General features: G+C 41.8%; 1 protein-coding gene across 2 annotated transcripts; it reads right to left on the minus strand.

Moving 5' to 3' along the window:
• Positions 1–19,623: 19,623 nt before the first annotated feature.
• Positions 19,624–54,960, minus strand: LOC140459656 (dihydropyrimidinase-related protein 2). 2 transcript variants are annotated; one of them, XM_072553994.1, is made up of 14 exons: positions 54,722–54,960; positions 53,735–53,823; positions 53,445–53,629; positions 43,724–43,888; positions 39,584–39,645; positions 39,406–39,486; positions 37,729–37,797; positions 33,765–33,885; positions 28,506–28,662; positions 26,087–26,228; positions 25,521–25,691; positions 24,171–24,350; positions 22,181–22,346; positions 19,624–21,333 (listed from the first exon to the last, which is right to left on the minus strand). In XM_072553994.1, exons 1-14 carry the CDS (start codon positions 54,758–54,760, stop codon positions 21,242–21,244), a joined length of 1,719 nt encoding a protein of 572 aa, XP_072410095.1. In that variant the 5' UTR covers positions 54,761–54,960; the 3' UTR covers positions 19,624–21,241. The 2 variants fall into 2 exon arrangements, with proteins under 2 accessions (XP_072410095.1, XP_072410094.1); XM_072553993.1 differs by having other exon boundaries at positions 22,175–22,346; positions 54,722–54,959.
• Between the last annotated feature and the right edge of the window lie 8,729 nt (positions 54,961–63,689).

Consider the following 63,689-nt stretch of genomic DNA (forward strand, 5'->3'; position numbering starts at 1 on the left):
TTATGATCTGCATTTGGGGTGATACGCAGCTGATCCTGAACTAGACTCACACCACTTCCTATTCTCAACTATCCTCACCCTAGCTTCTAATCTTCAGATAATTCTTTACCTAAGGATTTAAACAATACCTGTTACATGGGTTATCACTGTGCTGCTTAGAGCATTATTAAGTGTTTTTTTTAAGGTTTTTTAAATTTTTTTTTATAAGTAGACATATCAAGTGAACAGTATGTTTCCTGATTTCAGCATCTTGATGATAGTTCATGTAAGCATGTACAGACAACACATCTTGGGTTGAAACTGAGATTTGATTTTGTGTGTTAAATTTAGGTTTTTCCCTGCTGATTAAATCTCTATTGCAAGCTAAGGCTAAGAAACAATGTTTTGGAATTATCCTTCTCCACACGCTTCAAGTTGTTTAGAATTAGTTCAGTGAAACTAATGGAAGCATGCTTAAGTTCGGCTTCTCCATTATTTTAGAGACCAAGTTTAAACACCCACTTGTTTCAGCCCTCTGTATGCAAGTTGATCAAGATTGAACATGTCCTCTGATATATTGATTGCACTCTCATGCGTTGTGGATAAGCCCAAGCACGACCAAGCAGGAGGTCTGTCAACTATGGATAGCTAGCCAGTTCAACTCCACCTTCTCCGTACTCCATTCACCCAAGTTGAGACCTGCCTCTTTGGGTTATAGCTATAGGGGATTCTGAAATGAATCAAGTCTTCACAGTTTGGAGGTGAGATCATTCCAGTGTATGTCGGCCAACTGGATTGAAGTGTACACTCGTGTTAAAAGACTGCAACATACTGCACTTTCATGAATGAATACATGCAGTCACAAGCAGTTTCTGAAACTGCACAAGGGAACCCACCTTGGTCACCTCCTCTCTTTCTGTTGGCTATGTTCTTTATACTTGAATTGTTGGAACCACTGCTGTTCGTGGTCAGACAACAGCAGCGCTGAAAACACTGAAGCTACAATCAAGTCTAATCTCTATTAATACATGTTGAGTATTATTAACATCATACCTGCTGATGGCCAACCATCCTCTTAAACAGCTGCAATTCTTACCTAGCTGTTTCTCTTAGTACTATTCTCATTATTTCCAGGCACTCTGACCAAATTATCAAGTACCAGCACAGTGAACTAGGTCTAAGTCAGCAGGATGTGAAGATGATGGGGTCCCCTTGCACCTACTGCCCTTTTGAGTGCAGCTGCACTGTGGATCAGGGGTGGTAGACAAACTGTGACCATCATACAACTTTCATGCAATAAATCAATGTTTTCAAAACTGATGATTGGGATGTTGAAGAAGCAAACTGCCTTGTCTGAGATGATGCTGAGTTCCTTGAGTGCTGTTGCAGTTACAACCACCAAGGTGATGATCTCATCACACTGCTGAACTAGGCCTTGAAAAGGCATTACAGACTTGAGCCTCTCCCTTCAACACCAAACTAAAACTATTCTGGAGACTGCAAATAATAATTTTGGCTACAATTGTCATTTATACACAATAGTTAACCTAATAACACATGGTGAAACACACATTCAACTCACATTTGGGCTGAGGGATGCACTAACATGTCAAAATCAATGTTCCCATTTGAAGTCCAACTTAACAGTGAGAACCAGGTTGCAGTATTGAGAACTTCCTCTTGGCAGCAGAGCATCTTGTTGCCCGATGGTCAGCTGAAGTGACATCTGTATCTAATGTTCTGCATGTTTGTGACACCTCACATACGCTCTGAACTTGGCACAACCTCTCATTCTACTTTAGAACATGGTTTGATTGTAGCTAATACCTCTGTGCAATGCAGAGTCAAGTGGTTTTCACCAGTTCAAGTGCAGATGTCAAAAACCTATTAACGAGTACAGTGGGAACTTGCTTAGAGCTTACCAAAGTCTTCAACATCTGTCGAGTCCCAAATTATCCAGGACACAAAATCAGTTTTCTTTAAATTGGCAATCTGAATCCTCACCTTCCAAAATTCAGATTGCAAGTTGGTCTGAATCTGTGAAGATTAAAAAATTGTTTCCAGAAAGCAGTTCCTAAAAATCATACAAGACTGAAAGCAGAATTCATGTGCATCATGTCAAAGCAAAGGTCTGACAAGGTAAAAGGCAACTTCAGGCTTTCAATAAGTTAAGTGATTGTAGTTTGAGATTCACCTCAAGAATTGAACTGGTTTAACATTAAGAATTTTCTTCAGACTTAAAAGCAACCTTCACTCTCATTGAAACAAAGACAGAAAACAAGATCAGACAACAAAGAACACCTGTCAATTTGATCCCACTAGGACACTTGCAGATCTGCATGGAGGTTCAGTAGCAGCACAAATAACGTTGGAGTTATTTCACCAGGTTATTCACCCAGTGATGAAAAAGCCATTCCATCACCAGCAACTCAGGGTGGTGGCAGGGGGTGTGGGTGTTCTCTCTCTTTATGTCTCTACAACATGTTATTGCCAAGTCAGACAAGAGGTACCCAGGATCTTGGGAACAGTAACGGAAGGATCACGAAATGAGAATTGAAGAAACATTAATGACAATTTATGACACCAAGTGTGCAAAGCATTCAGGAGAAGGGAGCAAGTGGAGAAGCAAATTTACAAGATGTGACCCCTGGTCAGGCTTCAGGTCTGACAGCAGTCTCAATCAAAGAATAGTCAGTTGGATCTGTGCTTCAGACAATATGCACTGCCATTTCTGACCAATTCTAGAATAGTTTTAAAAAAATCATGTATATGTTCTTTAATAGCAAAGAAAATGCTGCAGCATTGAATTCTGGACAAATGGTTGAAGTTACATCAGGGTGATGGGGAACAACCACCTTTCTCCTAATTCAGGAGCGTGTGGGAAAAGCACTTACCTGTCAGAAAAACTGTTGTCAGCTTGAAATGAGCTCTGCACTACATTTCTCCCTATTCAGGTACATCTTAAAAAAGCTTGTGGCTTTACTGGGAGGGCAAAAGTTAGTGCTTCCCCTGTCCAGTCAAATCTCAATTCCTTCAGCACACCAAACCCGTTTTCTCCTCAAACACTTCAGTTCAGCGGCAAAATGACCAGTTATTTTGAGGAAGACTAATTTTACAAACATTTCAGGGCAGAGACTCAACCACTGTAAATGGCTCCTGGCATTCTCCCTGCTCATCAGTAAACAGCCATGTAAGAACCAAAATTGAAGGAAAGACAAGGGTCAAATGGTTTCCTCACCACAACGAGTCGTGCGTAGCGCCCAAATCCTCAGCGTTTTTTGAACTCTGTCGGTATTATAAGAAACCGAAAAAAGCTGCTCTCCTGTACCTGGTGGAAAGCGGTCACAATGACTCCCCCGAATTTGCCTGCCTTTCACTGTAGGCGACACAGCTGACGGTCATTTCTGCAGACCAAAACACCCGAGGGTCGTCAAATCTCAACTCAAATTTCCCCGCTCACATCCTCCTGTAATCCAAACAAAATCAGCGTCCCCAAGTCCCTGAGAAATCCACTGTTTTTCCACCAACAAGAAAAAAAAATTGAAAGTATGGTGACAAAATGTTTTCATTTTGAAATGGACTTAAAGCTGAAACAATTCAACAAAAGGACTGAATTTCAACTGAAAATTGGGATTTCGCCCCGGCCTGAACAAACAGCCCATCAACAACTATAAAGCAAAAACAAAGTGACATGTTGTTAACTCACCTCAGCACAACTTGAATCGGAAAGATTCAAGTGCTGAGTAAAGGAAGCACCCAAAACGAAGGCATACGAAGATTGTCTGACGTTTCGTGCATAAAAGTTTCCCAACAGGACCCAAAAAAAAGTAAACGAAAATGCTCCAAACTGGTGGCAACTTCAAAGAAACATATTTTCCACACCACTTTGTCCCCGCTGCAGTGGACGGGCGGGAGGACACATCTGTCGCTGATGACCTGGGCACGAGGATGATTGCACTCCCGCCTTCAAACTGCACTGTCTTCCGATTGGCTTGGAGCACAGCATTGAGGATCTTGGAGACTGATATCAAATCCAAAGCAGCTGGTGAACATTTTCAAGGAGGTAAAAACAATGACTGCAGATGCTGGAAACCAGTGTCTTGGATTAGTGGTACTGGAAGAGCACAGCAGTTCAGGCAGCATCCGAGGAGCAGCAAAATCGACGTTTCGGGCAAAAGCCCTTCATCAGGAATAAAGTGAGCCTGAAGCGTGGAAGCTGAACGCCGCTGTTCAGGGGAGCTTTTTTAAAAAAGCACGTTTTCACACCGAGTTCACACTCCCATGTTTCGCGATTGTCTGGGAAATGGAAGAACAATGAAGAAAAGCGAAAAGACCTCAAAACTCTTTCAATTGTCTGAGCCTGGTCGAATGTCAGGAATCTATATGGCCATCCTATCACCGTGCTTCTCATCCACTTGTTATCCAAAAGAATCTGAACGAACGCTTGTCTGTCAGTTAGTGAAAGGCAGAATCGACAACGATTGGAAACGCAAGACAATGGAACTTGGACATCAACCAGCTCATTGTCTTCACAAGCACTGAAGTTGTAGAAAGTTTTCGCCTCACAGTACAATGTAACTGAGAAGGAGACGAAGCAGCGCCAGATGACCAGACAAGCTGTATTGCTGTTTTCAGGGAATTACTAAATATAGAGCCAACTGCCACAGGCCAAGGTCACCCCCACTGCAAATTATTTTTTGTTTTGATCATTGTAAACCAGCAAGGTACTGGATTTTTCCTCTTTCATGCTTTTTCAAAGAGAACCAACCAGTCTTCCAACTGTTCATAAGATCCCAATGCCTCTGGCAAGACTAGGATCTACCATGGAGCTTGGGGAAGAATATGGAGCTTCAAGGTGACCTGTCAATCTCACCCAATAATTGTGAAGATGAGAAACTGGAGGTGATGAACTGCAAATGGAAAGTTTGAATACACTGTTGTACCCCTCCCCCCACACCCTCAGCACAAACAACAAAAACCCAGTAAACAAATTGTACTTTCTCAGTATTGGTTTCTGTTTCTTGTCACATTCTTTTGTGAAAAAAAATGAAGTGTGCTTGAGGCAGCACTGCATGTTGTGAATGATTTCTGTTGGAAGGTACAAATGTTTGTTGTGCTCTTTCTTTAATCCTCAGCATTTTCTGAGCAAGATTCTCCAGCGAATGCCTGCTTTTCTCAGTAACATGGAAAAAAGATTATGCGAAAGTCTTTTGAGAAATATGTCTAAGTGAAGACAAATTATTCCACAGGATTATGGGTCAGTCGTTACCTTCAAGTTACAGAGAAAATGTTTTTAAGCCAAATGCTTTAAGATATGTCATATTCACTCAACAGCCATAACACTTCCGCATGATGGTGGAAAAAAACCTGGATGGGTGTAATGGCCTACTTCTTTTCCCAGCATCTCGCATCAGTCCAAGAGATCTGGCATTTGTTGCCACTCAGTGAATCTTTGAGAACACACCATTCTTTAGTCATGGGTCACTGATCTAGAGTTGGAACAGGCCTGAGTGTTGCAGAATTCCAAGGGGGGAGGGGTGGTGGAAAAGAGAGGAGAGAATGCAAAATTGGTTATATTATACTTGGGATACTTCTGTTCAGTTCTGACCATGAAATTTTCCCAGCACAGGGAGACAATACTCAGCTGTGATTAACCCGAACTGGCAAGGTGTATTGCCTCAGGATTAGAAAAACTTGAGCTTTTATTGCAATCAAAGTAGAAAAGAAACGTAGAAATTAATGATTGAAAGTGTTAAGATGATGTGGGTGGACTGTAGCTTTAAGAGAGTGAAAAGCTAGCAATGAGATACAATGTAACATGTGCTCCAGTTACTGGGGTAGCTGGTTGCCCGGGAACAACAAACCACATGCAAATTCGGCCAATCATTTGAAATTATAGCCTGAAAATTACCAAACTCCAAAAGAAATCCCAACATTCAGTTGTGTTGTACACAAGATGAAATTTAGTATACTGAGAATCTTAAAAGCTAATGACACAATTCAATGCTTTGGGGGTATAAGACTGGGGAAAAATTGAACAGGTGAGAGGAGAACTGCCAAGCCAGTGACATCTGCAGACTGCCCAGAAAAATAGTTCTCTCACAAGTACCTTTATCAATCAGTAATCTGTGAAGCCGAATCCCCCAAAAAAATGACACGAATACAGAGAAAACTGAAAGCTGTCTGGTTTTGAGGTAAGGAGTTTTGTTTCGTAAATCTTAAGCGGGGACTTTATCGGACGAGTATTATAGAGAGGAAGGTAAAAGATAGGTTAGTAAGAAATTGTAAATTGTTGTACTTTAACAAATAAAGTTAAATAAACAAATAAATAATAACAATTAAGTTGTTAATTTTTACTTTAAATAGTTCTTGGCCTCTCGAATTTTCAGATTACTGCACATGATAAATCTTTTCTGTGTTGCTACTGTAAATTAAGCAGGAGGGTTTGCCAGTGTCGTAACAAAGGTCACATTTACAAAGGAAGGAGAAAATGTATTCATATTGAAGAATGTTGTATAGAATACATGTTCCTGATATCTCAAAAAAGGCATTTACTTCAATGTATTCATTCCTACTAGGAATCAAAGGCATTTTTTCAAATCTTGCTTGTGTTTTAGTGTTAAAGGCAAAATTGGTATCAATTTCTCAACTGTTTCTAACCCTGATGATCTTCCTTCTAACTAAACAGCTGCAAACAAGTGATTTAGTTTTTCAACAAACTGCTTCTTCTCGTACATGTGTTTAAATGTGGAGACTTACATGCAATTTTGGCAGGTACTTTTTGAAAGCAACTAGGATGAAGCAACACATGGTGCAAATGAATAGTACACGAAAAACAAAGGTTTCATAAAAAAACAGACAAAAAAGGACACAATAAAGCTTACTGATTTTTCATTTTTAAATAACCCGAGAAAACATTTTGGTCCTTGCACATGACAGGAGTTCAGAAACCAGACTGTGTGGGGAAAATTTACAAGGGTTTCTTTATTTCATTGTAATTCCAGGAGATGGTGTTTGTCAGTTTTGGAAGGAGCATTGCGAAGATAATGGCCAGCAACATGACTGATGCCACTCAACATAAAGATATCTGCATGCCTCCTCCTCTTTGTCATATTCAACTTCCCCCTCAATTTGTTCTAATTTCCTAAGTTAGCAAGAAGAACCCTCAGCTCTTCTTTGGATATGTCCTTGGACCTTGACTATCTTGCTCAATCACAAGTAAAACTGTATTTTAAAATCAACATAATGGCAACACAAGATCACTGAAGGAAAAAGCTCTTGGCTGTGGCACCTATCTAGAATATATATACATACTCGCAACTGGACAAAATTGACAGGACTAGAATAAGAAAGCTAAATGAGAGAGAGATTGTGATCGAGCCAAAAAAAAACACATTTAAAGAGGCAAGGCTGGAACTGGCCTTTTTTCCCACATCAGTAAGCAATTTACTATGAAAATGTATATCACAAGGTTTCATATTTGATCAATTGATCCAGCTGTTTTTAATTAAACCCAGAATACTGGAATAGGATATTCCAAACCTCCAGATTAATGGTTTGTTGAAAGCAAACTCATTGCATAAGCATACTCTCCCAAAATCCTACTGGAGCCTAACTTTTCCAGCAATTGCTTAATTATTTCAAAGTCTGCAAAAACAATGCTAAAGCAAGGAAACTGTAATAATGGTTTTCAATTATTGGTGGTGTAAATTAACTTAGATAGACCAGTAAATTCAATTAACTGTGATTTTTTTTTAAACTAAATTATGCCACACATGGGAAACCACTAATGCAAATTTCTATGAAAACACATCTTAAAATAGTTGAAGTTCCCATGCTCGTACATCTCAATTTCATAACACAACAGGAGGTCTCATTTCTGAATCGATTAAACCATTGTTACACAACAAAGCAATTATACATTACTTGTTACACTGCAGGCGAAGATAACATGCTGTGTCATGATGTTTTTACATGACAGCAGGAGGGGTGTTAGACCTTATTACTTATGACAGTGAGATTGTTCTTTCACGAGCAAGACATCATTTCTCAAGCCCCAACACGTGCTGGTTACCACTCAGTGCCATGACAAATCATGTATTCAGACACTGGCCAAGTGCTAGTTTGAATGGCATAGTGATTGGTATCTGACCGGTAACACAAGAGAAATCACGTCCCACTGCATCCTTCTGATAGACCTTGCATCAATATTGAATGTTGGCGTTCACCAAATTATGTCAGCAAGTGCTTGACAACCAAGACACCCCCAATTATCACCAGTGTTACCAGATTCTCTCACAGCAGGGAGACCTGGACATTGTGCCAGTGACAAGTATAAGTGAGAGAGATTATTTGACAAGGAAGCATGTCACATTCAAATGGTTCATGTTGTTCGATTTTCTACCCAGTTAAATATAGGCTCTCGGGAAGAGTTTTCCTGAGTCATTTAGACTGGATTCCCTCTCCAAACTTCCAGTAACTACCAACTGTTCATTTGACTGGCCCACAAATGTCCTGCAGGATTCCGTACAAACTTATTGCCATTGAGCAATACAAAATGACAAGCTTTGATTATGCACTTGAACTTGAGTGAACATGGCAGAAAAATCAGCATTACCTCAGCAAAACAGATTTCTGAACCATTCAATATCTGAAGTGTAAATCAGCCATTAGCAGATTCAGTATGTAATTCAACAAATTCAAATTCTAAGCAAGATGATACTAAATCTTTGCAGGTTCATTTCAGATCCAGGTGTGTTCATCAACAGTAATTTGCAGTTACCAAATATTAAATATTCACTTCTGCTTGATTGCACAAGCCTTAGATTTTCTTGAGAGGCTGAGTGGGTATTCATCATTTCTGAGCACTCACACTTCCTACTGTTCCAGATACTCAATTTCTTGAAGGACATCTCACTCACTCCTTTTTATTTGCAGTGTTGAGAAGGTTGTTGATTAGAGATGTTTTGTAAAAATTTGCAAAACAAAGGGCAACTTTCAGCAACCTCCTGATTTGCAGTGTACATGTGCAGTCATCAGGAGCTGCTGATCAAATTGGCATCTGTAGGGAGAAAGCAGATTTAACATTTCAAGTCCAGTGATGCTTCTTCAGAACTATTAGCAGCTTGGAACATATTTTCTGTAGATAGGGGGGTGGGGTTTGGGGGCAAGATGAAGCGACTATAGTGACACAGCCAAAAGAGAGAGAACAGTTCAGCAGACAAAGGGATGAATATTGCTAAGACAGAGAAAAAGACCTAAATTGATAAAGACCACAAGTTGGTGAAAAAGGGATGGGTGTGCTGAAAGCAGGCAATGTCAATGATAGTGCCAGCAGTGTGTGGATGGCTGAAGGACATAAGTGAAAATGTTCATGTTCTAAAATTATTGAACTCCAGATTTAGTCCAGAAGACTGCAGAGTCCCGAAGCAGAAAATGAGATGCTGTTTTTCCAGCTTGCAGTAAGCTTCACTGATGCATTATCTAAGGCTGAAGACAAAAAATGATGGCCAGAGAACACGGTGGCATGTTAACATGGCTACCAACAGCAAGTTCTGGCATCTTTTTTGTGAACAGAACATAGCTGTTCGGCAAAACAATCACATAGTCTGCGCTTCATTTCTCTCATGTAAAGCAGGCCATATTTCGAGCAGCAGATACTCTAGAGCCCTGCAGCCCTGGAGTTTGAAAAGAATGTCACTTCTCTTGCTCCTTGGATGCTGCCTGACCCGCTGTGCTTTTCCAGCACCACACTCACAACTCTAATCTCCAACATATGCATTCCTCACTTTCACCTAGATATTACAAGTTCTCCAAATACATAGTAAAGTGCTGTGGGGAGTTAGTTCAGGTGGAGGAGGAGTGAACAAAGGTTTCCCGGAGGGAACTGGGAACCCAGCAGACAAAATCAACAGCAAAAGGATAAATACATTAACAGAACTGGCCAGATGTTTCATCAGTTTTCACAATGCATTGTTCTACAAGCATCGCTGACAATTTCTTGGTTGATTTTCTCAAGACATCGATCAGGACCACCTTTTCAGTTCTCTCTGTGACAAAGATTGAAGGGTAAATGACACAGAATGAGAGCAAAAACAGAGAAATGAAAGTAAAGCAAGAAGAAACTCGAGCAAGAAACAAAGAAAGCAGAAGGAACCAGAGACACAAATAAAAAGGACCAATAATCAAGAGAGACAGCACTGGCCCAACATAATTAAATATCGCTGTGCACATTCTATCATATGAGGGGAGAAAATCCAATAAAATGACAAAACGTTGGTCTGAAGCTTTGCAAGGTAGCTGTATGACTGATAGATCAGCAAAACACAATTATTCATCCTGTGGTGTAGGGCTTGAAATGGTCAGATTTTGTTTAAATTACATTGAAATTGTATTTCAAAACTACTCAGCAACAGATTGACTTAGAAGAAGCCAACTGAGTTACACATGTCAGAATCTAATGAACACTGACATTAGAATGATCAAAATTGGGGGCTTGTTAACCGTCAGCCAATTTTGACCACAGTGTGTTGCAATTTTTAAATGTTTGCTGGGAAGAACAGACAATACATCAAAAGAGAAATACTTTTACAGAGTCTCATGTTCAAGATACATACTAAACGTACAAACAAGTGCCTTGACTTGCATTACACATAGCTGCCTCAGATCAAGATGCTGCCTGTCAAGCATGTTCCACCATTCAGTGACATATTTCAGATGCGCAACCTGAATAACTTGTTCCTGGAACAGAAATTATGCTTACGTCCTCAAGTCAGGGTTGAACAGTTGCTCTGCTGTCTTGGGATTAGTCCCAAATTTGCAACCTTTTCAAAATTTGCTGACAGATGCTTTAATTTTTTTAATGCAATAAGATTTATTTTAAACCTGGGAATAAAGATAGCTTGTTTTCTTAAAAAAAAGGGAAAAGATAAACAGGCAATTCAGGGTGATATGCACTAAGTTCCAGCATGGCCAGCCTAAAACTTGGCAAAATAACAATTCAAGTAGTAACCTGGGCCAAATGCAGAGAACTTCTCTGCATACAATAGACCATCATACACCTGGTTGTACTGACATTTTGAACAATCCCCTGTTAACTGTTTAAAAGGCCAACTTTCTGTCATAAGTTTTCTCCAATGGGCAGATCCTCCTGAAGGGCCATCAACAATATAGCATCTGGGATGCAGCCATTCTGCATTCTCAATTGACAACGAGCTCAGAATGGACACCAAAACAAATAAAGTCAGCCCCTCAAGCCTGCTCCATCATTCACTAAGATCATGGTTGATTTGATTGTAACCTCAACTCAACACTATTACAGATCTGATTATCTTGGATCCCCTTGGTAATCAAGAGCCCATCTCCCACTGCCTTAAAAATATTTCAAGATTCTGCATCCACTGCCTTTTGATGAAGAGAATTCCCAAAGACACTCAACCCTCAGACAAAAAAAAAGTTGCCTCATTTCTGTTTTAAATGGGTACCTCTTATTTTTAAACCAGGACTAGATTCTCCCACAAGTAGAAACATCCATCCAACATTAACCTGAATAAGTTAGAGAGCCACAAAAAGAATAAGTTCCATTTTTACTTGCTTATCATGATATATGGGAACTCAAGGATTAAAGATCCACAATTGAAAGGACTCACTGCAGTATCAATTGCATGCCTGTCCTGTTACAGAATGAGACGGTACGTCACAGTAGGAGGGGCTGGCTGACCCCAAATGGACAGAATCCCCTGGAGCCATACATGTGGATTTCACTTCCAACCTCAGGCAAACGTGTTTGTCCTCCCTGGACAAGAGTTGGCCATAACCTTATTTACTGCCTCCCGTTCCCATTATCATCTTTCCGCTGTCTCGTAACATGGGCATGTGAAACCAATAATAAGAACAAAGCAAAATCCTTCATTCTAAACCCTTATCCATTAACATACAATTGTGAAGAAAACAATAACCAGTTCCTATCAGCCTTTCGCTATTTGTCACACAAAGTCAGCAATCACCAGACACTGTAAAATTGTAATTACCTGTCTTGGACATTGTAACAGCAATAAGCCATGTGACTTGTAGACCTCTATTATTCAGATAAAATATACAGCTTTCGTGTGTAGTGCAGAGATTCATCGAGGGGTGCCACCACAAGGAGGCAATGAGACTCCTTTGTTGTCACCCAGAATCTCTCCTTGGCTATCCAGAAATAAAGCATCTACTTTTGAACTGAAATTTGTGTTGTCCCAAGTTAAAAGTCAAAACTTGCACAAACCCGGTCAAGTGCCCTCGGGACCTTTCATCTCCGCTGACTCGTAAAGTCCAGAGGATACAAGCTTAACCGGTTCAGTGTTTCCTCATTCCACGCATTTGTCCAGTAAACGTTGTCTGAGTGGACTGAACTCTGAACACCAATGCATCAACATTCTTCTGTAGTTATGTTTACTAGTACGAGACCCAATATTCCAAATGCTGTTCAATTACTCCTGTAACAGATCGCAAGTAATTGCTGACCTGAAGATGGGATAAACAAAATTCTTTTTAATAACTTTTTGTGGAGAGACTGAGAGAAATAACTTTCATGATTCAACCCAAACCATCTTGCCACGTGAGGAAAGACAGCCAAAAGCTCAGTTCCAAGGAAGTAGCTTCAAAAATAGTCGGGTGAAGAGCGAAGGAGATTTTGAATCTCAAGCTAACCTCGGAGTCCGGAAAATATGTAAGACTTAATGTTACAGAGGTCAGTGAACATTGATGTGACAAACCCAAAGACTCCCATAAACCAAGAAGACTGAGGTACAGCCTAAGCCGTGACCCATACCCATTTGTCTAATTATCATCAGGACTGCACAAGTTGAATCCAATTCCATGAACAAGAAACAGCCTTTTTGAACACTGTCCTGGCTTAGAAGTACAGCCTCAGATTACACATGATTCATGAGAAATTGAACCAAAAATTAGACTAACTTTTCTCAAGCAATGCTTCATCGGAGTGCAACATATCACAGGTCCAGTGTGAACACGTCAACTGGGCATTCAGGTACATATGACAATCAAAGTTAAAATAAAAGCCAAAGATTCTTTGTTCATCAGCCCAGACATGTATGACAGCTGATATACCACAGCAATTCCTCCAAATCATGTCATTTTGTGGAAGAGGTCAAAAATAGATTCAAAAACCAGGCCAGTGAGGGACAATTTGCAACCAATCAAAACAATACCACAAGGTCACACCTGGTCATAATAGCCTTCAAGTTCCAGCAGTCCCCAATTTCTGACAAAAAGTACTAACTCCTGACATCTAACCTATATTTGGAATTTGATCCCTGATTTTCCCAAACATACTTGAGGCAAGCCCTCTTCACCAAATCTTCTAAACCAAATCAGTCCAAATGCTACTCTTTTGACAGAGCCCAGAGTCTTGACAAATAACTTACAAAATTAGATACATGAACCTCGAAATCAACTGTAACCCTTCTCTATGTCCAGTGACATGCAGATCAGATGAATCGCACGTTTGACGGAGAGAGATGGAGTTTCTGATGCTGTTTCAAGCTTTAAGGTTTGGCTGTCATTCAGAAAATCTATTGTGTAATTCAACCAAACCAAACTGCTCAGAAGTGGTGATGCAATTCTGATCCTCTGTCATACCCTGAAACTGGAACCAACTTTAAACTGCTGCTGGGATGCCACCAATCTATCTGATCATTTGGGCAAGTGAAAAACCATAAATCACATATTAAAAATCAAAGCAACAGCAATGTAGAACCATGGTTACCAATTCTCGACAAATGGAACATGTCAGATGTTCCAGAAAGTTCTTGGCGTTTTCCAGGACATAAACATGTCTAATTCTTGGAATTTGACTGATGCTTGAGAACAATATGGTGAACTTTCCACTCTCAACCCACAAAGCTTCTAACATTCTCTGCCTTAATCAAAGGTGTGAAATTTTCAACAAGCAATGATCGGGACAATGCTGCCCTCTGCTGAATACTGTCAAGAAAACAAACGTGCACAATGACAAAGTCGCTTCAAAGAAAAAGCAGGCGATTAATTAGAATTTTCACCGATGTTTACAAAGCAACAACAGATCTTTCAACTCACTTCAAGGTACACCAGTGTTTTGTTGTTTCATTACCATTTTAACTTGAACTTTCTCATGGGAGATGGTTGAGCATAGGGAAATGTGAGAAGAATCTGATATCGTAAATTCTCCACCAAATATTAGTGCCATTTGTGAACAATGTCTCTTCATATTCCCATAAGGAGCTTAAAAGACCTTGTATGTATTGTTTCCTAACCGATAATCCCATTGTGAGCTGCATTACCATGTCTATTTAAGACTTAATTTGACCTGTGACTCAATTGTTCTGCTGTAAGTCATTTTATAACAGAAATCAACTGGCTTTGAATACTTTTTGCAGAACTTGCAAATCCAATGACACTAACTTGAAATCCTACTTTTTTGATAGCTATCAAGTATCTGGAAAAGCACTTCTGTGTCATCAACAAAGCAAAGGTAACCATGCCCTTGACCCCACACTGCCCCATATTCCCGACTCTTTTGTGATGCTTATGTGACTCTCAAACTAGGGAAACTGATCTAGTTCGATTAGAATATAGACCAATCGTTTCACGTTTCGATTGAAAAGTACTTGGAATATATTAGATTGCAGAACACATCACACACATCTTAGCAATATCCGTGGAAGTGGTACGAAGTGCTGAATTGTCAAGTGTTCAGAATTGCAAAAATCATTTGTGCAATTGGGAAACCATTCTTAGCAAAATTATTTTGGTTTGTGTGCTGAACTATCTAAATTTAGATTTGGACGTTTTGCGATTGGCACATTTTCAAAGTGAGTGTTTTGCAGCACAAATGTAACAGACCTCCTGATCCATCTTGATGGACATGAAAGAGAGACTCTTGGAACAAAAGCCAACTTTTCCCTGTTGTGTAAGAGTCATTTTCCTCTTTGTCTCAGTTTGCTTCACAGCATCCACACAAATCTAAGTTTGTTGGTCCTTTCCAAACCTAATAGAGTCTGTGAAGTTATGCCATCTTCTTTGCTGTCCAAATGATCTGACTTGTTACCTTATCAAGAAATGGGACCTGCTCCTCTGGTATACGTTCTTCAACGAGTGGCACAGTTGATCAAGTGAACCAAACTTTGACCTTAGGTTCTCCCAGTCTGTTGCTACCAGCTGCAAACACAAACTGACTTTAATGAAGTCCTGTTTAACTTTCGAGCATGTTAATTTGATTTCGCATCGTCTTGGCCAATGAGCATTCGCGAAGAAACAAAGTCAGCAAAGTTTGTCGGAGGGGTCAGTCTCCCTCTCCATGAAACAACTGCATTTCTTCCCAAATTCACCGAAAGCTATCTGAAGTTCCATTCCGAGCTCTCTGGTGGGAAGTCTCCTTGGCCCAAACCACACTTGCGTGTTTCTTCATCTCAGCTGGAGTAGTATAGTTACAACAATTGGCCAGCTAACTGAATTGACAAAAAGTCAACTGTGTTTTCTTCTCTGACCACCATCACTCCACCAGAAAGGATGCAATTGCTGACCATATGAAGACAACAACACTCAGTTGGCAATTTGAATGCAGTGAAGGTATGACCCTAAACAGAAGTAATGTCAAAATTGGACACCAAACCACACCGGGAAATGTTCTTAGAGATAACCATAGCTAGATCACAGGGCTGGACTACAAGGAACTGAATGAAGCACAAAAGAGAATCCCACAGGGAATTTCACATTAAGATCTACAAGGAAGGAGTTAACTTCTAAAACTGGAGTGGAAAAAATTGGAGATAATCACTCTGCCTGAATTGGAAGATGGCAAAGCTGTTGAAGTATTTTAGGTCCTATGATCCCAGCTGATCGGAACATTGGAAATGTCAAATCCTAGAATGAAACTAGACTTGAAAGATCCTTATGTTTAACTTTTACAGTTTGTTTCTCTGGTGATTAATCAGTGAAGATGAAAACACAAAACCACAAACCTTCTTCAACAAAGACCAAATTAGTGCAGAAAAGCAAAAAGCAAAACAAAGCCTTTTACCAGAGTTAAGACTGATCCAAAAATAAATCCAAGTGTCAGCTTATTACCCAGCAATATCCTCCACAGACATTAAAACCCAGGGAGAAAACACTCCTATCTCAATCTTGATTGGTTTTCTCACTTAAGTGATGCCTTTCAACTTTCCTCCTTGGCCTGTTCAGAACTTTTTTTTCCAAATTATCATGACGTGAGCCTTTTTACCATGTGACAACTTAAAATCGTGTGTCCAAACAGTTAGTTTGGAGGCATCACAGACTGAAACCTAAGATGGTGAAATTCTCTTCTGAAGTCAATGCTAATCAAATGGTTTCTGATCTATTATTCCTTGTTACTTATAATCTCTGCAGTGTAACCATTGTATCCACTGACACCATGGGCACTGCAAGGCATTTGACTGGATCATATGCTTTTGTGGAAACTGAGTTTAGTTCACTATGTTGTGGACCAGGCCAGACCCCCTCAAAACATTTCCAAGAAGGTAGCCCAGACCCTAATGTTTCCATTTGTTTTAAGGTGCAAGGTGGACATTCCAGTAGTGATGCAACTGGCCCAACCACTCAGTTTTAAACAAAACAAAATTTATTTACTGACTAATGTATTAAGCATGAATAAAAGGGAACTCAATTTAGATTAACTGAAACCTCTCAGAACACCAAAATCGACTAGATCGCAACTTAATGATGCTATTCCAAATATCTGCAGCATTCCCATAAACACACCCATGGCAAAAAAATTAAAACCAAACACAGGTTCTTACAGGAGAGGTGTCAGGGCGAGAGGGGATCAACATGGAACTATTTCTTCAGGCCAACAGCAGGTTCTCTCTGTTCCCAGCTATAATTTAACAATGAGTTACAAAGAAAACAGCTTGCTAAAACTAAATTAAACCAAATCCTGAACTGGGAGAACTGGCCACTTCCCTTTTATGATTCAAGCGGTTTTAACACTTGAAAGCTTCTTCAAGTAGGTAAACCCAGACATATTGGAACCTCCAACTTTACGAACCCTTTGAAAAAAAACCAAGGACAACATAACCTTGTTAAAGGAGCAGCATCATCAGAACTATACCAAATGATCTTCTGAGCTCTTGGAAATAAAGCCGTTACTAAAGAGGAAAATGCTGATTCTAACTGATGATCTATTTTACATCTTTTATCACTTGGAGTTGGAGCATATCACAGATATGGGGAGGAATGACACAATGGAGGAACCTGAAAAAGAGGAGACCATCATAAAAGGAAGACACTGCCGCATTGGGTACCGATGGAGGGTTCGCAAATATAACTATGAGTAGAGAGACTATGTGAATGTTTCTGATCAGGCGCCAACTCCCATCAAGTTGCTCAAGTGCAATTCTTGCCAAGTTTCCTGTCCCAGCACCAGACAATCCATGTTTCTTGCACACCACTTCAGACCAGTAGATTTTGTAATTGAGTTGGTCAATTTACATTATCTTCTTTGCCACATCTGCATTACTTGGTGCCTTGTTTGGCTTCTAATGCCATCTATGCTTCTCCAGTACATGGTTGAACAACTGCAATGAGCAAGACAACTAAGCAGGAGTACACTAAGCCAAGCAAATGGTCTTAATTCATTAACTCTTGCTCTCTCAGTCAGTTACCAAATTCTGCAACCAGAATTAAACAAGTTTAACATAAAATTATTTCTGGGGAGTTTAGGATGGGATAGTTCAGGAATGATTCTTCGTACAATTTTGTCAATTGTAAATACAAATACAACCAATCATCCAGCAGCAATTCTCACACTCAAAACTGGTTTACTTGAACAGTAGCTGGGAGTCTCAAAGCATTGAGTAGTAAATCCAAATTCAGACATGACAATTGCCAAAAAATACTTCCAAGATCAAAGGTTTGGCTATTTTTCCTTATTTTGTTTGACATGGCAATATATTTTCATGCATATCGTACATGTAACAGTGCAGCACAGCAACAGGTCCTTGGGGCCACCGTGTCTGTGCCATCCATGATGCCATTCTAAACTAATCCAATCTGTTCGAGACCTCCACCTCGGAGTAACTAATTCCTTCTAAACCAAGAATGGATTTAGAACAAAAATCTCCTCCATAACTTGTGACTTGGAGAATTAAGAGTAGCAGCAGGACAGAGTACAGACTGGCCAGGTAACAATCAAAATGCACAGCACCAATTCACCACCACTAATACGCTCATGGATTCCACCTTCACTTATCACACAATTTCTAGTTGTGCCTCTGCAAGACTTGATTGATGGTTGGTAATAGTTCACAAAGCACAGTGGCATTGTGAAGATATCACTCAGCAACCTCACTCACCAAACAAGACACCAAGTAACACAGAGGTGGCAAAGAAGATAATGCAAATTGACCAACTCTGAATTACAAAACCTACTGGGTGAAAGGGAGTGCAAGAAACATGAGTTGGCAGGCAGTGGTACCTCACTGAGTGAGCGCAAACTAAGCTCATTTACTGTGCTCAACTGGAACACAAAGAACATGGCTCAAATTCACAAGTAGAGGTGCATTAATTGATGCACTAACCTATCAATATCTCAGTTCACAAATGTTGCAAAAGCCAAAATGATAAATGATAATTCATGCAATTCATTTATAAGTCCATGACTGTTACAGAATGGTAAATAAGGCTGACAATTTGTTGATAAAAAATTCATCCCAATATAAATGGTCAAATAATGGCCCATGAAAATCACATTGGATTGCATCGCTCCATGAACTTGCCTGCAGCTAAACCTTCTCTGCATTCCTTTATCTGTCTTCTGAACCTGGCTTCTACAGGAACACAGACAGTAGTCCTTTAAAGAGCTCCACCACAGTGCCACAGGGAAAACCCCTTGATTTTTCCTGCAGTAGCTGCTTTCAATGAATGCCAGATTTCCACTTGAAGTGTAAGTGAAGGAGTGAATGCAGGAGGGCCAGGAGGCGAGAAGAACAGAGAGATGTCAAGGCACCAAATGGTCTCAATTTGTAGGGTGGCAGATTGAGTACACGTGCAGGTTTTTGAGCTCATTGGGTGTGGTCAGGGTGCTCAGTTGGGGTTTGTGCTGTTGGGAAAGTTGTTCCAGAATGGTTTGTACCAGGGTTTAGATAAACATTACAGGGTAAGTCTAACTTCTTGTTTTGGTAGGGAATGACATTTGATCAGCAGGCTCACTTGGGCAAATGATCTGTGCTTACTCACATCAAACTAACTTTTAATCAGTCCAACATTACCTGGGAGGCTGCTCAAGGACCAAGTTTTGACTGTCCAAGTTCTCCAATTCTAATTTAGAGCCAGCGAGATTTGCAGAGGGATGTGGGAGCAAGGGAATCGCCTCTCAGAAGTTTCAGCTCCCCAGCAAAACTCATGGATGTCAATGCAACAAGTCTTCCCCTGAATCTAACTGCTCATCTTGGCTTTTATGTCTGGTCTTGAAGAGTCAGGCGATGAGAAGATTTGGGTCAAGCTGCTGTTTTGTGCTGAAGGATGAAAATTGGCCAAGCCATGGGCCAGGGACCAAAGATAACAGAACGATCCTTGCAGCAAGGACGGACAGATAGGCCAACCAGCTTTCACAGACACACCCAAAAATATTTTAAACAGTAATTGTTTTATTAGCAGTTCAAGTCAGTAAACCATGTTGTTTTATCAACCTTCCCTTATGGAATAAATCACAAGACTTTTATTAAACACAACAATGGTAGAGGGAAGCAAAGTACAAGAGCAGAACCTTATCAACATCAATGCCATGAAAACACAAAGTACTTTTTTCAGTTAGAATACAACACAGAATTGGAAGAGCAAAAAAAAAGCCATCAAGACAACATTTCAAAACTACAATGAATTTCTGAGCATCAAGTCACTGCGGTCAGTTAAGTTTTCAAACTCTCCCATCTATGTATTAGAATCATGCAGTGCTAAACTCAAGCAAGCCATAAATGAACATGTTGCCAGCCCACGTAGTGTGTCCACTCTGAAAAAAAATCAGTTCAAACAAGAAAAATACACTTTAAACTTCCACAGAGGAAGTCAATAGTGCAGTCTGTTGAGATTACGTAAGCAAAATTACATGATTACTGACTCCTTCGCAAGTGGACCATGTCTCTGAACAGCTGGGTAGAGATCGACAAGCGGTGCAATGATGATAGCCCATGAGCGAAAGAACAACAAGCTTGGTCGTTGGACAATCACTAAAGTACTATTGTTCTGCTTTTAGAATCACTATCAGCCTTTCTCTCCCATACTTAAAGGTCTACATTTCTCAGTACAAATCATACCAGTGTTTTATCTATTTGCACACTTATACACAACTATTGTATTGAAGAATTCAGATTGGTACTCATATTTGGCAAGCAAATGGTGCTCCAGATACACAGTAAAGACACCTTGTTTTTACAGCAGGTACCTCAGAGGCTGCAACTGAGTTACTATCAATGCATCTTGTCATTTTCAACCCTTGTAGTATCTATTTAGAGCTTTTTGATTCAGATTTCCAGTTTTCCTATCAATAAAATATTCCTCAAAGAACCTAACACCATAGTCATCAGCAGCTGCATTTTACGTAAATTTAATGAAACTATATTAAGTGCGCATTGTTGATGATAAAGGCTTCACAAACTGAAATTCAAACAGTATTCAAGGTAACCGAAATATTTGCAGATTGTGACTTGCCACAGTAGAGTACAAACGGAGAGGAAGATATATTCTGTCAGAGTGAAGATCACCAGAATTCAACTGGATTAAAACTGTCAGTGATGATAAATGATAATTCAATTTTTGTTTCCTGGAAGCAGCCTAAACTAGTCAAGTCAGCAACTGTCAAGAGACCAACTTATTCCTCTTTATGTGAGAACTTGATCACTGTTCTGCCATGCAGCTTAAGAATAAACATTGGCAAAAACTCTATTCTACAACAATCGAAAATTCCAGGAAATCACCCCTATCTCCTACAAAAGCAGGTGGGCGCCAAAGTTCCTTCATCTCTTTAATGTTGTACGTATTTTAATGCTGTGCAGATTTTAAGAATGGGAATATTTGTCTCTTCACTTGTTTCCTTAGCAATAATTGCAATACTGGAAAGGTGGAGGGGGGGGGTGGTGGGGGGTGACACAAACCTAGGATTGTTTGTCCACAGTAACCGTCACAGGCTCTCAAAAAAAAAAGATGAAAAAATAAATGATGGCTCTGCCAACCACAGCAAAATGGAGATTCATCCAAGCGTTGTGATATTTGCATGACCACCAGGAGGCATCACGATGCGTTGGCCAGTACGACGAGGTAGATTGTCGTCTACCTGTGCACCTATTGGAAAAAATGGGAGAGAAAAAGTTTTAGACTTCAGAGAGTGGGATACATCCATTAAGATAGTCAATACTCAACCAACATCTACCAATCCACCCACTCACTGAATGACTCAAGCATAACATATCAAAAACTTGCTCCCCTCACCACCCCCACGCCCAACCACCCTTTTGCAGTGCTCAACGTTCTGTCATGGAAAAACAACTTGTTAAAGTAAACATTTGTCAAGATCAAACAGGATCTCAGAAACTCCAGGAAAGCTCAAGTCATCTTAGCATACAGCAGGCTGTGCAACAGCAAAGCCCAGAACTTTTATCCAATGCTATTTCATGCTGCAGTGAGCACTTTCTCATTGGGAGCTTTGTTTTGTTGTTGTTAACATTGCTCATCTTCAGTAAAGTGGGCATTCTTTTGATCTGTACCTTCTGCCCTCATGATCTGAGATCGAAGTGTCAACAGGTTATGTTTTGCCATTTGCAGACTCAGGCATTTTCTGGCACAGAATAAATCATGTTGCAAGCAGCAATGCAATATTCCCTTCCTGAAAAGTAACCCAGCTTAATTCAACAACAGACAGTCCAAAAACAGCACTCTATCCCTGGCCAGAACACGACTAAGAAACAGGATCAGTGAATACATTCTAAGTCAGTCTGTCTATGAACAGCAAAGAGAACTGCATTTCTGGCTAACATTATAGGTCACAGACTTAAACAAAAGCAAATATAACTTACTCTACATAACCGATGCATGTCTGATTTAAACACTGATTAAGAGCTAAACTGAATAAAAGTATTAGACGACCTTATGAATAGTTTAAGAGGTAATAAAACAGGAAACACACATTTACCAGACAAACTGAATCCTGACTGGTGCAGGTTTCGCACTGGTGGTGCTTGCTGCTTGGCAGGTGAAGTCCGAGTCGAGGAAGCAGGTGTGACAGATTTAGGCGTGACTGAAACCTCACAGACAGGACCATCATAGAGCCCCCGTGGGACTCCTCGCAGTTCAGTTAACTAGCAGGGAGAAGGTGATGATGTTTAAAAAAAACCCACATGATCAAGATGTTGACATAACTAACTCTCACATGCAATACACCAAGTGCAGTATTTGAACAAAGGTGATGAAATTAATAAAGTCAATTTCACTTGGAGTGGAATTTTAAATCTCAAAATCTCTTTTTAGAACTAGCAATCAAGCAACTGCAAATCGAGCAGGCAGATAACAGGAGTATTAAAATGTTATTTTCATACAGAATGAACAACACTTGAAATTTCTAGTGCAATCACATATATGAAAAAGTTTTTGTGTGCGTGCGCGCGCGCGCATGCGGCTGAACACAAGTAGTAAGGGAATTAGCCTCTAAAAAACATTGTTTTGCACAATCCTCCCTTGCTATTATCATTCTGCCTTCAAAACTACCAAAATGTGGAAGTGATACACACAGTTCATCTGTCATATATTAGTGTGTGGGGCAGATAAGCAAAACTTGCGACATGCATTCTCAAGGATGGGCAGATTGTCCTTTGCTTGTACTTTAGAAGCATGTGTGTTAACCGTCCCCATCAGGAGTTGAGCATATCAAATTGGCTGACACACACAATGCACAACATCTTTTAAAACATTGTGACAGGATCTTGACTGTCCAGCTGTTACACCGAAATAGGCCTCAATTAAATTTCTAATCTGAAGGGCATTTTTGCATTATGCACCCGAACAGGTCTCCAATCCAAATGTGGAATAAAACTGGACTACTCCTGTCCAAAAAATAAACAACTTCCTGGGGTAAGATTCCAAATCTGAGGTTACCTTCCAGAAATCCGAAGTTATTACATTTGAACAGGGTATAATAATAAGAATGAATGATAAATAATAAAAATGTTCGAAACCTGAAATAATTCAAGTGGTGGAGAAGATGTCTGACCTGCTCAATTTCTTAAGCAATTTCTGTTTGTCTTGCCAGGGTAATAACAAATGGATTTTTTGATTACAGAGGAACCTCGATCTTCCTGATATCAATTATCCGAAGGGGATCTCAAGGTCCTGACAGAAACATTACGTCAATGAGCTGTTTCAAACCTGATTGCATCTTTTGTTTATGGATACAATGATTAAAAACAAACTTGGTTCACCGAAATACTGCCAAAAACAGTCCTGGACAGTTCAGGCACCGTCTCTAAACAACTGACCTCCTCTCTCTCCCTCCCCACATTTACCCTGGAGTTCGACACTGGGGTGTAACCAAAACCCCTCTTCCCCAGATAATGTCTCCAACACTGTCCTGTACAGGGCAAAGGTGGAACAGGTCAAAAAGTCTGTGTTTTTTACCCCACAAAGGCAGCAGCAGTCTTACTGTTGGTGTACAGTCCAGCTGCTGGGGAAGTGGTGGGGGGGGGGGGGGGGGGGGGGGGGGGAAGGGGGAAAGAGGAAAAGAGCGTGAGTGGGGATAGACGAGGAGCGGGGTTAGGGGCAGGTGGGAGAGCAGACAGAGGATAAACCGGGGGACGCTGTTGGACGAGGTTGGGGCAGGTGGAGGGGCGCTCAGGGTTGGGGATGGGTGGCAGGATGGGAGCAGACATGGGGGAGAAGAGCAGGGTCTCCCACACAGTGTGCTTTTGCCTAGTCTCCTGAACTCTGAGCTGCAGAGGAAATCAATTAACCGAATAATCAATTACCCAAATGAAATAGTGCCCGCCCATCTCATTCAGATGATTGAGGTTCCTCTGTATACTGAATCACAAAGCTTTGCAATGTCAGAGACATGCACTACCTTAAACAGACATCTTGGCAACAAGTCATGGAAAAGCCATTTTTGTTTGACAATTTAGATTACCAATTACCTTGCTCCTGGCTTTCACCCTCTTGTATACGTAGTCAGGGAATGGTTTCTTGGGGATGAAGCGTCCAGAGCCTTCAGAAGCATGCACCATGCCATCCTCGTAGACAATTTTACCCTGACTTATGACAATCAAGGGTGCCCCACGACACTCCATTCCTTCAAAAATGTTGTACTCCACGGCCTGATTGCAACAAAAGAAATATAGAACAAGATGAAAGGATCATAAGTAATACAGCACAGACCTTCATACAAATCACATTAACGCTGCAAAATGCATTCTTCATCCTTGCAGCATTTTCCCTCCTCCCCTAATTCTTCCTATGATTCAGTTCCTTGGACACAGCAGCCCTCGACAAACATGTGGAATTGGTTGTTCACCATGTCCAAAACAGAGGAGTGAGTACTGGCAATCTTTTTGACCTCGAAAGGCATGACAGTTGAACATGATTCAATCTTCATTCAGCATTCCTGAACAAGAATATTTCCATTGACGGTCACAGGACAGAGAACAGATGCAAGAAATGTGGTCAAATGTTGATCCTCCATATCCCAACTGCCTATGAACACCACTGACATCAGTGAAGTCTGACCAAGATAGCTTCTGGCATAGCCGCCTGAACTGTTTCTGCCATCTCCTGTACAGTGCACAAGCTTTTCTGTTTTGCCTTTTACTCATATGGTCATGCTTATGAAGCTCTAATCTCAGTCACAAGTCTTTCTTATTGTCTCCCTATTTCAAAATTGCTTACTCACAAAACTGATCTGGTGGTGGAACAAGATTTGAGTGCAGTTTTTGAGTTACAAGAGAAAGCAATCTGGGACTGATGGTAAAAGTCTATTGAACAGCTGGCACATGTCTGACAGACTTAACTGGGTACATTATTTCATGATCCTATGACAAATAAGAAAAGATTTTCACAAAAATCTCTGGGACACAAGCATTTGCTCAAAAGGAGCAAAGCCTAAAATATATCCAAATGTGCTTTGCTTTCTGCCTCCTTGCTGAAAATGCACCTTATGGAAAAATTTTCATTAAGTCAGCTACCAGATTTGAAGAGTTGGTTATCCAGTTTGTATAACCAACACAGTGAATTTCTGGGCATTTCGACAGCTTTCCCAACTTAACTTCAGCATCAACTGCAGCACATGAAATTGTGCTTAAATGATTTCTGCCGTACTGACAAAAGTTATAATCATGGGACAGAAAAAGCTCTGATTCCTGGTCAACATTTACAGAGGGAGTATTTTGTCTTTTGGTGAAACTAAGACCATTACACACAATTATTTGTTTGCCCTTGCAGAACCAGTGACTTGACTGCTGCATTGACTTGAACTTAAATAATCAACCTACCAGGCTATGGTTCTTTGCAGTAATTGTCTTGACAATGTCAGGGTCCCAGATCACAAGGTCAGCATCTGATCCCACGGCGATGCGTCCCTTCCTGGGATACAAGTTAAAAATCTTGGCAGCATTGGTGCTGGTCACTGCTACGAACTGATTTTCATCCATTTTACCAGAGACCTATATTGTGACAAGAAACATTTGCACTGGAAAATACTGCTTGATCACTGGGGATACCACAAAGACATCCAATACATCATCTTAGCTTTTAACATACTCCCACTTAATCTAATTAGTGGACCACCTTATTGCAGTTATATTCCTCATTCCATGAGATACAAATACCACCCTATTCAATCACTCACATAAACAATTATTGAGGTGGTGTACAGTGATGAATGTCAATGGCAGTGGAGCACATTCCGCCTGTTAACTTGTGGAACCCTACTCTATTACTCAGCCTGGCCTTGGAAAAAGCAAATTACATCTCAGCAGTTTCTTGACAAGGTTCTTTCTTAGTTACCTTTTTTCATCATAACCTTTCATAATTCTTTACACAACCATGTAGTACTTACCACAGCTTTATCCCAAACAATGGACATCCTCTCCTCAATTCCATTCGTACCTTCAGGAATTAGAGTGAAGTCATCCTTCCCTAAAGCCTTCTGAGAGGTGTTGAATGTACAGTGTGCACTGCCAGTGACCTGCAGATCGCCACTGTAAATACAGTTTAAAAAGTATATACAAGCACTAAAGGTCAACAAGGCTGCTTACTGAATCTACTCACCATACTGACAGATAAAACAATTTTATGTTTAAAAGGGCTTTCACTCTGACTGTGGTACAGGTACTCAATCCTTTATCTGAAATCCGAAAAGCTTCAAAATCCAAAATTTTTTTTTCTGGAGTGTGCAGCATCATTTTGGTGTGCAAACAGGTGACCCAGCTCCACACCCACTCGAACCATGTCACTTAGATGTGATGTGGCAGTGTGGCCCAGAACTGGCAGGTGTCAATTGTGTCTCAGGGCTCATACTATTCATATGTGCGTCTATTTAGGTAATTTTTTTCAAAATTTTCACTCTGAGAATGTAATTTATTCCTAAAACTGAAAAATTCTGCATTCTGAAAAATAACTGGCCCAAATGGATTTCACAAAGAATTGTGCAGTACCTGTACTAAGCTATGCAGATAAATGCAATTTACGTGGGTGAAATAATTGCCCAAGACAAAGCTCCAAAGTTTCCAAATTAACTTCAGCTGCGACTTGAGTTTGAAAGTGTTAGAAGTTCAAATTCCAATTCCCATCAGCCAATGGCTCACTCGACAAAAAACTTGACTCAACATTTACCATGGCAGGAGTTAGGACAAGGCACATCTTAGCTGAATAGGACAGTGGCTCAGTGGTTAGCAAGGAACTGGCTTTGATATCAGCCTTGGGGGAACTGCCTGTGTGGACTTTGCACATTCTCCCAACCAGTGCATTTTTTTCCTCCAGGTGCTCCATTTTCCTCCCACAGTCCAAAGGTGTGCAGTAAGGTGGATTGGGCATGGGAAATGCAGGGTTACAAAGCTAGAGTTTTTTTTTGGGGGGGTGGGGTGGAAAGAGATGAGTCTGGGTGGGATGTTCCTTGGAGAGTCGGACCGACCTTGTTGGCCCAAATGACCTGTTTCCACACGGTAGGGATTCTATCACTCCCCTTACTGCAGACTGAACTACCTTGACAATGATGTAAGGAAGCAGTACTTTGCAGTCATATACCACTAAGACCATTAGCAGTCGTTCAATGAAAAATATTTCCATTAAAGTCTGACATCAGAGATTCAATTCTCACTCCACACAATTCAACACAAAATCTGGGCTGACAGTCATAGAAGTCTGGCTGTTCTTGTAACCTTGGTGTCTTGTTTCAAACAAATCAACTGTCTACAGTAGACAAAAATTATCTCATGACATGGTTTTGAACAAAAATGGCTGAACTGTCTCCAGTGTTCTGGATTATATTCTTAAATCAACACCACATTCAAGAGGTGACCTGCTTATCATCACAACTATCTTTGAGGGAACTTGCTGTACTTAAATTGGCTGCTGTGATTTTACATTTTGACAATAATTACATTTCGAAAGCATTTCTTTGCCTTTAAGTGGAGAAATCAGCCCATAGTTGTCAAAACCTCATGAATGCAAACATTTCTTTCTTTCATCTTCTCAGAAGGGCAAAATAAGAGTCAATAAGCAGCAACAAGATCAGGAACGGGGACAAACTTGGCAATATTTTTGCTCTGTCTTGGATTATTAGAGTAAGAGAGTCATAAAGGTGTACAGCATGGCAACAGAGTCTTGGGTCCAACCTGACCATGTATCACAATCCAATCTAGTCCCACCAGCCAGCAACTGGCCCATATCCCTCCAAACCCTTGCTATTCATATACACATCCAAAGGCCTCTTAAACCTTGCAATTGTACCTGTTATGGCTCTGAGCAAAATATTTTGCAGGACTGTCTGATTGAAGGTTAATGCAACATTTAAGGTCAAAGAACAATCAGCAGAATAACTGGAAGAGGACATGAAAGGAGGATTGAGTGAAGCTTTTTACCAAACACTCATACTTCATCAGTCAACAGTAGCAACTTTCAGCATTTTTACAGTGATCAATAGGCAGTTTCCTTCATCACGTATGGTATAAATCACTTTTAAATTATGTTCAAGCTTTAGTCTCAACAGCCAGTTGTGATAAACTCTTCATTGCCCGCGTAATTCTGATCATGTTTGTTCTTCCCCTCGAAGTCAAGTCTTGCATGATATTTTAAATCTTGACTCATTAATGATTGAGTAGAGAGCATCAAAACCCTAATTGGCCCAAATGCCTTGAATTATGGGTTTTGCTGAATTTGGTCCAACGTGTGAATACTTAACTGCTGTTGCTCAAAGTGACATTTCATCTGGATAAAACAGCTGGCTCAAGAGACTCAGGAAACAAGACCAAACATACCAAGATAGCAAAGAGTTCAGATAATCTGGCGTGGTTGGATCAGGGCTCAGTGGTGGAGAAGTGACAAAAGCAGCCGCCTTAGCCCAGTTCTTGCTCCAGTAATGAGATCCATCGGTGCCCAGACTAGCAGTAATCGGTTCCCCATACACAACAGTGCCTGCCGGGAAAAAGAAATGCCACAGCTTTTTTTTAATTTAAGACCTGCACTGACTGAAATGTACTGCTTTAAATCCACAAATGATGAACTTTGACCTGTCTTGCATGGTACATGCTCAGCTTCTTGTACCAGGCACAACCAAGCACATCATGCCAGTTCCTTTTGTTCAATTCTTGGCAAGCAAGGACAAACTGGCTAGCAAGCAGCTAACCAGAGGTCATAGATTTAAAATGATCAGACAAGCAACTAGTGAATTCATGAGGAGAAATTTGTTCAGAGAGGGCTGTTCAGGAGTGGAATATACTGTGTGAAATGTGTTACACTTCTGAGAAACAAAAGTGGACAACAAATTTGGCAAGTTATGTACAAAATGATGGAATATGAGACAAAAGTAAACAGCTCTTCTGAACAGATTGCAGAGGTGTGACAGGCTAACTGGAATTGGAACCAGTACATATTGGGAGAATGCTCAAAAATCCAAACTCTTGGTTGGGACAACCAGTCTAGTGCTTTATTGTCCTTTCTTTTGACATATGGGCTCTTCTTGCAGGAAATGCACACTCTCACCCTTTGGCTTTCAAAGTCAGCATATTCCCAAGTCAACATTTCATATGATAACATCTAAAATATGGGACCTTTTGAAGATAACTGTTTTTGGTCGTAGTACAGGATAGGGACATAATAACAGGATGGCATAAGGCCATCTCTGTTGTCTTCCTTTCTCTGGAAAAATACATAATAGTCTCTCAAAAGGACATACTAAGCAAGATCATACCTTGAGGATCCCTTTATCTACAATTCTCCAGGACAAGCTGACAAGTGATCCGCAGCATGAGGTATATAAAAAGGTGACTTTGAGCTCAAGTTTAGATGTGAAAATGGAGGGGGAAGAGGACTAACATCTTGGGCAACTCGTCAGTACTCATTGGTTAGAAATGTTGAAGCAATTGTGGACATGGACTAAATTACCAGACCCAAGAAACAAAGGGCATCATCAGGCAACTGCCTGTTTCACTTTAAAATGGTGAAGGAAGATGAAGGAAGGAGGGCAACATGGTGCTCAATGGTTTGCACTGCTGCCTCACAACATCAGGCTGGAGGCCTGGGACCAGGTGAGTGCCACAAGGATCGGTGCTAGGTCCTCTATTTTTTGTCATTTACCTAAATGATTTGGATGCGAGCATAAGAGGGACAGTAAGTTTGTAGATGACACCAAAATTGGAGGTGCAGTGGTCAGCGAAGGAGGTTACCTCAGATTATAACAGGATCTTGACCAGATGGACCCATGAGCTGAGGAGTGGCAGATGGAGTTTAGTTCAGATAAATGTCAGGTGCTGTATTTTGGGAAAGCAAATCTTAGCAGGACTTATTCACTTAATGGTAAGGTCCAAGGGAATGTTGCTGAACAAATAGACCTTGGAGTGCAGGTTCACAGCTCCTGGAAAGTGGAGTCGCAGGTAGATAGGATAGTGAAGGCAGCGTTTGGTATGCTTTCCTTTATTGATCAGAGTATTGAGTACAGGAGTTGGGAGGTCATGTTGCGGCTATACAGGACATCGGTGAGGCCACTGTTGGAATATTGCATGCAATTCTGGTCTCCTTCCTATCAGAAAGATGTTGTAAAACTTGAAAGGGTTCAGAAAAGATTTACAAGGATGTTGCCAGGGTTGGAAGATTTGAGCTATAGGGAGAGGCTGAACAGGCTGGGGCTGTTTTCCCTGGAGCGTCAGAGGCTGAGGGGTGACGTTATAGAGGTTTACAAAATTATGAGGGGCATGGATAGGGTAAATAGACAAAGTCTTTTCCCTGGTGTGAGGGAGTCCAGAACTGGAGGGCATAGGTTTAGGGTGAGAGGGGAAAGATATAAAAGAAAGCTATGAGGCAACTTTTTCCACACAAAGGGTGGTACGGGTATGGAATGAGCTGCCAGAGGAAGTGGTGGAGGCTAGTGCAATTGAATCATTTAAGAAGCATTTGGATGGGTATATGAATAGGAAGGGTTTGGAGGGGATATGGGCCAGGTGCTGGCAGGTGGGAAGAGATTGGGTTGGACCGAAGGGTCTGTTTCCACGCTGTACATCTCTAGGACTCTGAGCAGGGACCCGGGTTCAATTCCACCCTTGGGCGACTGTGTGGAGTTTGCACATTCTCCCAGTGTCTGCATGGGTTTCCTCCCACAGTCCAAAGATATTCAGGTCAGGTGAATTGGCCATGCTAAATTGCGCACGGAGTTTGGTAGTCAGGGGTAATGTGTGGGCATGGGTGGGTTACTCTTCAGAGGATCGATGTGGAGTTGCTGGGCCAAATGGCCTGTTTCCACACTGTTGGGAATAGAATATCACATATTGAATACAAAATAAAGACCAGGGAAAGAGTGCTCTAACGCTTGGGTGAGAAGGTAAAATGCTGCCCTTCGTGTGCCAACTCTTGGTGCATTCACTGAAGTTGTTGGCGGAGAGGATCAAGGAAAACCCGAAAACAATGGGCAAAAGAATAACTCGAATAATATTAGGGGTAATCAAGGATGGTACTGGGAATGTGTGCGTAGAGTCAGGGGAGATACAGAAAGTGCAAAACGAATATTTTTTGTCAGTATTCATGCTGGAAAAAGATAATTTTGTTGAGGAGAATGCTCAGAAACAGGCTAGTAGACTAGATGGGATTTAGGTTCATTAGGAGGTGGTGTTCGAAGTTCTGGAAAGTGTGAAAATAGAGAAATCCCCTGGGCCAGATGGGATTCATCCTAGGATTCACTGGGAAGCTACGGATGAGATTGTAGAACCGTTGGCTTTGATCTTTTGTCGTCATTGTCAACAGGAATGGTACCAAAAGACTAGAGGATAGCAAACGTTGTTCCCTTGTTCAAGATGAAGAGTAGAGACAACCCTGGAAATTATAGACTGGTGAGCCTTACTTCGGTTGTGGGTAAAGTGCTGGAAAAGTTTATAAGAGGTAGGATTTATAATCATCTCAAAGGGAATAAATTGATTTGGGATAGTCAACACGGTTTTGTTAAGAGTAGGTCGTGCCTCACAAACCTGGAGTTCTTTGAGAAGGTGACCAAACAGGTGGATGTGGGTAAAGCCATTGATGTGGTGTGTATGGATTTTAGTGAGGCATTTGAAAAGGTTCCCCACAGTACACGACTGCACAAAATATGGAGGCATGGGATTGAGGGCGATTTAGTACTTTGGATCAGAAATTGGCCAACTGAGAGAAGATAGAAGCTTGCGGTTGATGGGAAATGTTCATCCTGGAGTTCAGTTACTAGTTGTGAACAACAAGGATCTGCTTTGGGTCCAGTGCTGTTGACATTTTTTATAAACGACCTGAAAGTGTGTGTAGAAGGATGGATTAATAAATTTGTGGAAGACACTACGGTCAGTATAGTTGTAGGTCGTGCCGAAGGATGTTGTAGATTACAGAGGAACAAAGATAATCTGTAGAGCTGGGCTGAGAGGTCGCAAATGGAGTTTTATGTGGAAAAGTGTGAGGTGATGCACTTTGGAAGTAGTCACAGGAATGCAGAGTACTGGGCAAATGGTAAGATTCTTGAGTGTGTAGATGTACAGAGAGATCTCAGTGTCCATGCCCACAGATCCTTCAAAGTTGCCACTCAGGTTGATCGAGCTGTTAAGGCGGCATGCACTGTGTTCGCTTTTATTAGTAGAGGGACCGAGTTTCGAAACCACGAGGTCATGTGGCAGCTGTACAAAACGCTGGTGCGTCCACATTTGGAGTATTGCGCGTATTTCTGGTCACCACATTATAGGAAGGATGTGGAAGCTTCGGAAAGGGTTCAGAGCAGATTTACTAGGATGGGGGCAGGGGATGGCATGAGGTCTTAGGAAGAAATGTTGAGGGACTTAAGGCTGTTTTTAATAAGAGGCAAGAAGGTTGAGTGGTGATTTAATTGAAACATGTAAGATAATCAGAGGGTTAGATGGGGTGGACAGTCACAGCCTTCTTCCTAGGATGGTGATGGCTAGCTCGAGGGGACATAGCTTCAAATTGAGAGGTGCTAGATACCGGACAGATGTCAGAGATAGCTTGTTTACTCACAGAGGAGTAGAGGCATGGAACACACTGCATGCAATAGTTGTAGACTTGCCAACTTTATGGGCATTTAAATGGTCATTGAATCGGCATATAGAGGAGAATGGAATAGTGTTGGTTGGATGGGCTTCAGATTGTGCCACCCTGTGAAACCAACATTGAGGACCAAAGGGCCTGTACTGTACTGTCATGTTCTAGGTTCTATATCAGTCAAGTGTTGTCATCGATTAAGGGTGGACTTTTTTTCCAGTATACTTAATTTTTGCATCATACCTGAATTTTTACTTTTAATATATGACCTGAAAATGACATAAAAAGATTCTACGGCCAGTCTTAGGTACCTGTGACTCTAAAACACAAACTCTAATATTTGTCTTTAAAGTAGTGCATGACTTTCAAATGTGGGAACACAGTCCAAGGTTCATGAGCTCTGCGAAACTGTTCAGAACCAATTTCCTCTTAAACTGAGTCAATTCAAAATGCTGTCATCTACTGGTGCTGATTGCTTTGTTAATTTGTGACTCAAACATGTATGAAAACGTATTAAATGCATCAGTTTGAGATTATAATGTGCAGTCTAATGAAAAGCACTAAATGAAGGGTGGCTCAGTGGTTTGTACTACTGCTTTAGAATGGAGAAAGTGAGGACTGCAAATGCTGGAGATCAGAGCTGAAAAATGTGTTGCTGGAAAAGCGCAGCAGGTCAGGCAGCATTCAAGGAACAGGAGAATCGACGTTTTGGGCAAGTCACAAGTCAGAGTTATATAGCATGGAAACAAACCCTCGAGTTCAACTCGTCCGTGCCAAACGGAAATCATAAATTGATTGGGACCCATTTGGCACACATCACTCTAAACCCATCGTGTTCATGTACCCATCTAAATGCCTTTTAAAATTATGAACGTACCCACTTCGACCACTCCCTGTGGCATTTTGTTCCATGCATGTACCATGCTGTGTGTGAACAAGTTACCCCCCTTTTGGTCGCTTTTAAATCTTAACCCCGCTCACTTGAAACCTATGCCCTCTCATTTTGTTCCACTTACCTTTCTTCCGAGCTTGGGCAATAATGTCTGCAGCAGTTTTACTCATCACTTTCGTTACATAGAGGGGGCAGTTGGTTTGATTTGCAATAGTGATGGCCCGGTTTACTGCTTCTGCTTCAACCTGTCAAGAGGGAAATATTATGGATGAGGCAGGGGAAAAAACTTCAAAGAATTGTGTGTTACCCACCTCTAACTAAATACCAGTTTTTAAAAAAACTTCAATATACAAGCAACACCATTTCATTCAGTGCTTCTATTCACTCCATTGTACAAGCTGTCAATATTGCAAACCTCAATTGTCTCAGATTCCAAAATAAAAACTCCCACATGGTTCTATAGACCAGTTCAAGTTCGTAATAGTTTCTACCTTGTTGCAGCTCAGGATTCATTCTGTTGTGCAACATGTTTAATCATTATGGCAAGTATTTGAAGAGCTGGAGGACAGTTTCTTGGAGAATGGGAAGTTGAGGGCTATCAGGAGTGGAGGCTGGTGACAGATCAGCCATGATCTTAGACAATGGCAGGGCAGGCATGAGGGCCCAAAACACCTACTCTGATCAGAATACTGATGTCGTCATTGTTAACACGACATTTGAATGCCTTCTAAACCAGGCTTATTTTTCTCCCCTGACTGGGGAGTCATGAACTAGAAGACACTGATTTTAGACAAAATTCCAAAGAAATTTGTTTGCTGAAAAGTTTGAGGACAGCTGGAACTGACAACCGGAAGCGGCAGATTCAAACCACGACAAATGCCGGAGAAAAGATCACAGAAGCGCTTCACAGGAGGCTCCCAAGCACTGAGGATGTCACCAAGACAGGAGACGAAATGTTTGCAACACAAATTCCCAGCTCGGTGAACAGAACCACAACAACGAGCACCCGAGCTACAAATCTTCTCAAAGTTTGTGTTTGAGGATTCTATGAATCCACTATGTTTCTTGACCTAATTTAAAACCAGAAAAGCCTGATTTTGAATACACAGAGAATTATGGACATGGGGTGAGGGCAATGTAGTCAAGTCTAAGTAGATCAGTCATATTTTTTGTTGAATGGTGGAGCAATTACAAGTCAGACTGACTTCCTCTGACAATGACTCCTTCCACTACATAAGTGAACTCTCTTTTCTGTAATGAGGATAGATTTAGTGGATGACTGTGCATGACATTAATTTGCGGGATTAAGTTCAATCTTGAAATCCTTCTTAAAACAAGACCACTACACGTGTTACCCAATGTTTAACTTCAATAACCTAATTATACTTATTCATCAAGCATTACATGTCTAATTCTTACGGTCTTAACCACAAGCACTTGAAGAGAAATCAGTGTTGTCTTCCACGCAGAAAAAACACAATTCACAGTAGCAGTCAACAGACAGTAATTTTACCTGTTCATTCATGGTCTGTGGGCAGCACTAGCTGAACCAGTATATATCACCCACTCTGTGTTGCCTTTGAGATGGTGATGGTGAGCTGCCTTCTTGAATTGTTACAGGTAATTTGTTAGAGGTCATTCCACAAGATCATTTGTACAGGCACCACAGTGCCATTGGGGAGCTTCAGAATTTTGACCAAGTGATATGAAAAGAACGATACATTTCCAAATCTGAAAAATAAATGACTTGAAGAAAATGCTCCCATCTTTATACTGCTGCAACTCAGCATCTGCGGTGGAGAGAGTGAATGTTTGTGCACCTGGTGTTTGCTAAGTGGGCTATTTCACTCTGGATGGTGTCAAACCTAAGACCATAAGCAAATAGGAACAGGCTGTTTAGCTCAAGCCTGCTCTGTCATTCAATCGGATAGAATCACAGCTGATCCGATGACCCTTTCCCCATGACTTAATTCCCCAACCGATGAAGAATCGCTCAGCCTTAAAGCAGACAAGTTCTCTGCGGCAAGGAAGTCCAAAGTCACCCAGCTTTCAGAGAGGAAACCCCTGCTCACATCAGCCTTTATTGGGCAACCATTCCCCAAGCCTCTTAAGAATATTAAATGCAATCAACTTTCATTCGGCAAAATCGCAGTCAAGACAGTGCCAACCTGCATAGCTTTTGCTCATAAGACAATTCCTCTATTCCAGGAACAACTGAGTGCCTCGAACAAAATAATATCTTTCCTTCAAGAAAGGGATCAAAACAGTACACACCAATCTTTATGTGGTCTCACCAGCACCTTGTACATTTGCATTAAGGCTTACCCACTCTTAAACTCCAGCCCCTTGAAGGGCCAACATTCCATTCGCCTTCCTGATTGCCTGCTAAGCCTGTGTGCAAGCTTTACATTTCAAGTCCTTTTGCATTGCAGCTTTCTGTGATACTTCTCAATTTGAATAACATTCTGTTCTGGTGTTCTCCCTTCCAAAATGAACTTCACAGTGATTTGCTTGCTCCTTGTCATTTTTAAATATGGTAAATAGTTGCAGTCCCAGCACTGATCCCTGAGTAACCCTGCTGGTGACAGATTGCTAACCTGAAAAAGAAGCACTCATCTCCACTGCTGGTTCATGCCCATGAGCCAATTCTCTATCCATGGCAACATATGACATTCAACAGCATTGCCTGTTATCATCAGACTTAACCTTTTGTGGAGATTGACAGACCCTTCAACCTAATTTGTACATGCTGGCCAGGTTTTCCAAAGTGAACTGAACTTATTCAGAGTCAAAGACATGTACAGCACAGAAAGAGACGTTTTGGTCCAACTAGTCCATGCCAATCACATATCCTAAATTAATTTTGTCCCATTTTCCAGCACTTGGTCCATATTCCTCTAAACCCTTCCTATTCATATACCCATCCAGAACACTGTAATTGTACCAGCCTCCACCACTTCCTCTGGCAGCTCATTCCATATACGCACCACCATCTGCATGAAAAGGTCACCCCTTAGGTCCCTTCGAAAACATTCCCCTCTTACCTTAAACTTATGCCCTCCAGTTCTGGACTCTCCCACCCCAGAGAAAAGACCTTGTCTATTTACAGTCCCTCATGATTTTATAAACCTCACTAACTTCACCTCTCATGTTCCAGGGAAACAGCCCTTCATTTGGCCAATATCCTTTTCCATCTTTGCTATCATGTCCCGGTACAAATGTCTTTTAAGTGTACTTGCCTCTACCACTTCCTCTGGTAAATAGTTTTATATATGCACCACACACAAAGTGTGAAAAAAATTGTCCCATAAGTCCCTTCCAAATCTTTCCCTCTCGCCTTAAATCTATGCCCTCCAAGCCCTGGAAAAGCCTTGGCTATTCACCTAATCTATGCCCTTCTTGATTTTATAAATCTCAATAAAGGACACCCCTCAGCCTCCTACAATGCAGGAAAACAAGTCCCAGTTTATCCAGCCTCTGCTTCTAATTCAAACCCTCTAATCTCAGTAATATCCTTGTTCCTTTTGGAGCATACCTTATCAAATGCCTTCTCTAAATCTAAATACAACCAATGTACAGTTTCACCTGAGGAACGCTGGTTGAAACTCTTGGAAAACTCAAATACATTCAGCAATGGTGATGCCCACAGCCCTCACTCAAAATGCTACTTTATGTGCAAGCAGCTAACTCCATAAATCTTGGCTGGGGTCACTGCCAGGATAAACAGGGGCTTCATAAGTGCAATACCTTTGAGAACTCATCTGAATTAACATGATATTTTAGTTACTAAAAGACCACAAGAACTATCTTTGTTTAAAATGTCAAAATGTTGATGGTCAAGCTATTTGGTCATCAACAGTTTTACACGTGATACAAGGTCCCAATACAGAACTCCATTTGTAGAGAGTCATTAACTAATGGCTGAATTCAGAATACAAATGGAAAAATAACAGCACACCACATGTCTGAGTAAGGACTGTGCACCATCTGTTCTATTCTGTCATACCAAACTGCTGGACTATCATGTGGCACCATGAGTTTAAGCAAATATGCCATCCTAAATGGAGGCTAAATTGTAATCCTCTTACCTCCTCTGGCCTACTCAGAACATGGCCTTCAGGTCCAGTGATACCCAGTCCAAGAATCCTCTGTTGTTCCTGTAATGCAATGTGATAGTTAGGATACAGAACCACCAAGAAACAACCCTAAGAGGATAATGAACAGAAAGAAAATGATCCACTTCTCATTTCAGAACAATAAGGAGGAGCCAAGTCAAATATAAGGGGCCAAACCTGCACAGAAAGCTTAAACAGTAAGCAAACCAACATTCCAAGGTCTCGCAGTTAGATAATGGTAAAATATTATGGTAATCTGAAACTGATGGCAATTGGTGTTTTATATATTACTGTTAAGCACAGCAATGATGGGTGATCTGGACCTGTTGCCACTACGACTCAGGCAGCAAAATGTTCCATGACTTCAAAATCATTGACAGGAGAATGTTAGAACATGTTGACTTCAAATCATCACAAATTATGGATGAACCGAATTATGGATGAGGGTTTTAGCAAGAGGTAAGATGAGTTTGGAGTGGAGTCAACTCTCACTACAGAGATGAACAGCCTTCACAAGAGCATGTAATCATCTGAAGCTCATCTCAGAATCAATAGTGACATGGAGAAACTGAGTGCTGTGCAGTCTTGTGAAATTCCAGGAACAGGACTGGAATCAAAGGTGAAGGAGCAGAGCTTGTCGACTGTGAAGGCAAGCATTGTTGGATTAAGCAAAAGAAACCTCAGCCAGTTTATATGTTCAGAAAAATGTCACATTGATGTTCACTATTCTAACGATGCTGCATTCTTCCAAGGAAGGAAGCCTCCTTCTTGACATCAAATGACTTCAATTACTTACAAACTTCATTTATTGTTTTGGTTGAAATATTATGAGCATCAGCAGTTTCACTATTTTGGATGCTTTGGCTTGGCAATCAGACATTTCAGCTTGGAGAAGTGGGGGCTGGAGATCAGAGTTGACAGTGTGGTCCTCAATTGCTGCCTGACCTGCTGTGCTTTTCCAGCACCAGTCTTGAGTCAGACATTTCGGTCAGAACTTAAGTTGGTGTCTTTGAATTTTGTTTGTTTTGTTGAGCACAAATGTAGTTTTCTTTTACCAAAGGCTAGTTAGCTCACATAGAAACAATTCAAGCTCGTCCTACTTCAGTCCAGTCTTCAAAATGTACGTGCAAACATCTTTAAAACAATGACACAACAAACTGTAGAGTTAGTTTTCAGATATTTAAATTGATCTGGAGCCACAAAAACTGTTCTGAATAAAAGCACCAAAAAGCATTGTTATTCATGACATGAAACTTAGTCACTGGTGTCAAGTCATGGGATCACTTCCTGCTGTGCAATTCAAGCTAGTTCTGAAAGCAGAGGCAACGCAGGTTGATGTTGCAGTGAATGGCACACCAGGCCCAATGGGCTCAAGGCCTTGCTTACATCTGCTCTCATGTTCCTATCAATCAGGTCATGGGAAACCAAAACTCTGATTCACTGGAAGTCACATTTTAACAGAAAATCAACTTAAATTCACATCACCCTGGTTGTATTTCAATGCAAATTCAAAATCTCAAACACAGACTGCTTCCCTCAGCATGCTGCAAAAAGGTGAACCCCCTGAAAGTCATGGACCCATTTTGTTATTTTGACCTCAATTCAGTTTCAGAAAGTTTTTGACTTGTGGTAGCCCTGCACCTGCATTACCTCAGCAATAATGTCACCATTCTCAGCATGAACTTGAGCAACGGCACCCATATCACGAATTGCACTCAGGGCCTCATACATCTGTGGGTAAATCAAAGACCAACAAGGAAAATTAGTTATAAACCAAACAAAAAAGTACAATGTTCCATCCAGTACTGTCATATTATTATCGCCTTACCTGGGCATCAGAGAGTTGGTAACGGTCTTTGTAAGCCATGTACAGAAGGAATGAATTTACACCTGATGGATAAGATTGGAAATGTTTAGCAGTGTTTTGCTCAGCTTTTTGGATAATGCATGTTTATTATGCAGTGAAAAATGATTGCTGGGCCACTGTAAGATAAAAACCATTTTAATGGAGACCCTTCAGATGCAGGTGGCAGAATGGCTCCATGTGTTTTGCACTGCTGCCTCACAGCACCAGGATCTGGGTTCAATTTAAGCCCTGGATGACTGTCTGCGTGGAAACTGCATGTTCTCCCCGTATCTGTCTGGGTTTCCACCAAGTGATCCGGTTTCATCGCACAGTCCAAACATGTGTAGGTTTGGCCAGGCAGAAATGGCTCACAGTGGTCAGGGATATGTTGCTTAAGTGGAAAAGCCAGGATAAATGTGGGGTTATGCGTGTGCAGTCACGAGCTGGGTCTAGATGGGATGTCCTTCACAGTGTCAAACTGTGGGGACTCTGGGCCAAATGGCCTCTTACTGCATTGTAGGGATTCTAGGATTCAATACAGACCGAGATGGCCTCAGAGACAGACTCAAATGCTTGACCATTTTTGAAAATTAATGTGGAATAATCCAAGGCCTAGTCCCAAGCACAAAGCTGAATAAAACGTAGACAATTCAACTTTGAAATTGGTAACAATCAATCACAGATTGCAGCACCAAACAGCAGTATACACGGTAAAAACAATGACTGCAGATGCTGAAAATCAAATACTGGATTAGTGGTGCTGGAAGAGCACAGCAGTTCAGGCAGCATCCAACGAGCAGCGAAATCAACGTTTCGGGCAAAAGGCCTTCATCAGGTATAAAGGCAGTGAGCCTGAAGCATGGAGAGATAAGCTAGAGGAGGGTGGGGGTGGGGAGAGAGTAGCATAGAGTACAATGGGTGAGTGGGGGAGGAGATGAAGGTGATAGGTCAAGGAGGAGAGGGTGGAGTGGATAGGTGGAAAAGAAGATAGGCAGGTCGGACAAGTCAAGGAGACAGTAACTGAGCTGCAAGTTTGAAACTAGGATGAGGTGGGGGAAGGGGAAATGAGGAAGCTGTTGAAGTCCACATTGATGCCCTGGGGTTGAAGTGTTCCGAGGCGGAAGATGAGGCGTTCTTCCTCCAGGCGTCGGGTGGGGAGGGAGCGGCGGTGAAGGAGGCCCAAAACCTCCGTGTCCTCGGCAGAGTGGGAGGGGGAGTTGAAATGTTGGGCCACGGGGCGGTTTGGTTGATTGGTGCGGGTGTCTTGGAGATGTTCCCTAAAGTGCTCTGCAAGGAGGCGCCCAGTCTCCCCAATGTAGAGGAGACCGCATCGGGAGCAACGGCTACAATAAATGATATTGGTGGATGTGCAGGTAAAACTTTGATGGATGTGGAAGGCTCCTTTAGGGCCTTGGATAGAGGTGAGGGAGGAGGTGTGGGCACAGGTTTTACAGTTCCTGCGGTGGCAGGGGTAAGTGCCAGAATGGGAGGGTGGGTCGTAGGGGGGTGTGGACCTGACCAGGTAGTCATGGAGGGAACGGTCTTTGCGGAAGGCGGAAAGGGGTGGGGAGGGAAATATATCCCTGGTGGTGGGGTCTTTTTGGAGGTGGCGGAAATGTCGGCGGATGATTTGGTTGATGCGAAGGTTTGTAGGGTGGAAGGTGAGCACCAGGGGCGTTCTGTCCTTGTTACGGTTGGAGGGGTGGGGTCTGAGGGCGGGGGTGCGGGATGTGGACGAGATGCGTTGGAGGGCATCTTTAACCACGTGGGAAGGGAAATTGCGGTCTCTAAAGAAGGAGGCCAATCTGGTGTGTCCTATGGTGGAACTTGTCCTCCTGGGAGCAGATACGGCGGAGGCGGAGAAATTGGGAATACGGGATGGCATTTTTGCAAGAGAGGGTGGGAAGAGGTGTAATCCAGGTAGCTATGGGAGTCAGTGGGTTTGTAAAAAAATGTCAGTGTCAAGTCGGTCGTCACTAATGGAGACAACTCGAGGACACCTCTTCCTACTGCTCCCTCGACCATGACCCCACCCCCCATCACCAAACCATCATCTCCCAGACCATACAGAACCTCATCACCTCAGGAGATCTCACACCCACAGCTTCCAACCTCATAGTCCGGGAACCCCGCACTGCCCGGTTCTACCTCCTTCCCAAGATCCACAAGCCTGACCACCTTGGCCGACCCATTGTCTCAGCATGCTCCTGCCACACTGAACTCATCTCTACCTACCTTGACACTAGTACAGGAACTCCCCACAAATGTTCGATACACCACCCACGCCCTCCACCTCCTCCAAGACTTCCGTTTCCCTGGCCCCCAACGCCTTATCTTGACCATGGATATCCAATCCCTCTACACCTCCATTCGCCATGACCAGGGCCTCCAAGCCCTCCGTTTTTTCCTCTCCAGACGTCCCCAACAGTACCCTTCCACTGACACTCTCATTCGTTTGGCTGAACTGGTCCTCACCCTGAACAATTTCTCCTTTGAATCCTCCCACTTCCTCCAGACCAAAGGTGTAGCCATGGGCACACGTATGGGCCCAGCTATGCCTGTCTCTTTGTTGGCTATGTAGAACAGTTGATCTTCCGTAATTACACCGGCACCACTCCCCACCTCTTCCTCCGCTACATTGATGACTGCATTGGCGCCACCTCGTGCTCCCGGAGGAGGTTGAGCAATTCATCAACTTCACCAACACATTCCACCCTGACCTTAAATTTACCTGGACTATCTCTGACACCTCGCTCCCCTTCCTGGACCTCTCCATCTCCATTAGTGACGACCGACTTGACACTGACATTTTTTACAAACCCACTGACTCCCATAGCTACCTGGATTACACCTCTTCCCACCCTATCTCTTGCAAAAATGCCATCCCGTATTCTCAATTTCTCCGCCTCCGCCGTATCTGCCCCCAGGAGGACAAGTTCCACCATAGGACACACCAGATTGGCCTCCTTCTTTAGAGACCGCAATTTCCCTTCCCACGTGGTTAAAGATGCCCTCCAACGCATCTCGTCCACATCCCGCACCTCCGCCCTCAGACCCCACCCCTCCAACCGTAACAAGGACAGAACGCCCCTGGTGCTCACCTTCCACCCTACAAACCTTTGCATCAACCAAATCATCCGCCGACATTTCCGCCACCTCCAAAAAGACCCCACCACCAGGGATATATTTCCCTCCCCACCCCTTTCCGCCTTCCGCAAAGACCGTTCCCTCCGTGACTACCTGGTCAGGTCCACACCCCCCTACAACCCACCCTCCCATTCTGGCACTTTCCCCTGCCACCGCAGGAACTGTAAAACCTGTGCCCACACCTCCTCCCTCACCTCTATCCAAGGCCCTAAAGGAGCCTTCCACATCCATCAAAGTTTCACCTGCATATCCACCAAAATCATTTATTGTATCCGTTGCTCCCGATGCGGTCTCCTCTACATTGGGGAGACTGGGCGCCTCCTAGCAGAGCACTTTAGGGAACATCTCCGAGACACCCGCACCAATCAACCAAACCGCCCCGTGGCCCAACATTTCAACTCCCCCTCCCACTCTGCCGAGGACATGGAGGTCCTGGGCCTCCTTCACCGCCGCTCCCTCACCACCCGACGCCTGGAGGAAGAACGCCTCATCTTCCGCCTCGGAACACTTCAACCCCAGGGCATCAATGTGGACTTCAACAGCTTCCTCATTTCCCCTTCCCCCACCTCATCCTAGTTTACAAACCTCCAGCTCAGTTACTGTCTCCTTGACTTGTCCGACCTGCCTATCTTCTTTTCCACCTATCCACTCCACCCTCTCCTCCTTGACCTATCACCTTCATCTCCTCCCCCACTCACCCATTGTACTCTATGCTACTCTCTCCCCACCCCCACCCTCCTCTAGCTTATCTCTCTATGCTTCAGGCTCACTGCCTTTATTCCTGATGAAGGGCTTTTGCCTGAAACGTTGATTTCGCTGTTCGTTGGATGCTGCCTGAACTGCTGTGCTCTTCCAGCACCACTAATACAGCAGTATACACGTCCACTGAGTCATTAAAGGAGCTCAAGAACTAGTCTGTAAAAATCATTTATCCAGATTTTACACGCTTGCAACTATTTTATAATATGACCTTACCGTGCTCCTTCACCAAGAAATCCATCTCTTCTTGAAGGCCTTTATACCATTCAGTGACATCAACATGCAATGAGTAGTCACAGCAGGACTTGTTGTCTGCCCATTCTCTCCACTGTTCGAAAGCAGTGATCAAACTGATTCCAGGCTCTGCCAACACATGGTCAACTGAAATGAACAGCAAAGTTACAAAATTGCCTGGAAGGGAAATATGATTTTCCATATTCATTTCAGAATTGCAAGTCTGCATTCTGGATGCACAGACTCACTTGATGGAAACATAACAAGTGCAGCAGTTAATACAACTGTCCAAATGAAAGGAACAGCTTTGTAGTTTTGAGGATAGTCACAAGTTTGGAAGAGAAATTGCTTCCAATGTTGTGTTCTTCGTTCATAAGAAGGACTGCCAAACTGATACAAGACCATATATTTTTCCAACTACTACAGTGAGAAAGACTGAAATCATGAACTTGGCTTGTATCTGGTCAGATTATGCTGAATGGTGCAACCACCATTTGGATTTACAAACTAATCACTGGTTTGAGATGTTAAGTTTCAATTTTGCCACATCTTACATTGAAGTTAATTAACTTCCATGTCCTTTCCACACACTCTAATAACGACATTAGAACTTCATTTGAGGAACTGTGTTATGTTTCTTCAATTTGTTAAGCTGTTAACCTTGGATGGCAGAATTAATTTCGTCTAGAAAGGTAGGAAATCATTTTCTTGCATTATCAGATTCTTGCCCCCACCCCACCTGGTGAGAACTACTGCATGTTCGTTACTCATTTGCATTTTATGTGAAACGGTCCTCTATGATGGATCCTTGTCACACTGGACAGCACCAGTGAGGTGAGAAAACAGTTAACAGGATCAGGTAACAGAGGAACTTAAGACTAGTGACTGGGAGATGTAAACAGTTGAGCAAAGCAGAAGTTAAGCTGCACATATCACACAGGTCCACAACTCAATTGCCTGAGTGTGCCACATCACTTGCCCGTTTATATGTCACTCGAGGTTCTATCATTAGACTCTGCTGTGAGGTTAACAAAAATAAAAATTAGACTATCTTGATTACGAGCCAGCAGCTCCTGTGAAGAACACATGGCAACTATCACATAGCTTGCTGGTTCTCACTGCCTATCCAAATTAAGAAAATGCCAGAATGGTGGCCATTAAGTGAAAACAGCATTCCAGAATATTTCATCGACAAAGTTGCAGGGATGGGGAAGAGAAAGAAAAATCCTTAAGAAAATGCAATCAGTTGATTTGAGTCAAATTGTTGAAAACATTTGGAATTTCGAAATGAAAAACATCAGTTTGGCAAACATATGGAATATTGTGCATCAGTCACAGTCATACAAGTGGACAGCACAGAAACAGACTCCTCAGTAGAACTTATTCATGCCAACCATCTAATCTAGGTCCATTTGCTAGCACCTGGCCCATATCCCTCTAAACCCTTCCTATTCATACATCTATCCAGATACCTTTTAAATTCATCACCTCCTCCGGCAACACATTCCATACATGCACCACCTTCTGCAAGGAAAAGTTGCCCCTTTTCTCCCCTCACCCTAAACCTATGTCTCCAGTTCTGGACCCCCTAACCACAAGAACTAGTCTATTTACCCTGAGCATGCCCCTCATGATTTCATAAATCTGGAGAAGGCCACCACTCAGCCTCCAATGCTCCAGAGAAATCAGCCTCAGCCTATTCTGAAGGGGAGAGCACAGGTAGGGACGAACACTCAGTGCATTCTGTTCATGCTATAAACTGGCCACCATAAGTACACAAAAGCAAATCACAGTTTTTACTTCTCCCTGTTGGGGCATGTAGTAAAGGCTGAATATGCTGTGACTGCTAAACTGGCAAACCTGAAGTAGAGGAATTATTGCTAAACTTCAATGGCTCAGACCAATAGAAAATGCAGTGTCCTTCTCCAGAGCTTTTTAGCATTAGACTGGATTCAGTACTACAATCTCACACAATACTTGCAGGATGAAGCAACAAAAGAACCTCAATACCACATTAGTCCCTGGTATCAGTATTGGCACTAAAGGAAAAACAATGGTTTAGAAAGAATTAACTGTCCAAAAATGCACCTTTTTTTAAAATAATATCCGCGCATACCAAAAGATTTTTGAAGTAAATGACAGAAAAGGCTACATGAACTGGCTGAGAGTGAGGCAGGTTGAAGAATCCAAGAGATCGCAGCCGCAGCCTCAGCTCCGATCCTTACCCAACAGGTTCAAGAGCTTTGTTTCCTGTGTGGATGCAAATGGAGACTGCAGGGAGGATGAGCCAACTGACCACTGACGGTGAAGGGAACATTCAAGTGTGGGGAGAGAAATATTGTTGTAATTGGAGATAGTATAGTTCGAGGTATCAACACTGTTCTGTGACCAGGATCAAGAGTCTTTAAGGTTGTGTTGCCTGCCTGGTGCTCAGGTTCGGGATATCTCATCTGGGCTGCAGAGGAATTTGGAGTGGGACAGTAAAGATCTAGTGGTTATGATCCATGTAGGTACCAATAACGTAGATAAAACCAGGGCAGAGGTTATGGTCAGGGAGGAGGAACAACTCGGAGATAAAATGAACAAGCAGAACCAACAGGATACTCTCTGCAGTACCACCTGAGCTAATTGGCACAGGGTCAATTAGATTAATCAGGTCCACGCATGGCTCAAAGATTGGTGTGGGAGAAATGGGTGTGAATTAATGGGACATTAGCACAAGCACCAGGCAAGATGGGACCTGTTCAAATGGGATGGTCTTCGTTTGAACCCTGCTGGGACCATAGTCCTCACAAATCACATAACTCGGTCTGTAGACAGGGTTTCAAACTAAATTGTGCGTGTGTGTGCATGCACGTGCGTGCGAGAGTGTGAGAGAGAGCTATAAGGAAAATTAGAAATGAGAAATTCAGACTGCAGAATTCAGAAGAGGTTATTAAAATCTCCAGCACAGACACAAATAGGACAGAGTGTATGGAAAGGGTTAGCAATCAAACTTCAGTCACACTGGAGAACTAAAGACAATGAGAAGAGAGATGGCTAATACAGGACTGAAGATGTTACTTCTGAATGCACACAGTACCGGAATAAGGCCAATGAGCTTGTGGATCAAAACTGGAAGGTATGACCTGGTGGACATCATGGCTGCAAGGGGATCAGGTTTGGCAGCTGAATATTCCAAGATAAACATCCTATTCAAAAGATAGGCAAGTAGGCAGGAGGGTAGAACTGCCCTATTAATAAGACATGAAATTAAATCAATAGTTATAAACGAAGTAGCGTGAGATGGTGCAGAATGTGTGGGGAGAAATAAAAGGTGACAAAACCACAGTTGGAGTTCTGTACAGGCCTCCAAATAGTAGTCAGGAGCTGGGGCGCAAGATACACCACAACATAGTAAAGATGAGTGGTAAAGGCAAAGTTAGAGTGATCATGGGAGATTACAATATGCAACTTGACTGGGAAAATCAGGTTGGGAGTGGATTGCAAGAAAAGGAATTTGTGCAATGTCTACGAGATGTCTTTTTGGAGCAGCTTGTGGAGGAGCCCATGCGGAACAGGCAATGCTGGATTTAGAGTTGTACAATGAGGCAGACTTGTTAAGGGAGCTTAAGGTGAAGGAATCATTAGGAGGCAGTGATCATAACATGATTAAAATTACTCTGCAATTTGAGAGAAGATAGAATCAGAAGTAATGGTACTACAGCTGAATAAAGGCATGAACCATGAGGGAGGAGCCGGGAAAAACTGGCTGGGAGAGGAGCCTAGCTCGAAAGACAGTGGAACAGCAATGGCAGCAATTTAGGAGGCAGCAGAGATTCATCCTGAGGAAAATGCAGCATGGTACAGGGACGATGAGGCAACCATGGCTGACTCAGGAAGTCAGGGATAGCATAAAAGCAAAACAGAAATCATATAATGTGGTGAAGAGCAGTGGGAAACCAGAAGATTTGGAAGCTTACAAAGACCACTGACCGAAACAAAAACAAGGAGGAAGATTACATAGGAGGGTAAGCTAGCCAATAACAAAGGAAGACTGGAAGAGTTTCTTTCAATATATAAAGGGCAAAATAGAGAGACAGATAGACGTTGAGCCACTGGGGAGATAGTAGTGGGGAACAAAGCTGATGATCTGAATAATTACTTTGCATCAGTCTTCACGGTGGAAGACGCGAGTAACACCCCAAAAATTCCAGAGAGTGAGGGGGCAGAGCTGAATATGGTGGTCATCAGCAAGGAGAAGCTGCCAGAAAAGTTGAATGGCCTAAAGGTGGTTAATCACCTGGACCAAATGGACCATACCCCAAAGTTCTAAGGGAGATAGCAGAGGCATTACTGCTGATCTTTCAGGAATTGTGAGAATCAGGGAGGGTCCCAGAGGACTGGACAATCACTCACAAGACACCTCTGTTTAAAATGGACGAAGGCAAAAGACCAAAAACCACAGACCTATTATAGCCTGACCTCAGTCGTGGGTAAAATCCTGGAATCCATTGTGAAGAATGAGATTTCTGAACACTTGGAAGTACATGGTAAAAATAGGGCAAGGTCAGCATGGTTTCATCAAGGGGAGGTCATGCCTGACAAATCTGGTAGAATTCTTTGAGGAATTCACCAGCAGGTTCGACCAAGGAGAGCCAATGGAGGTTATCTACATGGACTTCAAGGCGGCTTTTAACAAGGTGTCACACAGGAGACTCCTGAGTAATGTGAGGTTCCACTGTATCAGAGGCAAGGTGCTCGAATAGACACAAGCTTGGCTGTCAGGCATAAAGCAGAGTGGGGAGTGAAATAGTCCTTCTCAGGATGGCAGCCGGTGGCAAGTGATGTTCCGCAAGGCTCAGTGTTGGTACCATAACTTTTCAGTTGAAACATTAACGATCAAGATTAAGGAACTGAGGGCATTCTGGCTAAGTTTGCAGATGATACAAAGACAGGTAGAGATACATGTAGCATTGAAGTGGCGGAGAGGCTGCAGAAGGATTTGGATATGTTCAGACAGTGGGCAAAGATGTGGCAGATGAAGTACAACGTGGCCAAGTGCAAGGTCATGCACTTTAGTAAGAACAGAAGCATGAACTATTTTCTAAATGGGGAGACAATTCAGAAGTCTGAAGTGCAAAGAGACTTAGGTTTTCTAGTCGAGGATTCTCTCAAAGTAAACTTGCAGATTGAGTCAGTAGTTCAGAAGGCAATGAGGGCATTTATTTTGAAAGGACTTGAATATAAAATCAGAGATGTACTTCTGAGGCTCTAAAAGGTTCTGGTCAGAGCAAATTTGGAGAATTGTGCAGTTTTGGGCTCAATACCGCAAGAAAGATGCATTGGTTCTGGAGTGCGTTCATAGGAGGTTCACAAGAATGGACCCTGGAATGAGAAACCGAACTTATGAGGCAAGTTTGAGGTCTCTGGGTCTATATTCAATAGAGTTTAGAAGGATGAAGAGGGATCTAACAGAAACATGAACACACTGAATGGCATTGATAGAGTGGATGTTGGGAAGATGTTTCCATCGATAGGAGAGACTAGGACCTGAGGGCACAGCTTTCGAGTGAAGGGAAAACCTTTTTGAATTGACATAAGCAGAAACTGCTTCAGCGAAAGAGTCATGCATCAATGGAATTAATTGCCACAGAAAAGGCTGTGGATGCCAGGTGATTGAGTATACTTAAGACTGAGACAGATAGGTTCTTGAGTATCAAGGGAATCAAGAGTAAAAAGGGAAAAAGCAGAAGAATGGGGGTGAGAAACTTATCAGCCATCATTGAACAGCAGAGCAGACTCGATGAGCTGAATGGCCTAACTTCTGCTCCTTTGTCACATGGCTTTGTGGTCTCATTAAAGGCAGTCTCACAATCCAAATTTATACAAGCTGATATGCTAATTAATTCAAGGTGTGCATAAACATTTGTAGCTCTTATGCCGGTTGCCGTGGGTGTGGATATGTTGCCTAGCTGGGAATTTGACCTGCAGCCATTTTGTCGCCAGTCTCAGTGACATCTTCAGTGCTTTGGAGCCTCCTGTGAAGTGCTGCTGTACTGTCTCTTCTGGAATGTATTTGGTTCCATTCCTGTTGCTTCCGGTTGCCAGTTCTGATAGTTTGTTGTAGTGGCTGGTACATTGGATCCAGGTCAATGTGTTTGTTGGACGAGTGCAGTGCCTCCAGAAATTCTCTGGTTATCCTCTGTTTAGCTTGCCCTGTGCACTTTGTGTCGTAATCAAATTTATGGACCTTGTCTTCGGTATGCATGGCTACGAGGGACAGCTGTTTGTGGTTTTTCGGGACTAGTTGGTGCTCTTGGATATGGATTGCTAGACAGGGACCATAACATCTGCAAATCAACTTTCCAGCTCAGCGAACATACCCACAACCACGGCACCATAATTCTAAATAGAGAACATAATCATATCTAATGTTTTGGAGGGGGACATGCATAAATGTTTTATCATACCAATCCCCAAAGCTAACCCTTTTTAACCAAGAAGAAAATCGCAATAAAAAAAATTTGATATTTCTTGCAAGTGTTTCAATCTATCCAGTTCACAGATAATGCAGGGCACAAGGGTCAAGAACTACACAGCACTAACTACAAAGATATACGATAACAATAGGTAAGTGATGGATTTTGCTTGTCAGATACTTTTTGCAAAATCCAAATTTATACAAAAGGATTGGGTTTTTTTAAATCAATCTTCTTCTCTTCTTTCATGAAGGCATTGATTCTTCATTTGTTTCCATTACCATGCATGTTCCTTTTGCTTTCCTATGTGATGCAAAACAAAGTTGGCCAGACTATTTGTTGGTGGAGGTCGCAAAGTCAAAGTCCAACTCTTCTCTGTGTTTGACACCTATCTGCAACAGCCACTACTCTCCCAATAAGACTAAGGGATCTTGCCCAAGTTATTTCCCTCTCCTTAATTTAACTCAGAATAAGGCCAATTCCAAACTTCAAACTGATGCTCCAACTGGATCAACAATTCAGCAGAGGCCTGGGATCCATTCTAACTGAATGAAGATCACTGCAGTAAGGCATGCACTTTAATTTCTGCCATTTGCAGTCAGTTGCAGATGCAGTCAAGCTCTCAACATTATTCAAGCTAGACGTAAAAAGCAATCAACCTTCACATTGCTTTGACTCCCAAATCTTTTGCATGCAGTTGCACACAGTCATTCTCAGCAACGTTGCTTGATTCAGCTGACAGGAGGTGGTCAGAAACAAGCACTCTTGCCAAGGAATTTTACATACGGGAATTCATCTTGTCACACACTTCATAAATGACACAGCCTGGCTGATAAAAGTAGATGACGCCCAACATAATTTGACCCAACCCCTGGTTGGGACTTCAAACTGGGCTTAAGAGCAGACAGTCCCCTGCATCCATTCCACTCCAGCCTGACTGTTGCATTTCTTCTGGATCCCAGAAGTGCAACCCTTAAAACAACTGCATAAGGACTGAAAGTTTATGCAATTATGCTCAATTTCATTCCTGCTCATTTTCAACATTGCTTCCATTTCTGATGCAATGCTACTCATTCAGTCCCTTCCATGAACAGAGTGAAACCCACCCTTCATTTGATGGTTTATAATTTCACTCAAGGTAGTTGGCCTTCCAAGATCAACTTCTGATCTCTTCCGAACTACTCTATTTCAACTGACTGTTGCAACTGATCTCATCAGTGTAATTTTGACCCAATCATTCAAAGTCGTACATGTTTGCCTTAGAGGCAGAGTACCAAAGGTTCACTGGTCAGATTCATTCAATGTGGTCTCTATTTCGTATAAATTTTAGGAATGAAAGGTGATCTCATTGAAACCTTAAAAATTGCTCGAAGTGTCAGACAAAGCTAAGATATTTTGTCCAGCTGGTGATTCAATGAACTCTTGCTCAAAATGACAGACTAAATGGATGCCAGTTCAGAACTGAAAGGGTTCTGAATCTTAGCAATTTCCATCTACGAAAACTGTGCATGCCAAGTTGTCACATGTATTCGAGACAGAGACCGATAAGTTTTTGAGAAAAAAAATCGAAGCATTTAGTTAAGATACAGACAGAGTGGAGCCAACATAGGAAATCAAACTTCATGTTTGTGGATTGTGCAGCAGGCACCAAGCACACAAAGGCCCACTAAGTGCAACACTTTCTGATCTTCATATGCAAGAAGAAATCAAAACAGGATCATCAAGGCTCTTGCAGCTTTCAATATACCAGTAACTTTTCCAGGAAATGTTTGTGCACAGCCTCCAAAACTGTGGGTCATGACCTGAGATTTTGATGATCACAAACTCTGTGCCAGCCCTTGGGCTCAATCCTAATACCTGCAACGCCTGTTCAAAACCTCTACTACTGGTGATTCTGGATGAATAGACAGATCTTTAAGGTTGGATCCTTGTTACATTAATAATGTGGTCTTTTTTGGGAAAAATCATCCTGCAATTCAAACATTCCCTACATGATGGAACCGCATACAGTGCCACCACCGCATCCTCCCAGCTTTCCCTCAGATCTCTCCCCAAAAATGGTCTCAACATTTTACTTTCTCCCATCTTCTGCGTGCTCTTAAATCTTTCCCTTCTTCACTCTCAAATGTTTTGCTCCTGCCCTCCTCAAGATGACTCAGCTGTGGTCACAGCAATTTTAAGTTTCACAATGGGAAAAATTTTGCCAAGTAGAGTGTGACGAGGTGTATCAAGTGCTACCAGGATTTAACTGTTTTAGCCTCCTTCCTCTTTTCAAAAAACATTCAGGCCTGATTCCTCTACTGTGCCCAAGAATTGCCACATGAGCACAATACCAGAGGGCTGCCTGCGGTCTCCTCTACATTGGGGAGACTGGATGCCTCCTAGCAGAGCACTTTAGGAAACATCTCCTGGACACCCGCACCAATCAAACACACTGCCCTGTAGCCCAACATTTCAACTCCCCCTCCCACTCAGCTGAGGACATGAAAGTCCTGGGCCTCCTTCACCGCTGCTCCCTCACCACCAGACGCCTGGAGGAAGAACGCCTAATCTTCTGCCTCGGAACACTTCAACCCCAAGGCATCAATGTGGACTTCAACAGTTTCCTGATTTCCCCTTCCCCCATCTCATCCTAGTTCCAAACTTCCAACTCAGCACTGTCCCCATGACTTGTCCTACCTGCCTATCTTCTTTACCACCTATCCACTCCACCCACCCCCCCGACCTATCACCTTCATCTCCTCCCTAACTCACCTATTGTAGTCTACGCTACTTTCTCCCCACACCACCGCCCCCCCCCCCCCCCCCCAATCCTCCTTTCACTTATCTCTCTGCCCTTCAGGCTCTCTGCCTGTGTTCCTGATGAAGGGCTTTTGCCCAAAACATCTATTTTACCGCTCCTCGGATGCTACCTGAATCTGTGTTTGGTGGGACTCATAGGAGAAGGACATAAGCAGTTGAATCAAACAAAGAGGTACATCTCAAATCTGAACGAATTACTTATCTGCTCTAACAATAGCCAAAACTACACAAAACAATCAGTACTAGTTGCACAAAACCCATACATTGCTAGCTTTTCATAACGTAACGCATTAGTTGATCCATTAACTCCCTGACCAAGTTAGTTGCTTCCAAATTTACCTCAGTAGAATTTTGCTTTTACAATTACTTACACTAAGGCTCCACACATGATGAAAATTAACAAAGTGAAAATGATTATTGAAAATAAAACAAAATCTTACAGATCATGGTTGTGCCCCCAGCCAGAGCTGCTTTTGTTCCTTGGAAAAAGTCATCAGCTGCTGTCATCCCTTTGACAGGCATCTGCAGGCGGGTGTGGACATCAATGCCCCCAGGAATAACCATTCGTCCATGGGCATCAGCAACTTTAACCCCACCGGGTACGATCAGATTTTCACCAATCTGCCTAGGTACATGACAAACAAGTCCGTTTGTGTTTTAAAATGGAAGGATTTATTGATTAAAGACTTCGCTTAAAGACTTAATACAAAGGTGAGCAAAGCCATCTTACTTGATCAGACCATCTTCCACGTAAATATCAGCAAAAAAAGACTGGTCATCATTGACGATTTTTCCTCCTTTTACAAGCATGCGCTCACTCTGGAAGAGATTTTGTAAAGACTGACATTCTTTAGCAGTTTCAAGTACCACTGCTCCTCTGACAAGTGAGCATAATTTATCACCAACATGATTCTAAAATAAAACCAAAAGCATTGCATGCAAAACTGCACCATTTCTAACAAATACCAACAGATTTTTATCTCCCACCAGTTTGATTTTAATTATCTATGAAGCCAGGTAATATTTTTCCTGAATGACTGTATATGAGGTCTAAATCTATTACACCACCTTGAATTTTGCAGACAACTATAATCAGCATAATCCAAGGCTAATTCAGACTTAATTTGAAAATACAGCACAAATGATTGAGTTTGAAGTAAAATTGATCATAAACAATAAAATCACAAGACTGAAATCATACTAAACACCATAAAATTAACAAAACAAATCGGTCATATTCTACATTTTTGGTGGAAAGCTCCTGAGGAGAAAAAGAGGAAATGGTTACTGGACGTGAAACTTATAATACATTGCGTTTTGGAAGGATTTAACAATTTCTCACCGTTGAACAAGCATTATTTTTTGAATGACGTTTCTATTTGTTTGTCTAAACATTATTTAAAAAGCAAATCGTATAATCATATCATACTCGGGGGAAAGGGCGGAGAAGAGAGACAGAAAAATCTCGCCATCCGCCACTATGCAGCCACCGCCATTATCTCCTGCAAGGGTTGCACAGTCGCTGTCCTTGGTCCCACAAAATAAAAAATACGTTATTGCTGGATTTAGATCATGTAACTGGACTCTCGAAACAACATTCAAACACTGCATTTAGTCAGATATTCTGGATCGGTATTTCTGTCTGAAATTAACATGAATGCAACGCTACATTTTTTAACAACAACCCCTATAATCCAGAATGGCCCTGAATCCTTACCGTAATACGCGGGATGTTTTTCTTGCCTTGATAAGACATGACTGCACCGATCAGCGGATTCGAACACGAAAATGCTCAATGCAGTAGCTGCAGCTACAGACCGGTTCCGATTCTTTTAAATAACGTATTTTTTGATGCCTCTTGCAGCCTCCTCTTTATGGCCGACCGTTTCCAATTGGGAGACAGCCCAACAAGAATAGATGAGGCTGCAGCTACAGGCATGCGCTTCGCCGCACCCAACTTTAAGCCAAGTCCAGCCCCTTTGCTGTCCCGATTGGCTTCAATCAAATCAACGTGCGACAAGGCTCTATCTTGGCTTTGTTTTCAGCCAAGATCATCTTTACAGCTTGATAGAGCATTCGAGAAACTGTGTTCATTGGGATGACTGGTTTCCTTTGTTGAAAGTGATTAGGCCTTCTTTTGCAAATTAGAATACGCATGAGAAGAGTGAAAATCTGCAGCAAGACTGAACAATCCAAAAGAGTTTCGAACTTGCTTGTCCTGGCACAATTCGTCGTCCACGACATGCAACTGCCCGCCATCCCATATGAAAGAGACTGGCCGACAAACCGAGTTTCTTGTCCCAATACTGAGAGAAAAATCAGTCGTCGGACTCAAAAACGTTAACTGTCTTTCTCCCATCACCGATCCCGTCATTTCTGCTGAGTTTCTCCAGCATTTCCTCCTTGCGCTTCAGATAAGTTTAGTTTAGGTTAAATCCGAGAAGTGGAGTTCAAGGTCTTCTCAAGATTTGTAGTTAAGAATTTCGTGACCGGGATTGACGATAGAATCCCTGGATGAGCTGCCAAGCCAATTCTTTAGTCTCGTTTTTATTTGACGTTTAATACTGTTACTTCGTTGTTCTTGTTGACTGGCGTTTTGTTAATTCATGTTTAAGATACTTCAGCTTTGGGTTTAAAATACAGAAGACTCAAGATTAAATTTTGTTATTACTTTCTTCAACTGGTTCACTATGGTCTTTAGGAAACTGCCATCCTTACCTGTTCTGGCCTTTATGTGACTCCAGACCCACAGCAATGTGGCTGACTCTGAATTGCCCTCTGGACCATTAGGGATGAACAATAAAATCTGGCTACGCCAGCAACATCCTCATCTCACAAATGAATGACAAAAATTACTTGTCCTTTAAACTGCGGTGTTTTGCAGCCTGATTGTTTCACCCACTGGGATTTTGGATTTCTTGTAGTTGATAAAGGCTACTTAACCAAGATCATAACACATCTTTACCACCTTCTGTTCAGTGGCCTCCCGTTATTGAGTGACCAGATTAGTTTCTGAATGCTTCAGGTAGGTAATGCTACCAAGTCTATTTGCATTAGTGTAAAAGAACCCAGCTTATTTGTACAGTTCATTCCAATCACTCTCAGCCCAAGGTTGATTGGAAAAAACTTGGTCAGGAATTTTTTTTTGTTGGCAACCATTGAACTATATACCTTCAGTGTTTTGAGAGGGGAGAATGAAGAGACCGGGTAATTAGAAAGAGGGAAGAGATGCGAGAAGCAGCTGTAAGTGGACAATAAGCAAGGAATATATCTACTGTTGCTCAGCTTGAAAATATTTCAGAAAAACTCCTTCACTCTTGGACCTGTTGCCACTCCTGCCCCACTTTCTTATGAGATGGCTGATACAGCTCCACATCTTAGTGATAGTTGGCTTGTACTGATAACTTACGTTGGAAACAAAAATTGCAATGCAACAGCCTTGCATTCTGCCCATGTTCTTATTTTGGGATGGAAACTTGCTCAACCTCATAACAGAGTCTGGCACTGTGAGTGCGACTTGTTAGGATCTATAGGTTCCAGGTACACAGAATTTGTCTTCAAAAGACTGGACAATATTTTTACACACCATTCATTAGACAGATGTTTAGCTGAAAAACAATTACACATGAATTTTAATGCATGAATGATCTGGGTACTATGAGACCTTTTCTGTGACATTAACTGAAATTGTATTATTTTGAAAACCTTGGAACTTTTGGCTTCAAAGGATCTCTTTCGAAATTGTATTAATCATATGAGATATGACCACAAGGTATGCAATTATGTCTTTCACACTGTCTTGCAACTTTGCTCAACAGTTATCAAAATTCTTATTGAAGGATCATCATGAAGCCAAAGGTAATGAGGCTTATTCATTACTTAAAACTTCAAATAATGTTGAACATCAATACAAAGATTATCAAAATCTTTCCAAATTCCAAATTAATTTTTTTTTCTACAAGTTAAGTGAATGTACTTCGTTCTTAGTTTCAAAGTAGCTTTTGGTACAGCCTGTTTAATTTCAATCTTGTGACCTGCCTTGTTCACAACCAATTTCAGCTCATCGCAGTCTGTCAGCCATACTGGATTCACCCAGGACTGAGCACAATTTCTGACTTGCTGGAATGCATCAGCCACAAGACCAAAAATCAAAATGCACACAATGATTTTCAGACAAAATTAACAGCAGCAAACATCCCTCTAAATTTCAGCGGGGCTCTCAGGCTACCAGATTCCACATTTGTTCATCCCGAGTACTTGCTGAGAAACCAGTCCCCTGCTTAGGGGGGGCTCATGCCATAGCCCCGAAGTGACAGCCAGCTGTCTTGCTAATACTTCTGCATCAAAATATGGTTATAACATCGGAAACCTCATCATCATGCAACAAGTGTTTTATGATCAAGAGATTTGGGACTTCGGGAATCTGAGTATTGATAAATGTGCCAACATGGAGTTAGGTCACAGATAAGCAGTTAGAACAATTTTCTTGGCTCCAAATTTGACATTTTTTTCCCTTCGCCTTCTGCAATTTTCTAATAAAGCTGAAATGAACTCAAAGAAGCACCCTTCATCCTGGAACTGGATCACACTTAATCTTTGGGATTTAATCCTGAGTTCAACAATTTTACATTGTAACCTCTGCTCACAAGTGATTTTTAATTTTTTTTGTTTCCAAGTCTATTTCCCCATTTTCCTTTTGCTTTGTATGACAGTTTTGCAAATTTGATGATCTACTCATTGTTTCTTTACTGGTCATGTTAGTTACCTCTTTGCCTTTGCACCATGAAATCTTGTGTCCTTTAATTCCTCCCACATTTACCTACCACTGCCTATAATCAAAGATTTGACTTTTTATTCTTCTTTCCACCTTCTATTCTATTTGCTCAAATTGTGTTACATGTCACGCTTTCCCCCACTTTATGAACTCACTTTCATTTTGTAATGATGCCAAGTCTTGCTGCATATTCTATTCTGATCTTTCTCAGTGATTTTCTTCTGAACGCTGAATTATTTCTGTTCCTTTTTATTCATTATAGGCTCCAACTCTGAAGCATTCCTCTGCTCTATTATTGAATTGAAGTCTTCCAAGTCAATAATCAGAACTGATAGTCAGATAAAGACCAGACAGACACTGGACAATGTTCAATTACTTTGAATTTCACAACGTGGCTGAGCAAATAAGTGAAATGCTTCTGTCCATGCTATTTGAATTAAAGTTTCAAACCATTTTTACAAAACAATTAAATGGATTTCTTTAAAGAGCAATAGTTAAACAGCTTGGTAAAGTTAGCTCAGCAGAGCTATTTGGAAACCCTTGTTGTGCAAGACAATACTGGCAACCATAAAGTCCTGCATCCTCCACTTGCCGGTGTGCTCAACAGCATCCTGGATGAAGCAGCTTGTTTGATCGGCATCAGATCCACCAGCTTCAATGTGCACTGACGTTAGTGATGAACAGTGGCAACTGTGTCCACATCTTAAAATTCCAGTGCTGCAATTCAAGATGATCGCCCTTTCCAAACCCACAATCTCTACCATCTGTAAGCACAAAGATGTATTTATGGGAACAAATTCCTTGCAAGTTTCCTCCAAACCAAACAATCACCTGACTGAAACCTCCATCACTCTTAATGGTTGCAGGGTCAAGATCTCGGTGCTCCTTTCCTCAAATTGTGCATGCATCTACATTCCGAAGGAGATAACTCATCATCACCGCCTTAAGGGCAGTTAGGCATAAGCAATCAGTAATGTCCCAACCAGCAATGTACACATTTTGTGTATAACATAAAACCATAGAAGCGAACCAATATGGTCTGCTTATTCCTTCATAATCTGGACCACCCTTGTTATGAATGGGAAACCAGAGATAGGTTGGAGGTCAAATTCATGTCATAGCAACTCATTTTTCATATCCTGGCAAAGCTTCTCTATGTTGTGACAGTATCCAATATCAATTGCCACTGTGCGGCTGCATCTTGGTTATGCCCACTTCAAACTATCTACAATTCTGAAAGCTGAATACAACCTTCTTGTGCGACTGTAGTTGCCTTGGAAACAGGACAGCCGATCTGTCCTCTGCACTCTATAGTTTCTGCACTTTTTTTTCTCTCAAAACTGCAACCGGTAGGACTGGGAGTTCAGCCAACTGCTCCCAACTTAATCATGTTTAGAGTGCGGTGGACCACAGGTGAGAGAAGATCCAAAGTTCAAGTGCAAGTTCAGATACAGTTCATAAACAGATAGGACCAGGAGCAGTTAATTCTGCAACGTCTTAATTCATGTTCAAACCAGATATCAAGGGAGATTAAACTGACTTCACCCATGTAGAGGTTCACATAAACAATGCAGAAGACCAATATTAATTTGAAACATTTTGTGGAGAAGCACTTTGCAGGCATTTGTTAACTGTTAAAATACCAATACAACAGATTAAGTCTGTCTGCTACATCTTTTTGCTCTGAGCAAGTTCCCCAATGTTCCAGTTCAATACCTTCAGCTTCCTTGTAGCTTTAGGATAATAAAATTCGACAGAACAGCATGATGAAATAAAACTTGACATTAAGCCATGCTCAGACACAGGAGGACATCAGTAAAAATTGCTCAAAAGCCTCAGCAGGTCTGGCCATATCTGTGGCGAGAAAACAGAAAAAGAGTGTTGCAGTCCAATGACCTTCTTCAGAATTGTGTTCAAAGCATTTCTGAAGGAGGGTCATTGGAGTCAAACATGATTTTTTTTCTCTCCACAGATGGGGCTACACCAGAGTTTCTCCAGAAGTTTTTCTTTTGTTTCAGATCTCCAGCATGCTAGGTTTTAGAGCTGACAGCCCGAGTGATGAATGAACGAACTATAATCAATGGCTGTAATTCAAGTTGGTGATGGACAACAGTCTGGAACTGGAGGAGGGCAGATAGGCCTGAGGGTTGTGGAGCCCAAGGCAGTCACAGAGACAAGCAGTTAAGCAGCCTTGGAGAGATATCTTCACAGGTTTTAAGATCAAGCCAATGCAGATCAAAATGCACAGAAGTGATGGACAAAAGAATGCTGTGCAAATGCAAGTCATTTGAGTTTTGGATGATGGAGTTTATAGAGAGTTCCAGAATATGGCTCATTGATTGAGGTGACAATCTTTCACATGTACACTGCTGAAATTGACTGGGACAAATTTAACACTCGTACTTGCTATGTTGCAAGGCTTTCCTTTCCTCTTTTTGCTGAGGAAATTTACTCATCAAGTCAAGTGTCATCATTTCGGTCCAATTGGTGCAGTCTTCGTACTGACACTGGAGGAGAAATTCTTTGGCAGTGCACACACTGCTAAATCCATGAAAGAATGTATTTATATCTGCATAGTCCAGAGATATAATTTGTCACTGAACCAGTCTTCAGGTTGGAAGGGGTAGACAACATGAGAAAAAAAAAGTCAATACACAGATCCATGAGCCCATACCCAAAAGTTAGAGATATGTCACACATCCACAGTGTTGATATTCAATTCAAGAACTGAAGAAACAAAGCCTTGCTATCACTTGTCTGATCGTCATGCTTTAGACTAAGACACTCAGAGCGGATGGTTATATTGTTCACATGGAAATAGCATACTTCTATGGCAACGGATGCAAGTAAATGGCTACTTTCCACTGAGTATGCTTTCATTTTTGTATAACATCTGTGAGCAGGTGGATCTTAAAGCTCATCACTGCTCACCTTGCTTGGAGCAGTGAATAAGTTTGGGGGAAAAAAACCTCAGTTCATCATTAATTGTGGGATTTCACTTTGTGACAGTTCACTGTGTCACCACAGTTCTACAATAATCACTGTTTTCCAATGTAATTCATCATACATTAAACACTGGGACAGGTTTCAAGGCAATGGGATCTATATATACATTATTTTTTACCTGCATACATGGAGCAAAAGATGCTGAATACCTTGTGGCTAGCAGAGTAGCTGAAGGTACTCAGGGGCTGCCAAACACAAGAGGTCATAATTCAGATTCCTAGTTAGCAGGGCTAATATTAAACATGTCAGCAATAATTTAACTGTTGCAATTGCCCTCCACATTGCTGTTGCCTAATCAGCAATTATTGGTCAAAATGGAAACTGAGAGATTGGCATGTCAGGATAGGATCAGACCAAACTATGCTACACTCAGCATTCCAATGGTCAGCTGCTACTACCTTGAGTTCAAAAAGGATAAGTTCACATGCGGCTTGTACTTGAAAACCTTAAACAAAAGCCAGCAATTAAAAGCACGAAAGGAAATTTTAACCATTAGTACATCTTTTATTTTCTCACAATTTCATTCTCTTTCATGGGAGAGAGTATTTTTTTTTGTTTCCATGTTACATACACAACAGGAAAATATAAATTTATATGATTCAAACTTGTAATTTTGGATAATGGAAATCAATTCTGTTTCATGCGTCTTGCCAAGCCAATTATAAATAGCACCACAGTGCTGATAGGTTTCGGGAGTTTAGTGGGAGAGACAATTGTCATGACATTAAACCAACCAGTGTGCAGCACAACATCAGAACATGTAAATTTGTCCAATCACAGGATGTAAGCCCTGGAGCGATGGATTGGCCCTGTGCTTCAGATAGAGTTGCTCTTTTGGTCTGTTCAATTTTTGAGCCTGATTCCTCCAGACGAGCTGGAGTGAAGCCAGCCTGTTACCCTGGCCCCACCATGTCAGAAAAAGCCACGATTTCAAGTTTGCCAGATGGCATGAAGCAATAATTGCTCCTGAAAAGGCAAAACTGCTTTTTCATCATCTCTGTACTGCTGGACAACTGCTCGATTACAAAATATTGTTTCTTTTTAAATGGTTTAATGGCCGATTTCATTTTTAAAAATGTGCAATTCCACAATATGCTTCAATCAAAACTTTAAATTCCTTGTGTCCGAATGATTTTCCACATGTCAAGTACTCAGTCCTCAATTCCGGGAATTCCATTATTTTCCAGGGGCAGTTCCACATGCGTCCCCAAATGCCCTTAGATTTCCTGGTCCTGTGAAGGTCATCAGGATGGTCAGGGCTGCACGGCTGACCAGGGAAGGCGTGAAAATTGGGATCCATTTCTGTGTGCAGCACACAGGATGAACAGGTGAGATGGTTTAGGGCAGGAAATCTATTGCATTTGGGAGGAATTTATGCGCAGGCAGGGATGCAGTGAGATCATTTGCTGGCAAATGACAGCTCGTTGGAATAACCTGTATTTTAGGCCCACATCCTACACCTGTATACTCTGCTGATACTCACTGCTTAGGTTCATACCAAGAATCATTAATTGCTAGAGCCAGCCAACACCAAAGAATCATACAAGATCAACGATATATCCCTCAAGCACATTTCACATGTTAAGGCAGATTAGGTTCAGCCAGTGGACTTATCAATGGTCAATGCAACTCAAGTCATCACATAATAATTCACACGTATAACAACTAAACATGATAGAAATTCAGGAACCAACATCAATGTCAAGAGTAGGAATGATATTCTTTGCTAAGTCCACCATACATGAATATTTGCAATCATTCGGACTCATTATATCCTTGTCTGTCAACTTGCAGTCTTGTTTTCAGTCCAACAGCACATTTCTTGTTATAAGATTACTTAGTTGAACCAAGTGCTGAGAGTTCTTCACACTGTTTTGAGTTTCTATCAATTTTGCTGATGACAAGAGACAAGGGGAGGAACACCCGAATGAACAACGCAAGTACTTCAGACATGATCATGTATTCCTGTGACAACTGTCTGCCCGAAACTCAGATTATATTATAGTTAAGCACAAGTCAGAGGGGGATACATATGAAGGTATCAATTAGGAGCATGAATAGGCACGCCTCTCAAAAACAGGATAAACTGTCAAGATTTGGAGATGCCGGTGTTGGACTGTGTACAAAGTTACAAATCACACAACACCAGGTTATAGTCCAACAGGTTTAATTGGAAGCACACTAGCTTTCGGAGCAACACTCCTTCATCAGATGATAGTGGAGGGCTCGACCGTAACAATTTATAGCAAAATTTTAGTGTGACGTAACTAAAATTATACATTGAAAACTTGATTGTCTGTTAAGCATTTCATCTGTTAGAATATGGTGATAGTTTCACTCCTTTCATGTGTAAATCACAAAACCTTTTTTTTAAAAAGGTTGCATTCTCGGGTTAGCTGTTAACAGTGGTGATAGCTAGACAATATGTTGAAGGTGTTGGCTCCTGTTCTGTCTATGCCATGATATTTAGATTGATTCTAATCTAAAAAGTGAGTTAAGTTTTATATAAATTCATGCAGTATTTGAGCTCAGTTCTACATGAATGCATGCAGTTTTTGAGCAAAATACAATGTAACCCTGCAAGTACAAATAATATGTGTGCATGTGGGTCTTTGTCTGTCTGTGTCTGCCTGTCTGTCTAGGTTGGGGGTTGAGAGTGAGACAATGTGCGCATGTGTGTGTGTAGTGAGTGCAGAGGGTCTTAAGTCTGTGAGGGGGTGCATGTGAGTGTGGGAGTGCGTGTGTCGGTGTCTGTTAGCACGTCTGTGTGTACCTGTGTCCATGTGTATGTGAGAGTGTGTGTGTGTGTATGTGTGTGTGTGTGTGTGTGTGTGTGTGTGTGTAGTGCAATGGTGATCACCTGTAATGTGACACGAACCCAAGGTCCCGGTTGAGGCCCTCCCTA

Source organism: Chiloscyllium punctatum, chromosome 35, assembly GCF_047496795.1.
Source record: "Chiloscyllium punctatum isolate Juve2018m chromosome 35, sChiPun1.3, whole genome shotgun sequence".
NCBI classification, from domain to species: domain Eukaryota; kingdom Metazoa; phylum Chordata; class Chondrichthyes; order Orectolobiformes; family Hemiscylliidae; genus Chiloscyllium; species Chiloscyllium punctatum.

Coding starts and splice junctions, on each gene's coding strand:
- LOC140459656 (XM_072553993.1), bottom strand. CDS start 54,760: ATGTCTTATCAAGGCAAGAAAAACATCCCGCGTATTACG. Junction 39,646..43,723: donor TTTCTTGGTGAAGGAGCACG/GTAAGGTCATAT, acceptor CTTATCCATCAG/GTGTAAATTCATTCCTTCTG. Junction 24,351..25,520: donor CTGCAAAGAACCATAGCCTG/GTAGGTTGATTA, acceptor TGTTGCAATCAG/GCCGTGGAGTACAACATTTT.